Here is a 70090-nt window from a genome sequence, read left to right as displayed (position 1 = left end):
CCATACTGCTAAACTCAGAGCTCCACCTCAGTGGTGAGTATGTGCAATCTCATGAATCATAGTGTGACCACTACAGTCCTCAGAATCACAACTCACACAACAGTCACTGTCACCACACAATGGCGTGTCATCATCACTTTTGTTCCTTACATAACTTCTACATGATTTTGCTGAATTACTGATGTTATGTTCTCAATAATTGTGTTGACCTCTCAAATGATAATTAAAGCAGAAGAGGTTTGGTCTAAAACTAGCGCGCTAACTACCTAAAAGCCATGCAAAATCCTTGATAAAAACTTGTAGCCACTAATCCTCGATTTTTACACTGGCCTAATAGTTGTGATTTGTGGCCTGAGTAAATGTGATCATTCTATTCAGGAAGGGTACAGTCCTGCCGGACATTTTTATTAATCGGCCCCTCCTCGATCACATTTCCAAACATGGTGTAATCTAATGCTTCCCAGTTGATCACGTTCCCACCTTCGACAATCTTCTTCTCGGAGAACTGCGTGATCTCGCATGGGGAGATCACCCGGTCCCACATGTGCACATCTGTGAGCTGACCAATCAGCGCATCGTTTGAGCTGAACTGGCCACCGTAAGCGTCTTGGTCTTGACCGAGCACGATGACAGGTGTTCCTCTGAGAGACCCGCCCTTGAAGAGGGACTTCCTGGAGCTGGGTTTGCCATTCACCCAGACTTGGGTCAGGCCGGTTGAGGACTCCCAGGTCGCACAGAACGAATTCCACCCGTTCAACTCGTCTGGGAGACCCCAAAAGTCTGCCATGGCGCTACCAATGTACATCTGGTGCCGGTTACGTCCCTGCTTGCAGAGCAGGAAACCGTTGCTGTGGGAACGGGTTGCCAGGGAGAAAAAGGTTTGCTCTCTGTCTTTGTCAGGGATGTCTGAGAAGTACCTGAGACATACGCTAGCTACGTCAATTCCCCTGCTCAGGTTTGGGTTTAGCTTGACGTAACTGTCTGCCGTCTCTGCACCAAAGGTGAATGCCTTTCCACTGGCGGCACGTGTAATTGTGAAGACAGCAAATGGATCTAAAAAAAACAAAAGGACACACATACAGGCACACATGAACATAAAGGAGGGAAAAAAACATGACAACACCTGACCTCTGAAGAAGGCTTGACTGAAATGGCTTGTATATAACTGAGAGGGATGTTTGGTGTAGGCCTAAAAATGCCCCTAATTTTAGATAAAGGTTTCTTGTTTTAACATGACCCGTGGGCAGAACTTCTTTTTATGAAGGTCAGTTTAATTTCTTCACCCAACAGGAATACTGATTGTTACTTTACCCCTACATTATCATCATGTTTGTTTCTTTATCCCTACTTTATCATCATGTTTGACTATTAGGGGAATCACTGGCCTTCCCAGTGCTCATAAATCATCTTATCTCCCCACTGGTGAGGAAATGGGGAAGCCAGCACAAAGGTTGAGAACCTGCAAACAGGCAAATTCATCTGTTGATGTGATTGCTCAAGTCCACAAACACTTCCAAAAAGCCTCTCCACCTAGGGCACTTCTGCACGCCCCGGTGTCTTGATTTATTCGGCCCAGAGCTCCTCACTTGTTGAATCTTGTTTTCCCCTGACACAAACAACAGCGGTGTAACTCTGCAACTCCTCAACTCTTGCTAAATGAGATGGTGGGACAAGCCCTCTGTGCTTGATAAACTGACATGTGTAGCAAGGCAAACAAAGATACTCTAAAAAGAAGAAACTCTTTGAGTGTTCCGTACTTGTTTGTGTGGGACTAGATTCTTGGGAATTTAAGACAGTGTGGGAAAAAAGGTTCACCAAATATGTCTTAAAAGTCAACCATCTCAGGGCCTCTTCGTGGTCAACAGATGTAATACAGATGTGACCAATTTCAAGGTGTGCACACACATGCTTTTGTCAGTGCAAAAGACAAACAATGGGACAAACTTTTCAGGCTTAGCTCATCCCCAGTTAGTAAGCCCCTTGTCCCTTTGAGTGGAGCTGTTTCAACATATCTAGTTTTCTGGATTTCATGCACCAGGTGAAACATCATGCAATACACATAACTATATTAGTTTAAGGCACAGACATCAATACAAATAGACATGTTAATAAATGGACATACCGTCTGAACAATTCTGTGAGTCACTTTTGCTTGTAATCTGGTCCTCCAAAACCACATTTCCACGGATGGTGAATTCTAAATCATGCCAGTTGATCACGTTCCCCTTCTCAAAGCCCTTGTTTTTGGAGAAGTTCTCAATCTCACATGTGGAGATGACATGGTTCCACATGTGGACGTCCGTAAGCTGACCAACCATGGCGTCATTTTTGTGCAACCCGCCACCGTACTCATCCTGATCCTGACCGAGAACGATGAAGGGTCGCCCCACCAGAGAGCCGCCCCTGAAAACAGCCTTTCTGGAGCTGGGCTTCCCATTCAGCCAAATTTGGGTCAGGCCCGTCTCGGAATCCCACGTCACGCAGAATGAGTTCCACTCATTCAGCTCATCTGGTAGACCCCACAAGTCCAGCTTCCCCCCGCCAATGTACATCTGGTGCCGGTTCTGGCCATATTTAGCCAGCAGGAAACCGTTGCTGTGTGCCGGTGTGGCCAGAGAGAAGAAACTCTGGTCCTTGTTGTTCTGCGGGAGGTCGGTGAAGTACCTCAGGCAGACGCTGACTGCCCCCAGGTGCTCCAATATCTCGGCAGGCTGCAGCTTCACGTAGCTGTTGTCCGTCTCCGCTGGGAAGGTGAAAGCCTTGCCTCCGAGATCTGTGAACAGAAAAACAATTTTACTGTCAATTTAAAGCTTGGTCAATTGCTTGGCAATTACAAACAATCTTGAGTGCGGAATGTGCAGACTCTTTGGTCAAAAACAAATTATGAAATATGACCAAATATGCTTGAATACAGATGCAAAATGGTTTTGTTTACAGACTCTTTAAGTGTAACACAAAAGAAAAATAAATATCACACTAACTATACTCATTAATATGTGTTTAAAGGCTCTCTGAAAATTGCCCACAATAAAATAAATATCACTATCTACACAGATCTTGTGGAAAATGGACCAGTTTCATGTTAGGATATTGTCATAAAAGAACAGGAGACTCACCTTGACCCTCTGCGGAACATCTCTGAAAGAATAAGCAAAGGAGGCTAAACGTCAGAAACCTCATATTTCCTTATTTTGTATCCCAATCTTCTAGTGCATGAGTGTCCCCCAAGAGTACCAGTCAGACCCACCAGTTTGAATGCACTGGAGGCTGAAGTGCTGGCAGGTTGCTTTATAAGGTGAAGAAAAAATTTGACAACACCCTCCGGATCAGTTTCGCAACACACACACCTATCTACCAAGAATATGACTATATTTGGCTCTCCTGAATCATTAGTCTGAGGAACACTGTCAGGGTCTCTGAACAGACTTGCCCAAGCAGGGCCACACACATCAGCATTTGTTAGAGCTCTGTTCAGCTAAGAGTTCTGCTGTAATGTAACCAACCCCAAGCCAGGTTTCAGACATCTTCATGCTCTTAAAGCATTAAACCTAAATAGAGGGCTTTACTTACTTTTACCCAAAGTGCAATTGTAAGGCTCCAAGTTGCAGGCAGAGAATCTTTGCATTGTAAAACCCAGATGGCCTTCTAGTTACAATTACTCTTTGGGTGTGGGTCAGTTGTTTACAGATAATGTTTCTAAAAACATTCCAGAACTGCATTCTTAACTCTACCCTCTGTCTCTGGTTCTCTCCTTGTGTTTTTCCACACAAGGGTTAAACTAAGGGCAGGGAAATTGAATTAAGGGTACTGAGTGTTGTATTGCATTGTAAGGTGAAGATTTCTGTGTCATGTTTGGGTTCATTTGAATAGTCTGTCTGAGTGGTACATTGGTCTCAGTCCTGCAGCTGAATAGATAAGTTTTAACATAGATCTCAGAAACATGGGAATTCTGGTCTCTGTGGTCTGTAGGGAATCCCCCTCAGGAGGTGTGACTGTGGGATCCCTATCAGTAAACACCAAGTTCCAGATGTAATACTAAATGAACTTGGTATTTAGGAGGAAGAGGACTTGGAGTATTACTGTAGCCAGAGACTCACACACTCTATGGATACTACTCTAGGCATAATTCAACAAAACTGAGTATAACAATATGAAATATCATAAAATAGTAAAAACGACAACGACAACAACAACAACAGCATACTACTACTACTTATAATAATAATAATACCCACACTATGATTGTAGTTAAAAAATGTCCGGCTGAAACAAAGCTCTGTTATTTGTGTTGCTTAACCTCCGACCTTAAAGAAACATCCAGCTCTGTGCCCAGGGGTTACTGTCTGTTTACTCTTTTTGGGGGGCGGGGGGTGGGTGGGGCCCTCACCTAAAATTACACTTGGTAGACGCTACAGCTCAGTAAGCTATTTACTAGATCAGGGTTCAATCGACGGAGAGTTGAAAGATATCCATGTTTGGGACTCTGTTCTGTCCTCAGAAAATTCAGAAGCACATGGACTATGAGCCAGAGAGTGAGCCCTTTATCCCAGGCAATGTTGTGAGCTGGAATGTGTTGAATTATGAAGTAAAGGGCAAGCATTACTTGCTTAGGGAAGAGAGTAAATGTGGGTAGATTTTGGATGCAAGACTTCTTTTCTAGATTTAAGGGCGATTGTGTAGGATTACGAATGATAATTGATCTAGCAACACATGATGTCAAACCGTATAATGTTAATTTAAACTCATTGATCTTATTTTGTTGTAATGTCTCGCAAGAATGCCAATAAAGGAAGTATCAATATCGAGTTCCCACATATTATTGTGTGTTGAATCTGTCCTTTCTTTGAACATTGCACAATCATTATTTGAAAAATAAATACATTTAGCATATTTTGAAAATGTTCTGGATGTGCAGTGTTGGCAGTCTTGAATGCTCATGCTGGTGTTTCAGAGGTGAGGTACATTGGCAATGTAACTCTGAAGGCAACAAACACAGAGTCATTTTCTGAATATCGACAGAACCATCATGAACATGAACCATTTCAGAAGAATTTGAGAATTTGATTCTTCTTCTCTTGTTTTAAATGAGAATATGTCTAATATTAATGTGCAGGCATGTTTTAAAAAGAAAATTAAAAACATTTTTTTTTATTTTTTTTAAGGATAGCAGTTTTTATTTTATTTAGCAGTAATTTTCTTGATTTCTCGAGTTTTCGCCCCAAATCAAGAATCTATTACTTCGTTGCTGTGTGAGTAAAACATCACTAAAGCAGGTGCATTTTGCGTTGATGTCTCTAAGAGCACATGGTCATCATATCACCATACATAATGGCTGCTCCTGCTGGATGAATAAAGTCATCAACCTTTTTAAAGTGTTTTTCTTTCCATTCAGGGGAACTACTGCCACCTGCAGTTAGGCTACATCAACTAAATACACTCCTGCAGGTGTTCTGCCTTTAATTGAGGTCAACTAATAGTCTTTACATTATTTTTAATATTTCAAAAGACATTATGCCATACATAACATTTAAAAAATATTGCAGGAAGCTAACCTGTAAGAATGCACAGCGAGACAGAGATGTCCATTTTTAAATGCAGCTCCTGTGCCCCATGCACTGCACAACCACAGGAGTGCCCCTTTATTGGAACACACATGGCCACTGGAACACACACCTCAGGAGTGCCCCTTTATTGGAACACACATGGCCACTGGAACACACACCCCAGGAGTGCCCCTTTACTGGCCACTGGAACACACACCCCAGGAGTGCCCCTTTATTGGAACACACACCACAGGAGTGCCCTTTACTGGCCACTGGAACACACACCACAGGAGTGCCCCTTTACTGGCCACTGGAACACACACCACAGGAGTGCCCCTTTACTGGCCACTGGAACACACACCACAGGAGTGCCCCTTTACTGGCCACTGGAACACACACCACAGGAGTGCCACACAAAACCACAGGGCTATTCCAGAACTCTGAGATGAGAGAAACTCTGGGTTTTACATTCTAGAAAAGAGGTAACTCAAACTCTGAATCAGGGACAACAGTAACTGACTCTCTGAACCTAAAGTACTTGCTGGAAGGTTTTCTTGATCAAACCCTGAGTTTCTCCCCATCTCCTCGCTCCTGCTGAGCAGCTAGATATTGGACATGAAGTGTCCTTTACTCATTTACCCGTCAATGCCAGATTAATGTACACAGCCATACGTGGGTAGAGGATTTTGAGACCCTGAATAGATGTGTTATCATTCCTTGATGACTATACCCAATCGAACATTACCATTTTGTAAATAAAAAAATCTTCGATAATTGCTTTAAAAATTCTTTATTAATTTATACCTCTTCATTACTTTTTCTCCGCCACAATAATACGCTAATACAATGAATACACTGATGTGTATATAAGTATAAAAAATGATACATTAATTCATTTAGAAAATCACTTTTATCCAAAGTGACATACAGCAGGTCTACAGCACTGGATGATCCAGGCCTGTGTGAGTGAGTACAGCATTAACAACATTTCAGGTTTCAACACAAATTCCTCCTGAATGCAGGTCTTGAATAAGAAAGTGTCTCAGAGTTCAGCACAGTCACAGATGACACACAGTGTGTGTAGAGATACAATAGATATAGGAAGGAGTTATGTCCTCACTGCTCAACATTGGGTCAAAACTTACAAAAGCATAATTAGGCGACTATTAATCATTGTCAAGAAAGGATGTGAAGATCTCTTTCAGTTGAACTGTGAAAGACTTGTTGATTGTACCTTTCAGAGAGTTTTTTAAACCAGTTGTCGTGTTTTAAACATTTAAAAGATGAGTGTTCAGAACGTTTGAACATTAATGATTAGCCTACAGTCAAACTCTAGCAAAACCAGCTCGGAGAGAGCACCAGTTGGAACATTCCAACTGTACAAAAAAATGCATTTATAACAAACATTTTATGGAAGCCTAACTAGCTTATTAAAAATCCTATTAAATGGATCAAAAATCCTAAATGACTGTTTTTGCTTTACAAAAAATAAAAACATAAACATAACTTTATGTTCCAAAAAAAAGGTTTTCGGTTTAGTGTTATATATTTAGTGTTATTTTATAGTGTAATCAGTTGTCTTTGGTTTAAAGAAAAATGTTTATCACTCAAAATTGTTGTCATCTTCAATTTCAGGGATCACCTGCTCGAAACACCAGTTGGAACATTCCAACTCTACGAATAATGCCTTCAACATTTTATGAAAAGCTGGAGATTAAATTGATCAAAAATCCTAAATGACATTGCTTATGCTTGTCAAAAAATGTAAAACATAAACATAACTTTACGATACAATAAAATATAATTTGTACAATACATACAATTTATTTTGCTTCGAACTGTAGTGGAGTCACACAATGGAAATCCTCCAGGCAAGTGCAGATGCTTCAAACAGTCCAGTGTCAAATGTTTGTCATTCTGGAGAACTGATGTCCTCCTCTTGTAATTCTGATCCAAGTCCAGATGATTCTATTCGCCAGTCGCACACTTTTCTTCTTGCTTGTTCAATCTCATGCTCATCAGGTTCTGATTTTAAACCTGATGAAGGAAAACATGAGCAACTGTAAAACAAACAACCTGTTCGGTGAGAGACTTGAACCTGAACATTAGGACTTGAGAGGTGGGCATGCTATTAGCATCTGATGCTAGCACATACCTTCAGGCACCAGTACCCTCTGTATCCACTGGCAACAAATAATTCAGTTATGACACGGCGTGTAAGACAATCACAGGCCATTCTTGGAATACATAAACAAAGGCCCTGATGACATTACCAAGGCCAAATTAGTAATTTGATTTCAGTAAGACTAGTTCTGCCTTTCACAGTGACTAGTAACACCTCTTTTGACACACTAGTAACTGCACAATGTACTTCCATCTTTTTCTTAGTTGTATTTTTACCTCTTCTCTTGTTGGGGATTCTTGGTTGTTTTTAAATATTATTCAAATGACCTTACTCTCTCACTTTGACCCTTTTATAGAGATGCACAAACTATGTAAAATAATTAGTGATAGACTAATAATAGACTTACACTAAGCTTTATGGCTACCGACTTTTAAAAAGAGGAAGCCTTCGTGATCACTGAGTCATGAAACTGAAAAAAGACTAACCATGCGCTGTGTTCATCTCAAAGACCATCCCCCAGGTTCTCTCCATGACGACCGTCTCTCGTCTGCCCCATTCCCGCTCAAGGGTCTCCTTCACCTTCTCCAAAAGGTCAGAGTGCACCTCACTGGTCTGTCCTGACAGTGTTTGTACCTTTTCTCCCGTTAGATGTTTTTTATGACCAGACTCTGGGGTGAAACAATAATTGGTAGTCAAGTGTTGTAGTCGATGCCAATCATTGGTACTAATAATAAAGTGTGGCACTGAATGAGATAATCTGACTTTAATGTCAACTTACTAAGAGCACAGGATAGAGTATCACTCTTTGCTAGTGATGGGTACTCCCTGTGGGTCGTCTCTGAAGGTTCATTTGCTTTAACTTTTAGAGTAACACAAAACAAGGTGTGACGTTATCTTAGCATTTTACATAATCAAAGAAATATTATTCCCAGATAGTAGTTCATACAGTACTGTATAAGGCTTGATCTGGCAAAGGTAAAACTCTGATTTGGTACAGATATGACTCTTGCTTGACATTGATCAGGAAGATCAGGACTGAATCCATTGAACATTCAGATCCTCAGTAGATCCTGACTAGTACACTATATTCTTCTCCTAGATAAAAGACTAACACACTATTAATGATTGTACACTCACAGTCATGAAATTCATCAAGGCTTTTTTTTCCTGTGATGTTCCTGTCAGCTGATTGTGTCCCTAGTTTTTTTATCTCTTCCTCCATCTTTTCATCCATACGTTTCCACTTTTCATCCAGCAAGTTTCCCATTTCCACATCCAACCTTTTTGGTTCTTCTGAGGTCTCCTTCGCCTCAAAGAGCTGGGTATCAGAAGCATAGGAACTGTTTCCTGCAACCATCTCTTTGATCTTCTCCAGCAGCTCTGTAACCTGGGACCCGTCTCCTCTGTTGATGTTGTCAAAGACGTGATATCTGTTCCCACATTTCTCTACAAGCCACTGCAAAGGTTGTCCTTCGCTCTCTATGTGTTCCTCGATGGTCGTCTCTCCCAGCAGGTCTCCACATGTGAACAGCACTATGGTGTGTCTCCAGACCTGATCTCCAAACATCTTCATGTTGTCTTCAGTGATCTTTCTCTGTTCCTCAGGGAACGTCGTGTCGGCTGGAACTGCCAGGAGTATGGCATGGGGGGCTTTAGAACCGAGGGTCAGACTTTTCTGCAGCTGTGTCTTCACCCATCCAGGAGTGGACTGGGCAGAAAAGTACTTCCACCAGCCGGGGGTGTCCACCACAGAGACCTTTAATCCAGCTACTTCCCCGGTTTGTGTCTGAACTGATGTGGTCCTGTTGGTTGCATGCACCTTTTCGTTCAGAATGATGTTTTTTGCTGAAGTCTTTCTAGAGCTTACCCACCCCAATAGAAGAATCCTGATTTCTGACATTGAGAGTACCTGTGCTGAAGGGCGAACAAACAGTGTTTTTCAAAAGGAGTTTCAAAGACTGATATAAAGTCTGATATTTCACTGTGTATGGTATGGTATTAGATCATATAGAAAGTTGTCATTTGCCAGTTTGGCAAAAAATAATAAGGAATGGAAAATCAACTCACCTTCTTCTTTCAGTGGTTCTCTCTGCTTCACCATCTTCGTGAATCTGGCTTTTGCCCTCACCTTGACATCTTTCTCCTTTTCTTTGGCATCCCTTAAAGTTTTCTCATCAAGCTCAAAATGTCTGCCACTGTTACTCACTGCAACCTCCTCAATCTTATCCAGCAGCTGAATAACCTGTTTTTCGCCTTCTGTCTGTTTATCAAAGACACAATATCTGTTCCCACATTTCTCTACCAGCCACCCCAGAGCCTCTCCCTCACTCTCAATGTGCTGCTCTATGCTTTTACCCCTCAGACATTCTCCTCTGGTGAACACCACTATGGTGTGTTTCCAGATGTTCTCCCCAAAAAGCCCTAAGTGTTGTTCCATGGCTCTCCGGTTTTCCTCAGTGAAAGGCAAATCAATCATGACAGTCAAGATGAAGGCTTGAGGTCCTGGTGGACAAAGACACACGCTCAGGACAAGCTCCTGTTTGATAAATTCTGCCGTGTCAATCACCTGGAAGTTTCTCCACCACCCACGGGTGTCTACTAAGACTACCTTCCTGCCCCTGACTTCTCCCTCCTTCCGCAGACTGTGAGCTGATCTTTGCCCAGTCTCAGTCTCCAGACCAAGGACTGCGTTGATCACAGTTGTTTTACCAGAATTGTTCCCGCCTAACAGCACCACCCGCAGCTCTGGAAGACACACAAGGAAGTAAATAGTGCATCTGAATTAAAACAGAGAATTTCAAGGACCAGAGTCAGCAGACATAGCTCATAGTTTTATCGCTGCCTTTGATAGATACAAGAATGTTCAGAGTTTTACAGCACATTAAGTACGATAAAATATGTTTCATGTCAAATAATTTGTATTACTGGTCATTACCACTGTTCATTATTAGCCAGGTCTTCGAAATGTGACCAAATCTGTGTTTAGCACGAGCAAAGGCATTGTGCTCTAGTTTTCTCTGTTAGTGGCGTTTACTCAAAATGGAGCCGGATACGGAAAACAAAGCACATCGATCACTCTTTTTCTTACCTTGCGGGGACAGGAGTTTATCTGTAGCCATTTTGTTATTTTATTGCTTTTGGAAGATACCATTGGACCCAATAGATGAGCCACTCCTAGTGCGGTGTTATGAGGCAGCCCCTGTGCATGTCCTGGGTAAGCATTATACTGTTAAAATGAACAGTAGAAATGGAAGAATAATGACTGATAAATCTTGAACAACAGGATAGATGATAATAATGGAACAGCAAGAATAATCTCCCCCACCACTGCCGTTCAGATTCGCATCACCACAAATACTTTTTTTAGTCAGTGCGAAATATTGTGTTAAGACACTACTCTTTAATGTAACAGTGACCATGACGTGATGGTCAGTAACTAGTTAGTGATCAGTTGAAATTTCTCTGTTTCCCTCATGAAAGGTACAGATGAAAGGCAACAAAGAAAATGTCCTCTGAAACAATCAGAGACACAGTGACGCTCAGATTGAACAGATTAACAGATTAAACCCACCCAATGTTTCCCCAGAAATGTACATTTTTGAATTTCTAATTTATTAAAAGTGCACCTACTTGAGCTTCTGGGTTTATCTGGAAATCAGAAGCGTTTCTTGTACTCCTCTTAAAGAAGGACGTTCAAGGACAGTCAGGAAAATGGCTCCCTTACACGTAGACATCAGTTAAATCAGTGACAGGTAATTCCTGAGGACTTTGTACAGTGGCCGTGCCCCACCCACGTCCACCCACATAACACATTTACAAATAATTTAGATTTACTAGTCTAAATAATTTCTGCAATTTATGTTAGGACTTCAACAAAAATCACCCACTGTTAATTTAACCTTTAACATATACTGAGAGGTTGGATAATATAGCAGGTCTTAGCGCAAATATCACGTGATCATAACTTAGTGTTGTGTGTGATTTATTATCTTTGGCAGGTTCAGAGTTCATACAGGGATGACTGAATATGAAGCTTCATCATAAACACATCAAGGTTACTGATTAATCACTATCCATATCCATGTGCTATTATGATCATTTGCATGGGGAGGGGGGTGGATTTCTGTAGTGTTTTAAAGCATTTCTCTCCATTTCTGACAGTTGAGAGCAAATTCTGTGTAATGGTAGCAATATAACTTTTAGTGAAAAAGGTACCCTATGTTTGTTCATGGAGCCTTTGTATTTCCCTCCCTTTCTTTAAACTGCTACTCTACCACTCCACACACGCCCCCAGTGTTTTACAGTGGAGGACAAGGCACACAAACCCAGCACCTGAGTGTAGGTAGATATACCCCGGTTAGAATATAACTCCTTTCAGAGTAGATGTAGAGCCGAAAGTGCTGTGATCAGTGTGCTTTCGATGAACAGTTGCTCGAGAGTGGGACTAGAACACTAAGAAAAACACTTTTGATAACAAACAAGCTTTCTTCTTTTATTGACGTCAGTGTTTATTACAATTACAATCACTGGATTACAATTTTGGTATTGTGTCTGAATGTGAATTTGAAAAACAAATTAAGAATTATAAAAAATTGAAAAATAGTGTGTACTGAATGCCTTTTGAAAAGGACTGTGATGATACTCTTAAAATAGCAATGCATACTACTGCTTGGATGGCATTACTTTGGGTGGGCATCTATGTATCATGTTTTGTACACATGAACTTGGGCCTATGTATGTTTCTGCATTGAGGGGCATTTCTATGTCTGTGGTAAATATCGAACCAATTTCTTTAATTTTTTATTTAACGTTACATAAAGAAGCACGTTTTTCCACATGAATTTCATTCAAGTGTAGATGCTTTGAAAGCTTAATAAGTCCACAAAAACCCCCAAATACATTTGTCACTCTGCATAACCATCTTCATTGTCTTCTAATTCTGATCCAAGCCCAGAGGTTTTCATCTGCCACCCATGCACTTTTTCTCGAGCTTGTTCAAGCTCATGCTCGTCGAGTTCTGAAGTCACACCTAGAGAATGTGAACATAAACAAATGTAAATCAAACTGTACCAAAACACACATCAATATGTCTTTACACCAGCCTGTTACACGGCTCTGCCTGACAGGACACTGCATCTCGGTCCTCTAGTGGGTCCATCTTGCATACCTGCACTGTTCATGTCTACAAGTCCTTGGGCGCAGTTTGAAAGGTATAGCCCACTGATGTTTAAGCTACAGCACAACTAAAATCTGCGTTGCAATCTACAGATGCTGTTATATTTTATTTGTGTAAAATATATGTGTTTGTGACAGGAATATTTGGTTGCCTGCTCACAGAATTTTGAAAACAGCCAGCCTTAGTGATTGCTGATTCAAAAACGGACTCACCATGCATTGCGCTCATCTCCAAAAACATCCCCCAAGATCTCTCCATGACGACCGCCTCTCGTCTGCCCCATTCCCTCTCGAGGGTCTCCCTCATTTTCTCCAGTAGATTAGAGCGAACGTCACTGATCTGTCCTGACAGGTGAGGTGGGTCTTCACCTGGGAGATTTTTATCACCAGACTCTGGGGTGAAACATTAATTAGACATTCATCATTTTAATTGAGGACCCTAACTTTGATTCCCACTTGTGTTGTCGGCGAAGCCTTTAGAACAGTCTTTTAATTGGCAGCCATGCTTTATGGTAGAATATCATGCGTGTATGGGTCAGGTATATGAGGATTGCATATCTGCTGTTACAAGCAGACGGTGGAAATCAGTGTTAGTTTTTGCATTAATGTTTACCTTTGCTGTGCACTCCTAAACTACAGTTCTGCAGGGTAGGCCACCTTTAGATGAGACTACCTGTCATTAGAAAAAAGAATCATTATGAAATGAATCAGCTGAACTGAGATGCACACACATTACACAAACATACGTAGGAGTAACCAACAACACAGGTTGAGTGGGGTATCTCTTGTGTGGAGTATCTCTGTATTACTGTATTCAATGTGTTTTTGAATTCGAAATTTTTTTTTTTGCTGGTAAAGACATTTGGAGTCACGGCACCACAAATAAACCGTCAGTTTTTTCCCAAAGTAAGAAACACTATTTAAAGTTAAATTAGTATTGATTGCTGTCAGTAGCCAATTTCTATTAGAGTTCCCTCTTGCAAATGTTCGGTCGCAAACGTTTACCAGGACGTCTCTTGAAACATGCAGAGTGATTCTCTTTCAACTTCTCCAAAAGGCTACATTTCTGTGAAAATTGTATAATTTCCCCCACAAAATATTAATTTATGATAGCCTAGGAAATAATACCAGTCGGTGGACTTACTGCAGCTTTAGGGTGTATCTGAGAGTCAAAATGGTTTCCTGTTCTTCTTGGCTAGCAGGCATTCAGAAGAGAACGAGGTGGCAGGTGATAAGACTGAACAGAGATAAGACTGATGTTCTGAGGCACAGGACAGCCTTGACAGCCTCCTGGGTCCTAATGCCCCATCCTGTACAGATGCAGTTCCTGTTCCTTCACAGGTTTGACTCATCTCATATTCATGTTTGAAAAGAAAAAGAGTTTACATGTCGCTTGTTGACTATCTGAGATATTACTATCAAAATACAATGCAGTCCTGCAGATGAATTGCATGAAAGGAAACTTGCGTTAATAAATCAATGTTACATGTTTAAGCAAACATTTAAATTTTAGGATGACCTATTTTTTATAATCTTTGAACTTACTAATAATCAAATTAGTGATCTTCAGGATGGATGACAGGATCTCTTTTGGTCGAACTGGTTTGAACTGGCAGTCCACGCTTCTAATTCAATACACAAATCAAGCTAATTTCTCCTCGCAGATCTCTAGCTGTCCATTCTGTGTGTGCTCTCAAAAAACTCTGTCCGTACACAGTCCTGGCAAATGGGAAACAAACAGTGGTTCCGAAAGAGCTACTCTGCTAATCAACACATTGCTGCAGGAGATGCCCAGAACTGTGCACTGTTCCTTTAAGAGAGGCTGTTAGTGTAGAGGAGTAAAAATGATTAGATTAGATTATCAGATTATAAACACACTTTATTTGGATGGTCCCCTATTGACAGTCTACAGATGCTCATATTATAAACACACTTTATTTGGATGGTCCCCTATAGACAGTCTAGAGATGCTCAGATTATAAACTTTATTTTGATGGTCCCCTATAGACAGTCTACAGATGCTCAGATTATAAACACACTATATATGGATGGTCCCCTATAGACTATCTACAGATACACAGATCTACAGAATTTATATTAGTTGGTTAAAATACACAAACGTTTGCACAAACTCCCATCAATAGAGCAGAGTGAGTGTTCTACAATGGGATCTCAGCTAAAGTCTCTAACTGCTACAGCAGGTAATGGTTAATGTAATTACCTCTGCAAAAAAAATCTGCAAATTAATGAATTGGGAGGAGGGTTGCAAGAGGTCCTTACACATTTTAGATAATCGTGGGCATCACTGAACATTTTGTCAGGTTAAATAACATCCTTTGTATACATTCAATGGAAATAATCAAATGCACAGGGAGACGTCTACCTTCCTTTTCTATGTACAATGATACATGTTCTGTGTATGTGTTAGTTAGACGTCAAGAAGGAAGCCATTTTATTACTACATTAATTCATTAACTGATATTTACAGGAAAACAATTGTACAACACTGCTGGGTATGGCCACAAGGCAATTGTATTGACACACGTTTCAATTCAGAGTTAATAGGAGTATTCAAATATGACATTAGCTAAATAGACTTCTGTCCATCTCCTCAGTGTCCACCGCTTCAGAACCTATCCCAGAGGAGCCCTCAGTCCTCCAGGCTAGGACCTTCTCTTCCGAGTTCCGACGTTCCTTTTCATCTGGTTCAGATGACAAACCTGAGGGTGGGGAGAAAAAAATGTGTTAAATAAAAATAGGTACTGCCCCCAAAACATTTTACTTGCTGTAAGCTGCTGTGCAGGCAGAGGAGGACACATCTGTCACACATGACATGTGATGATGTCACCATTGCTTTTCTCAGCCATTGTCACAGACTGATGATCTCACCATTGCTTTTCTCAGCCATTGTCAGTAACGTTTTAAGTAGTTATAGTGATTTCTACGTGGCAGTACATTGAACTTCCCATGCCTTTTCTGTACAAATATCATTAAGATCTTCCATAAGCACTTACTGGTATTATATTGTGTTGCTCTGCTCTGCATAGCTTTGGCTTACCATGTCCTGTGCTCATCTCTAAGAACATCCCCCAAGCTCTCTCCGTGGCGATAGCTTCTCGTCTGCCCCATTCCCGCTCAAGGGTCTCCTTCACCTTCTCCAAGAGGTCAGAGTGCACCTCGCTGGTCTGTCTTGAGAGCTGCTGAGGTTTTTCATCACCAGCCTCTGTCGTGAAATGTGAATCACACAATGTTACTAACGCTTATTTGGAAGAAAAAAAAATCAATTGAGGATGTCATTAAAACAAAAGACAAAAAGGAGCTGATCAAATAACCTGATTTCAAAGTCGACTCCCCAAGACCACGTTCTGAAGTGTCCAACTTTTCTGGTGATTTGGGACCTTCATGGGACTCCTGCGAAGGCTCAGTTTCCTTAACTGGTAAGAGAACACAAAACAAGATGTGACATTAAATTCTCCAGGAAGTTAGCTCAGCTAATTCTTCTTCCTTTAGAAATGTTTTCAAAGAGACTTCTACAGATTATAAAAACTCACAGAAGGGAGGAAGCTCCACGCTTTTGTCTCCTCTCATGCTCGGGTCAACTGATTGTGTCCAGAGTTTTTTTATTTTCTCCTCCATCTTTCTGTCCATCCTCTTCCACTCTTTGTCCAGCAAATTTCCCATCTCCACATCCACCCCTTCTAGTTCTCCTGAGGTCTCCTTCGCCTCAAAGAGCTGGGTATCAGAAGCGTAGGAGCTGTTTTCTGCAACCATCTCCTTGATCTTCTCCAGCAGCTCTGTAACCTGGGACCCATCTCCTCTGTTGTTGTTGTCAAAGTCGTGATATCTGTTCCCACATTTCTCCACTAGCCACTGCAAGGGTTCTCCTTCACTCTCTATGTGTTCCTCGATGGTCGTCTCTCCCATCAAGTCTCCACATGTGAACAGCACTACGGTGTGTCTCCAGACCTGCTCTCCAAACATCTTCATGTTGTCTTCAGTGATCTTTCTCTGTTCCTCTAGGAACGTCGTGTCGGCTGGAACTGCCAGGAGTATGGCATGGGGGGCTTTAGAACCGAGGGTCAGACTTTTCTGCAGCTGTCTCTTCACCCATCCAGGAGTGGACTGGGCAGGGAAGTACTTCCACCAGCCAGGGGTGTCCACTACAGAGACCTGTAATCCATCTACTTCCCCGGTTTGTACATCAGCTGACATGGTCCTCCTGGTGACAGCCTCTTCTTTGTTTAGAATGGTGTTTCTAGAAGAGGTTTTTCTGGAGCTCACCCATCCAACCAGAAGAATCCTGATTTCTGGCATTGAGAGAACATGTGCTGATGATAAATATTTGTGTTTCAAAAGGAGTTGTAACACATACTGCATCATACTGTCATGCAAATTGTGTGAAAAAATGAAAAATAAGAAAAAAAGACAACGTACCTTGTCTTTTGAGCTTTTTGGTGTGCTCAGTCCTCTTCATTAGTCTGTCTTGTGCCTTCCTCTTCACAACTCTTGTCTTCTCTTCCACCTCCCTTAAAGTTTTCTCATCAAGCTCAAAATGTCTGCCACTATTACTTACTACAATCTTCTCTATCTTATCCAGCAGCTGAATGACCTGGTTTTGGTCTCTAGTCTGCTTGTCAAAGACACAATATCTGTTCCCACATTTCTCTACCAGCCACTTCAGGGCCTCTCCCTCACTCTCAATGTGCTGCTCTATGCTTTTACCCTTCAGAGACTCTCCTCTGGTGAACACCACTATGGTGTGTTTCCAGATGTTCTCCCCAAAAAGCCCCAGGTGTTCCTCCACAGCTGTCCGGTTTTTCGTACTAAATGATACATCAATCATAACTGTCAAGATGAAGGCGTGAGGCCCCGGACGCTGAGACAGACTTAACACAAGCTTCCGTTTGATGAACTCCGCTGTGTCGATCAACGGGTAGTTCCTCCACCAGCCGGGGGTGTCAACCATGGCAACTCTCCGGCCTCTCACTTCACCTTCTCTTCTCTCGCGGAAAAGTGTTCTTTTCCCGGGCAAAGTCTCTCCAAGACCGAGCATTTTGTCGATCACAGAGGTCTTGCCCGACTGGTGCTCACCGAGCACAACTACCAGCAGCTCTAAAAGACATAGAAGAAGCAAAAAGCAATTTCATTGAACATATATTTAAAAGAAATGTGCACCCTTTGTAAACCATGCACTTTCAGTAACAGGTAATAACAGGTATAGTAGCCAAAACAATAATATACAGTATAATATAAAATTACACATGAATCAGAGTTCATTCAATATATCGAAATCAGTAAATAATTCCTGTCTGGCCAGGTACGTAATGAGGGTGTAGAGGAAATTCCAGACCTATACATGAGCTTTCTTGAAAAACCAGAACATTCCTCGACGCTCAATGAGCTGCTGTAAGCATAACAATTCCTTCCAAGGGGTTCCTGGAAATGTACCTTTGAATGTGTGTGTCTAAAACTATGAAATATGGCATCTTACATTTGCAGCAAGTAGGTAGGAAATTGACATTAGCAGTTATATCATGTTTTCAGATCCAGGAATGAATTTCTGATTGCTTCCAAGGGTAAAAAAGTCAACCCATACATTAAGGTAGGGGAAATAAATACACTAAAGCTTTCATGATACAAAAGCTGTCCACAAATAAGGTAGTATTAGAAGACTGTTGCCTCTCTGAAACATACACTGAAGACTGAATCATTTGTCATTTCCTTCTGAACTTCACCTATTCTTTTGAGCACATCGTGTCTTGATTTTCTCGCCTTTCCTTTCCCTCCCTGAGTGTGCGGGTCACTCTCTCACCCTTGGATTCCTCCTCAGACCAAAAACAACCAGGTATACCAGACTTAGGCGAAATATCAGACTTATCACTATCTCTGCTGCCCTTTGTCTTAGTGACAGCAACAGTAACAGTGGCGTTTTGGAAATGAATGAAGTATAGCGTGGAAATGAATGACACGAGAAGTACAGCCCTGAATTAAAAAAGGAAGATGTGATAACCACAGTTAGATTTAGTTTTGATGTTGACTCACCATGCTGCATGTGACGTTCCTCTTGTGCCATTTGTTCATCACACTTGATTTTTTCGCCTTTGTCGTTCTTTCGCTGCCTCAAGACGTTGATGTTAGGAAGGTAAAGTTCCAACTAGAGCTGCTGTCACCTACTCAGCTCTAGTGAGTGTGGTTTACAAGAATGACTTGCCAAACAGGTTTAGCCAGTTCATGTCTTGCTAATGTGAGAAGTTATTGTAAGATAACTTCGGTTCTAACAGTGAAACATAATCTGATGATTCATCTGATAATTCTTATTGGACAAACATAAACTTTCACGCAGCCACAAAGAAAGACAGAAAGCCCAAACTCCTGATGGCACATCGTGTACTGCATACTGCATATGGTTATAGGTACGTGTTCATTAAAAAATGTGACAGTAAAACCTACTTGTTTTTCTTTTGCTAAGATGAGCAAAGCTATATACCTGAAAAGGTTCAGATTCAAGAAGTAGAGTCCCTTCAAGCCTAGAGAAACAAAGGAAGAGTATCATGTGATTTCTCAAAAACAACCATCAGAGGCGGAGCCAGTGATGACGAGTAGTTTTCACTGAGCATCAGAGGCGGAGCCAGTGATGACGAGTAGTTTTCACTGAGCATCAGAGGCGGAGCCAGTGATGACGAGTAGTTTTCACTGAGCATCAGAGGCGGAGCCAGTGATGACGAGTAGTTTTCACAGAGCATCAGCCAAGACGTCAGTTTAGCAAGCCGTGTTTTGAATCAGTCACCCGCATCATCACAATCAGTTTTTGGAAATGAATGATTCAAATGGTAGAGCATTGGATTTTGATTGTATTTTTTCCCTTCAGGTTGTAACTATTTCATCAGGTCTCTCGAAATACCTTTTCAAACATCTGTTCTTCTGTTGAGCGGAACATTACTTCTGTTTTGTATAAAAAATATATGGCCACATTGTTGCTCTGCTCTGGGACATCTGAATCAAAGTGTGCAGCCAGAGATAGTACATGACAGCTTGGTTATACTGTAATGCTGACTATAAGTGATTTACTGTAATGTGCTTTGAGACAATGTCTATTGTTAATGGCATTGTATAAACCAATACAATTTAATGACTGCTGTGTCAGGTTGTAGTGGGTGTCTTTGTGAGGAGATTAGGCCACCTACTACACACATACAACAGGTGCAGGGAATAGACCAGACTGACTGCATGTCTTCGCCAAAGCGAAGAAGTTAGAACATGTAGCCAAGCGAGATATGAGGAGAGAGCTACGACCCTTGACATCACTTCCTGTGTCTACATTCTACAGATCTGTTGTTATTAGCAGAAGGGGTGGAGCCAGAGTTAACAGAAGAATGTACACAAAGCAAGCTATTGGCTAAAGCTTCAGCTAAGAATGCATACAGTGAGCTATTAGCCTATTGTTTGTTACATGCCAACAACACTACTGCTTACTAGTACAGAGGCCTTGGTTCTTATGACATTTTGGAGACGAGGTTAAGAATTATTTCCCCCTGTGTTCTATCAGTGTGAGATTATATTCCATCTACTTTTTAATTATGATAAAGTATGAAGGAACCTGCTTGAATAGCTTGACAAGCCATCATGACTATATATTACACTTATACATTCCTCTGGTGTTCTTACTTGTTTTTTTTTTACTCTGTGGCTACGGCCTTGTGTTGGCTCTTTGCTTGATTGTTTCAGCAGTCACAAAATCAGTAAAGGGTTTCTTTGCTCTATCTGCCCTGATCTTATTTGAACAGGGTGAATATAAATATTTTCACATATATATAAATTAACCAGCCAGTCGTGTAGTACTTTCTTCATGAATGTTAATGACATTTCCCCGACCACCCTGCAAAGAGAAAAATCACCGACGGGGAAGAGGGAGACAATTCTCTCCAATATTTTGAATTTTGCCTGCAGTACCCATTTTAAACGCTTGGTGGCAGTGTGTAGCACTGTGTTGTTCCCTGAAGAGTCCTTGTGTGAGCATAATTTGAGAATCTTGATAATTGACAATCCAGTTTTATGACTATAAAGTTATGTATTTACTGTGATCTACAGACAAGTCATGGTTCATGCACCTGATCACTGTGTGTGTGTGTGTGTGTGTGTGGAGGTGTGTGTCTGTGTGTGTGTGGAGGTAAAGGTGTGTGGAGGTCGATGTGTGTCTGTTTCTGTGTGTGTGTGTGTGTGGAGGTGGGTGGTAGTGACGTGTGATAGTGAGTGCCCATTCATCAATGGGTTAGGGTTAAAGCATGAAGCACACTTAGGTTAGAAGTATTAGTTTAATGTATTATACTGTCAGAACATCCGTGCAGTAGTCTGATCATTAAAGAATATAAAAATCTCACAAATAGTCTTCTGTTCCCTCTGTTTCCCCGAAGATCCACAAACAGCAATAAATGGCCTGACCTGTACTAAAGGTCAAAAGGCCTTTTCTAAATGGTCATAATTTTGCAGTACAATACAAGAAGTAGTTGCTGATTTTGGGTAAAAAGCAGTAAAAAGCAGTTGTTCAGTGAAAGCAGTTCAGTTAAAATATGTTTGCAAATTTCAGGGATCACCTGCTCGGAATGAATACCAGTTGGAACATTCCAACTTTACGAAGAATCACTTCAACATTTTATGAAAAGCTGGAGATTAAATGGATCAAAAATCCTAAATGACATTGCTTATGCTTGTCAAAAAATAAAAACATAAACATATCTTTACGATACAATACAATACAATATTGTACAATACACAAAATGTATTTTGCTTTGAACTGTAGTGGAGTCACACAACGGAAATCCTCCAGGCAAGTGCAGATGCTTCAAACAGTCCAGTGTAAAATGTTTGTCATTCTGGATAACTGATGTCCTCTTCTTGTAATTCTGATCCAACTCCAGATGAGTCTATTCGCCAGTTGCACACCTTTCTTCTTGATTCTTCAATCTCAAGCTCATCAGGTTCAGAGGAAAGTTTAGCTAGAACATATGAAAACATATGAACTATGAAAAAAGGTAGACTACATTTTACGACATAATAACTTTATATGTGCATTTTGTAGTTCTGGTGTTTGTTGTACAAATATAATAATAATGTAGCATTGTAAGGTAATAATAGTGTAATTACAATGTTTCCAATGTTTCAGCACATTTGTTTACATCGCCTTGTGTTTGTACAACCAATGGAAAAAATCTAGATGAAAGAATATGGACGGGAATAATGTTTTAAAGATCTTTCCTGCTTTTCCTTCAGATTTGCATCTTTGTGAGAAACATGCATATTTAAAATTATAAGTTTTAAATTATAACTGAATGCCACACTTTTAAAAACAAGTCTGGTCAACACTTAATCATAATCATAAACAAACACTAGCTTGTTAGAGGTAGAAGGTCATAGTCCACAACACTATAACTCACCTCCTGACTGTGAAAAGAGCTTTGATATAACGCCTCGGACTTTCTCCATGATGACGGCTTCACGACGGGCCCATTCCCGCCCAACCATCTCTTGCATGTTTCTGTCACTGGCCTGTCTGTGAGGGTCACGTTCAGCTTGTCCTGATACCTCTGGGACAAAATGGACGTGCAGCATGCTTTAATCAATTAATGTGTGACATGGAAGTCTATTATCAGGAAATACTGAACGAATAATATTCTGATGTAAAATATTCCTTGTGTCTTCACAGTTTTAATATATAAGTGTAGATGTTAGCATAACCACGGCACTCACCACATGATGTGTAGAGCTCGGGGGATATAATCTCTTGGACTCGGTCCATGACGATCATGTCTTTCTTAATTTTGCTTCATTGCTCTGCTGATGGGGGTCAGGTAGTCCATGGTGTTGATGGTCTTTAAGAAAATCAACCAGGTGACAAGAGTTAAGCAAAAAAAAATGTAAATAATACAAATTATATAGTATATATATGTTTTGCTGTTTTGTGGTTTGTTGTGGATGGTAACCTGATGACAGTGGAAATGTTAACTGCTTGGCAGAACATTCTGTCTAAGGCAAGTTACCTGGCAAACTCTTCTCCGCACTGGTGTCTGGTTCATTTTTATGAACTGAAAATAGGCAATCAAAGTAAGGTAACATAGGTCATGATTTATGCTGTGTTTTTCTTACAGTGAATTAAAATACTATACTTCTCTAGTAAGGTCATCAAATTTCAGGTTACTGACATCAACCCATAATTGTACCCATAACTTTTACCACATTAATGAACTGTACAATAGTCAAAGGTGCTTTGGATAAATGCATCTGCCAAGTGACTAAGTGCAAACGTAACTAATACTCACAGTCCGTGAAGGGGTCCATGCTTCTGTTTCCTTTAAATTCTGAGCGCAATGTCTCTTGACACATTTTTCGAATCTTCTCCTCCAGTTCTTTGTCCATTCTGTTCCATTGTTCGTCCAGCAGCTCCACTATCTCTGGTCTCACCTCCTCTGCTTCTTTGGGGCTCTCTGTGACCTCAGTTTTTGGGGCTTCGAGGGTCAGGGCGCAGGAACTAACGCTCGCCTCAATGTCGTCGATCTTCTCTAGAAGCTGATGGACCTGTGAGCCGTCTCCTCTGTTCACGTTGTTGAAGACGTGGTACCTGTTCCCACATTTCTCCGCGAGCCACCTGAGGGGCTCTTCACTCTCAATGTGCTCTTCGATGCTCGTGCTCCCCAGACGATCCCCCCAGGTGGATTTTGTCTTAATGCTGTGGTATGATGGGCCTACTGCTGTTCTGATTTGACTCACACTCGCTTCTCTGGTTGATTTCCTTGATTGGAAATGAATACAACAATAAACCGATGGTAAAACCAAATCTTTTCACTACAGTATTTAGTACTTAAAAAGCTTAAACACACTCATACTTTCAGTGCTACAATTTCCTTAGGTGATTTATTGAAACAGAGTTTAATACTGCAACTGAACAGAAACACAGATTAAGATTGAAGATAATCTGTGTTTTAAGACAGGGTACCTCAGGTACCTCTTCATTGAGTTCTGACATGAATTTTAGACAGTAATTTGTCAGATATAAAGTTGTGATGCTGTTTCTCTTTAAAATGTCAGACACAAGCTATGCCACCTGAACAGCTGGCAAAAGAGAGCAAAAAAAAAACAAGGTTAGGTACAAACACTTTGGTTGCATATGTAGTGAGCAAAACCTTTACTGTAATTCATGTCATTGCACCTACCTGGCTCCAGATATGACAGCAATGTTTTTCATTTTGGTCTTTCAAGGTGTGTGAATCGCCTGTGAATCATGTCTCCTGAGTTTCTGAACAAGTTGAGAAGAAAACGGCCTCACCGAGAGACTTCAACACATCGCCCCCTCCCCAGCATCTCAGAGTAAGAACACAAACAAAAAACCACAGGACCTGTTTCTCTCTCTCTCTCCCTCTCACTCTCTCTTTCTCTCAATAACTCCTTCAACCATAGATATATATAAAGGCTAGATGTCTCGTCCAACGGAGTTGTGGACCTCTCTGGCAGCATCTGGGGTAAATGTACGTACATGCGTCTACAATGCCAGAGAGGTCCGCAACTCTTTAGAGGTGATGTGTGGGTTGGCTTTTACCTGATTTATTATTATTCTGGTGCTTCTTGGTGATAGTCTTGATGGGCGTCCACTTCTAGGCAGAGTTGCGGTCATGTTGAATGCCCTCCATTTGTAAATTATTTGTCTTACAGTGGATGGATGGAGCTGCAATCTTTTGGAGATGGTCCTATAGCTTTCCCCAGACTGATGGGCTGTCAGTACCTTCTTCCTGATGTCCTCGGATATCTCCTTTCCTCTCTGCATTGTTGATCTGTGTGGGTACACCTTGGCACTACAGTAGTTTGGTTGGTTTCCTCTCTCTTTTAATCTGTGTTGCCCAACCCTTTTCCCAAGGATGTCTCATTTGATTGGTTTACTTAATTGACTAATTAAGCACCCAAATGTGTTTCACCAAATCTGTTAACTACTTGACTTTACCAATGCAGCTGGGGGTTCACTTACTTTTGCACATACACTAATTCCATGTTTCATGTAGTTTTTTGGCTACTCACACAATTCCCTCTAAACAAGTACATGCAATTAATAAACATAAACCTGACATTTCATAAATGGAAAACTGGTGATGATAAAATAGAAAAATCATGGTAAAACAACAGAAAAGTCTAAACTGCTCAAGGGGTTCACATACTTTCAAGCAGCACTGTATTAGTAATATTCCTATTATAAAAGTAGACATATATCTCATGTTGCCATTCTGTATGCTGAGTTTTAGTAGCCTATGTATTGATTTAACATAAATACCTTGTGCATGGTGTATTTATTGCACCTATCTGTTCTGTTTAATTTTATTTTCATATGAAAACCCATGGTTATAATTATAATTATTCATAAGTATGCAGTGTCATAACTACATCTCTGACGTTTATAACAAACCAAACCGTTTAAAAATCGGTTGAAAATTGAGCAAGTTATGGTTATTTAAAATGTACATGTACCACTACCAACACAATGTTATGGGTGAGCGAGCTGACTGTGGCAAGATAGCCGCCATGTGCGGACGTTCGATTCCATTTGGCAACGCGGACGAGACATATAGGGCCGAAACACACCAAACGCGTTTTTAAAAACGGGACGCTAGCAATTGCATTGTTTCCTATGGTACGGCGCGCCTTGCGTGTGCACTTTTTCTCCGCCACGCGTTGCGTCTTTCTAGCGTTTTTTAGATGCGCTTAAAAGTTGAACTATTCTCAACTTTCCAGCGCAAAGCGCGAAGGCGCACCGCTCATCAATGTCACACTCGGCCCAGGCAGGTTGCGCACGCAGCTCCGCTTCCTAGGCACCGGGAAAAACAGCCTGGTGCCCCTGTGGCTGTTTTGCCCGCCGCACTTTGCCAAGACGTTTTTGAAGCGTCTGCCGTTTAAAAAACGCGTTTGGTGTGTTTCTTCCGCTTTCGCCTCAGCTTCTACCTCACCAGACCGATCATCGTGTGCACTCGCGACATGTGCAAACGGGACGTTCTACTTTTGATAGGATGAGTTTTGAGTTTTTATCTTACAGTTTTTCTCGATTGCTTATTAAGCACAATTTTGAAAACAGGGCCCAGTTTTTCAAAACACTACACACAATAAGTACAATCACACACCCAATTAGCACAACACCTCAGATCCTTTGCAAAAAGAAACACTCTTGTAAAAACTATACACAAATTTAGCAAAACCATATTTAGTTACCATATGAAACACACACACAATATATGACTTAATTTAGTTTGAACCAGTTACACACTGCTGTTGCAAACCTAATACACTTTTAACAATTCTACTTCTCAGTGATTAGAGTAGTGTAAGTGAAGTACACAGGGAAAGTGCAAATATACAAATTCACCAAACACTACACAAGACCAATGCTGCAGACTGATTTATCGCAGTGTTGATATTGCGCTGACCGCATAAACCGCTTCCTCAACAACGAGCCACCGTTGGCTGTCTCTTTATCTCTCTGTCGCTTTCTTTTTCTCACAATAACTCCATAATTCCATCGTCGTGCGCTCTCGCGAGAAAAAACGCAACAGTGGCTGAAGATGTTAAAGGGGGAAGCAGTTCATGCCATATGTCTATGGTTCATGCGGCCAGCGCAACATCAAGAGTGCGATGCGTTTCTGCGACATTGTCACTGTTATTACTCGTACAACTTTACAGTACAACTACTTCAAGGTCAGGATTAACGCTACTAGGCCTATGAAGTTTCTGTGTTTCTGTGTGACCAGTAGATATAGTGACAACTACTTTTGATAACATATAGCCTACTAAAGTGAGGGGGGGACTAGAAGGTATATACATCTACCTAAACGGAAGATTTTCTCTTTAAGAGTTTGACAAAATAGGCTGCTTAACAAATGAAGTTGGAGTTGATTTGACAAAGGAGGTAAGTTGTTTTCTTTCACTTTTTTGTACACCCAGACATGAGACATATCCTGTGTGATTGTGTTAACACATACCGTGCTGTCCGCAAATAAAACAATTTACCTCGTTCTTCAAATTAACTCCAACTTCATGGCCGTCTTTGAGAGATTGATATGCAGTATGCAGAATCAGGAATTTGGGCTTTCTGTCTTTGTTTGTACCCGTGTGAAAGTTTATGTTTGTCCAATTAGAATTATCAGATTATTTTTCACTGTTAGAACAGAGGTTATTTTAGTATTACATCTCACATTAGCAATACATAGATGTCGTAAGAGTATTGATTACAGTGCATGAAATGCCCTGTATTGTTATTCCTACGTTTCTTATACTTCTACTTCTTTGTACCAAACTTCTGCGCTTAATTCAGCTCGAACCGCTTAACGTAGAAACTTCGTTCGAACTTTGTCGCGTAGGTCTTATAAAGGGTACTCATGCTATGTGTTTTTCACTTTTCTAAACTTTTTAAGATATTAAAGAAAAACTAATACAAATTTTCCCATTGACTTACATTGGGCCATTGACATCATAATAGGGTCATTAAACTGGCTTGCACCTGTGCTTCACTGACACCTGCGCCAAGGTTCCAAGGCTCCTCTTGTCTCTATCCCTCTCAATTCAACGGTATAACTAAGAATATTAAGAGACACCTTCCATACTCTATTTTTTTTTCTCTCCATCTCTCCATCTTTCTCTCTACTTTCTCTCACATGCCATCTCCCGGCTTCACTCCATTTGTATCTCCTTCTTTCAGTATTTTCCCTCTTCACTCTCTCTTTATCTCATTATCCATATCCATAGTTCACTCTTCTTTCCTTTCTTCTTTAATTACTCTGTCCATCAATTTCTACACTTTTTATCAACATTTTTGTCAGCCTTCTTTGACTTTAGTCCTCTATCCTCCCTCACACTCATCTCTCTGCTTCACTCCATTTTCTCTTCTTTATCCTCCCTCATACTCCATCTCTCTTCTTCACTCCATTTTCTCACCTTCTTTCAGTATTTTCCCTCTTCACTCTCTCTTTACTGTCTTTATCCATAGCCACTGTTGTTCACCATTCTTTCCTTTCTTCTTTCACTCTTGTTCATTCTTCTTTACTTTCTTCTTCCTTCCTTAACTTTTGCATTTCATGCACTGGTATTTCATTCAGGAAATGCATATTCTAGTTATTCTTTGTACCAAACTTCTGCGCTTAATTCAGCTCGAACCGCTTAATGTAGAAACTTTGTTCGAACTTTGTAGCGTAGGTCTTGTAAAGGACACTTATGCTATGTATGTAAAGAGAAGGAGAGAGAGAAAAAGGAAGAGAAGTAAGTGATACATTATGTGTGAGGCTACTGCATTTGGAAAGAGTATTGTTAGCTTACAACAGCCGACTCAGTTTAAACTGACATTTAGTAATCATTCATTGTAACTGATTGAGTTGCAAATAATAGTTAGTCATATCTGGAGCTTAAAACAGCACTGCCTCAAGCAGTTCTGAAACAAGCTTGTGATGTGCAAAGGGTTTGCCTTTTCTGTGCTGAGTATGTGCCTTTTCTGTGCAGAGTACGTGCCTTTTCTGTGCAGAGTACGTGCCTTTCTGTGCAGAGTACGTGACAGGAAAGGGCTCTGAGGCCAGAACATCCTGTTCTGTTACCATAGCGTGGGCTGCATGATTCTTCCCTGTTCTGTCACATGAGGCAGCGTCGTCGACAAACAGTTCTAGGTCTACTCCTTTTTATTTAATTCACCGCCTTGCGAAGTGGGTTGGTCTCTCTGAGAATGTTCTAAACTGGTTTCAAACCTACATTAATCATTTTATGTTTGTCTATCATGTGTCTATGAAGCATGACATGCCTTTCGGTGTAGCCCAAGGGAGCTGTCTTGGATCCTTGCTTTTTCCCCAATGATGTTTCCTAATGGAAGCATTAATAAGTCAGCACAATGTAAACTTCCACAGCTATGCAGATGATACCCAACTATATATTTCTGTAGAGCCAACAAACCCATATGGCCTATGTTCCTTTACGGCCTGTTAAGCCTCCATTAATCAGTGGATTAGCGACAATCTTTTAAAGCTAAATGATGATAAAACGGGCACTTTTGGTTGGACCAAAATCAAAGAGAGACACTGTTCTTAGTAATCTTGGAAACCTGGCACACTACGTCAAATCAAAAGTAACATCCTAGGTGTCTTATCAGATACAGAGTTCAACTTCGAACCCCATATTGGTAAAGTTACCCAGACAGCTTTCTTCCACTTGTGAAACATTGCCAAGGTGCTGCCTTTTGAAAACATCAAAGATGCTGAGAAACAAATTCATGCCCTCTTCTTCCTTTCTTAACTTTTGCATTTCATGCACTGGTATTACCTTCAGGAAATGCATATTCTAGTTGTTCTTCCCCTTTGATTATTTGGGTCAGCAAAGGTTGATATATATTGCTTAGGGTAATTGGACATTTAAAGCAGCAATAAGTAGTTTTTGGCTTGGAGCTCCCCCTAGCGGCGAAACCTGTTGAAATTGTCTTTCCTCGTTTATGACAAACTAGCAAAACTAGCAAAACTAACACAGTCAAACATCAAGCAAGTGCAAGACAAGACAAAGCAGGACAGCAAATAAACTACTTACTAATCCAGCAGAAAGATGGCTAGCTCTGAATCGAAATTGCTACCCGATCCTAGTTGTGCATGCTCAGACACAAATGACCGGGCTCCAGAAATCTTACATACCGCAGTATTTTCCCTAGAGACTCCATATTAAAAGTAATTGTAGCGGCACACTTTTTTTTCAAGCTGTTATTTTAAGGTAAAATTGTTACATATTGTTACTTTAATGTTGTAATATATTATTGTTATAGACACGCAAACAGTATTGTATTAGTTTCTGTGGACGGACTTTCACTTTGACACCACACAAAGGCTTGTCTAGTGGGATACAGGTGTGCACGTAGTACTCCCATAACCTCTGTCTCAAACCGTGCACTTGTGCACTTCGAACACTGACTTTCAGTGCTTAGGGCGTTCACACTGACAGAAACAGCAGAATTCAGGGCACTGAAAGTCCCCGGGTGGCGCACTGCAAACGGTAAAAAAACGATGGACACTACTCGCCCTAAACGGGCGCCATCTTGGTTACGTAGCATAAGAGTTGGAGCCCTTCGGCCGCTATTCAGTTTGGAAAGTTGGCTGACTGACGCCTCGCAAATCACTTCAACCATTATTGCTGGTTCCAATAAATGTGTTATCTGATAGTGCAATGTCTATTTCTCTGTAACTTTTGAAAAATCTAAGCGAAAGGTGTACATTTACATACAAAACACGGCCGTCAGCGGAGTTTGGTCCACCATCTTTGTTTAAAATTTCCAGTTGGCCGGAGGAAGCTGGCACACAGATTTATGGGTAAAAGGCTCGCACATTTGCGTCCCTCAGTGTTCCATTTGAGACAACACTAATCAGCGACAGAACGCAATGTAATTATTAGTAATTTACGTTACGTGCTAATATATTCCATATTTCAGTTAGCATAACATTCACTCATCATTCTGTTAATGGCTAACGTTAGTACTTATTAGCTAGCTGTGCTGTAATCTGTTGTTGCTCTGATTCTTGCTGTGTTTATTTAAGATACCTTCTAACTATTTTCTGTTTCTTGTTTATTACAGTTTCACTAATACGTTTTCACCTGACATATCAATAAAGGGGGAGGCGCTCCCTTCCTGTCTCGTGAAAATCGAGTTTGGCTGACTTAAACAACGTTAACACACTGGTCGTGTAAAACACGTAGCGGGAACAGTACAGTAATGTCTAAAACAGTTCGGCAAGTCATTCTTTTCAACCACACTCACTAGAGCTGACTATGTGACAACAGCTCTAGTTGGAACTTTACCTTCCTAACATCAACGTCTTGAGGTAGCGAAGAGAACGACAAAGACAAAAAAGTCATGTGTGATGAACAAATGGCACAAGAGGAACGTCACATGCAGCATGGTGAGTCAACATCAAGATACAATCTAACTGTGGTTATCACATCTTCCTCTTTGAATTCAGTGCTGTACTTCCGTGTCATTCATTTCCAAGCTACACTTTATTAATTTCCAAAACGTTACTGTTGATGTTACTGGGACAAAGGGTAGCAGAGATTATAGCAGACTGATAGTGATAAGTCTTGTATTCGAGGTTGTTTTTGGTCTGAGGAGGAATTGGTCACGACTCTATGTGGTTGCTGACACAGTTTGAAATGTGGCACTAGCACAGCTTTTCATTGTTTGGTTGGAAACGGGAAGGGATTTTTGTATATACTGCACAACTTTAAGATTTGAATATTGTCCTTGCACCAGCATCCGTAAAAAGGATGTAAGAATTGTAATACATTTCCTCACATGTTAGTGATCAAACACAATGTGCTCAAATATTAATTTAGGTGCAAAAATAAATGACAAATGTTTCAGTGCTTTAGACCAGGGGTGTCAAACTCAAATACACAGAGGGCCAAAATAAAAAACTTTGTCCAAGTCGAGGGCAGGACATATTCAATATTTATTGAAAAAAAAAAAAAGATATATTATATTTGTTCATATGTAAACATGAACTTAAGTTTCACATAGGCCTATTGAATCTGGGACAAGCAGCCTAAAGCGTAGGCCTATTATTTATTGCCTATAAACACAGAGATCAAATTTCAAAATAAAATAAACATCAGTGACATTCATTTCATATGCCTCTCTTTTCTGAATATCACAGGCGCTCCATCTGTGGTCAGTCCCACAAGTTTGTCACAAGAGGGTCCCATTTCATTTACACATTTGGATACCTCTTCAAAAAGATCTTTCCCCTTAGTTGTGCCATGCATTGATTTAAATCCCAAAAATTCCTCTAACGCACAGAGTCGAGTCCACTCCACAGATAAAGATTGACAGCTGGGCAGTATCAGATGTGTCGCTAAAGCAGCCCGACCCTTTACAGAGGGAGAATTTGTCAAGGGCTGCATGATAAAAGTTTGCCACATCGTGTGCCCAGATAAAAGGCAAGCATTTTTAAATGTGAGCCTGAGCAGAAACACTGTTGCTGATTGTGTATGTGACCTTGCCACCGATCTACAACAACAGCTGATGGGAAAGGGAAAAGATTTCATCGCATACTCCCTTGCTGTGGATGAGAGCCTATGGTTCAGGTCTCAGTGAGACAGACAGAGTACACATCCAATGGTATGAGTTACAGATACAAACGATACAAAATAACAGTAGAATAGCTATTTTGCAGTTCTATCAATCAATTGGATAATTTTGCATGGATCATTTTTGATTTCCTTTTTGTCCTACAGGGCTGTCTTTGGTAGTAGTGGGAGGAAATGAGTCTGGCAAGACTTCAGTGTTTAACACTCTGTTAGGTCAGGGAGGCCCTCAGGATGGTCAAAGAACTGTAAACTGTATGAAACGTGACGGTCACCTGAGAGAAAGGAGGTTGACAGTCGTGGACACCCCTGGGTGGTGGAAGGACTACCTTTTGATTGACACGGCCGAGCGAACCAAGCGTGAACTAGTGCTAAGTGTGCAACACTGTCCTCCGGGACCTCACGCTTTCATTCTCACTGTTGAGATTGGAAAGTTTACAGAGAAGAACCGTAGAGCTGTGGAGGAACACCTGGGTCTTTTTGGGGAGAACATCTGGAAACACACCATAGTGGTGTTCACCAGAGGAGAGGTTCTGAGGGGTAAAAGCATAGAGCAGCACATTGAGAGTGAGGGAGAGGCTCTGGGGTGGCTGCTAGAGACATGTGGGAACAGATATTGTGTCTTTGATAAACAGACTAGAGACCAAAACCTGGCCATTCAACTGCTGGATAAGATAGAGAAGGTTGAAGTGAGTAACAGTAGCAGACATTTTGAGCTTGATGAGAAAACCTTAAGGGAGGTGGAAGAGAAGAAGAGAGCTGCTCAGGAGAGAGCAAGTGAACGGCGGCTAAAGGTTGAAGAGGAAAGAAATCAAGTCAAAGGGGAAGGTAAGTTATGTAATTTGAATATGAATGAATGAATGTTGGTGGTGGTCGGAGGGGCCGTAGGCGCTGATTGGCAGCCACGCTTCTGTCAGTCTGCCCCAGGGCAGCTGTGGCTACTGATGTAGCTTACCACCACCGGTATGACTGTGTATGAATGACTTCTGGACTCTGTAAAGCGACTTCGGGTATTTAGAGAAGCACTATATAAGATTGAATTGATTGATTGATTGATTGATTGATGTGGGGCATGTAATATAGTGTAATAATTAAACAAAGTATGTAGACATTCTTATTGTCAGTCCTACAACTACTATTACTACTACTACTACTACTATTACAACTACTATTATTATTATTATCATTATGTATGTTGTAATTGTTGTTGTTGATGGATGCATTGTTGTTTGTTGCTGTCATTCAGGTCAGATCCAGCTTTTGGCAGAAGTCAGAATTGTTATGTTGGGGTGGGTGAGTTGTGGGAAAAGTTCTGCCAAAAATGTCATCCTGAACAGAAAGGAACACGCAGCCCGAAACAGAACTAAACGGTGCGAAAAAGAAGCTGGATTGGTGGGCAACAGACATGTCACTGTGGTCGACACCCCCGGCTGGTGGAAGTACTTCGATGCCCAGTACACTCCTCACTGGGTGAAGGCAGAGCTCGAGCGAAGCGTGACCCTCGGTTCTAACAGTCCCCATGCCCTCCTTTTAGTGGTTCCGGCAGATGTTTCATTCCTGGAGGAACAGAGAAAGATCATTCAAGAGACCATGAAGATATTTGGTGAAATGGCTTGGAGACACACCCTAGTGCTCTTCACCTGGGGGGATCGTCTGGGGAGCACGAGCATCGAAGAGCACATTGAGAGTGAAAAACCCCTCAGGTGGCTCGTGGAGAAATGTGGGAACAGGTACCACGTCTTCAACAACGTGAACAGAGGAGACGGCTCACAGGTCCATCAGCTTCTAGAGAAGATCGACGAAATTGAGGCGAGCGTTAGTTCCTGCGCCCTGACCCCCGAAGCCCCAAAAACTGAGGTCAAAGAGAGCCCCAAAGAAGCAGAGGAGGTGAGACCAGAGATAGTGGAGCTGCTGGACGAACAGTGGAACAGAATGGACAAAGAACTTGAGGAGAAGATTAGAACAATGTGGCAAGAGACATTGAGCTGAGAAATGAAAGGAAACAGAAGCATGGACCACCTCACGGACTGTGAGTATCAGTTACGGTTGCACTTAGTCACTTGGCAGATGCTTTTATCCAAAGCACATTTGACTATCGTACAGTTAATTAAATAATGCAATACAGTGTCAACTGCAATACAGTGTAAACTGAACACATTTAGTACGATAATACTTAATAACTACTGATCAATGTGTATTTGATGACCTTACTAGAGAAGTATAGTATTGTATTTTAGTTCACTGGAAAGACACAGCATAAATAAATTACCTATGCTATTTTATTTTGATTGTCTATTTTCAGTTCATGAAAACCAACTATCTTTGGACACCAGTGTGGAGAAGAGATTGCCAGGTAACTTGCCTCAGACAGAATGTTTTGTCAAGGAGTTATCCTTTCCATTGCCATCAGGTTACCATCCACAACAAACAACAAGCAAAACAAAATTATATATATATATATCTTTTTCTTAACCTTTGTCACCTGGTTGATTTTCTTAAAGAGGGTCAACACCATGAACAACCTGACCCCCATCAGCAGAGCAATGAAGCAAAATTGAGAAAGACATTCGCCAGGGAATGGGGACGGTGCAAAATGATCGTCATGGACCGAGTAAAAGAGATTATATCACCCGAGCTCTACACATCATGTGGTGAGTGCCGTCATCATGCTAACATCTACACTTTATCACACATATTACAACTGTGAAGACACAAGGAATACTTCACATCAGAATATCATTCTCTCAGTATTTCCTGATAATAGACTTCCATGTCACACACTAATTGATTAAAGCATGCTGCACGTCCATTTTGTCCCAGAGGTATCAGGACAAGCTGAATGTGACCCTCACAGACAGGCCAGTGACAGGAACATGCGAGAGATGGTTGGGCGGGAATGGGCCCGTCATGAAGCCGTCATCATGGAGAAAGTCCGAGGCGTTATATCAGAGCTCTTTTCACAGTCAGGAGGTGAGTTATAGTGCTGTGGACAATGACCTTCTGCCTCTCACAAGCTAATGTTTGTTTATGATGAAAAGTATTGACCAGAGTTGTCTTTTAAGGTGTGGCATTTAGTTTTAATTTTCAACTAAAAATGAAAAATATGCATGTTTCTCACACAGATGCAAATCTGAAGGAAAAGCAGGAAAGATCTTTAAAACATTATTCCTGTCCATATTTCTTTCGTCTAGATTTTTTCCATTGGTTTTACAGACACAGGACGATGTAAACAAATGTAGTGAAATGCTTGAAACAGACAGAAGTATTCACATGATTTGGAAACATAGTAATCACACTTTTATTACCTTACATTGCTAAATTATTATTATATTTGTACTGCAAACACCAGAACTACAAAATGCACATATAAAGTGATTACGTCGTACAATTTAGTGTACCTTTTTCCATAGTTCGTATGTTTTCATATGTTCCAGCTGGTTTTCCTGACCAGTTGCTACCAGGTGACATCACTGTTTAATTTAGAGTGAACCTTTCTGTTTTCTTTCTTTTTAGTTCTTTCCTCTGAACCCGATGAGCACGAGATTGAAGAATCAAGAAAAAAGGTGTGCAACTGGCAAACAAAATCATCTGGACTTGGATCAGAATTACAAGAGGAGGAAAGCGATTTTGAGTGATAAACATTTGACACTGGACTTGAACTGTTTGAAGCATCTGCTTTTGCCTGGAGGAGCAAAGTACATTTCACCTTTTCACCATATTTAAACCAAAAACATTGAATTGTATCATAAAGTTATGTTTATGTTTTTAGTTTTTGACAAGCTTAAGCAATGTCGTTTTTATATCCATTTAATCTCCAGGTTTTTATACAATGTTTGTTGAAGGCATTCTTTGTAGAGTTGGAATGTTCCAATTGGTGTTCATTCTGAGCAGGTGATCCCTGAAATTGGCAGAAAAAAGGGTAGTGGTATAGGTGGACCTTTTAAGCTGGTTGCCTTTAAGAGCGCAGGTGTTGGTGATTACCTTATAGTCTGCAGCCCACAGGGTAGTGTGCAGCAACGCAGTCTGCTGGTCGAGCTCGCTGGAAAGCTTGATTTTCTGTGTGTGGTATGCATCTAATCCCGTGCTGGTTCGTTGATCAAGCAAGAAGAAAAGTGTGCAACTGGCGAATAGGGGACATCAGTTGTGCAGAGTGACAAACATGTTTTAACTGAACTGCTTTGACTGAACAACTGCTTTTTACCCCAAATCAGCAACTAGTTCTTGTATTGTACTGCAAAATGATTACCATTTAGAAAAGGCGTTTTGACCTTTAGTACAGGTCAGGCCATTTTTTGCTGTTTGTGGATCTTCGGGGAAACAGAGGGAACAGAAGTCTATTTGTGATATTTTTATATTTTTTAATGATCAGACTACTGCACGGATGTTCTGACAGTATAATACATTAAACTAATACTTGTAACCTAAGTGTGCTTCATGCTTTAACCCTAACCCATTGATGAATGGGCACTCACTATCACACGTCTCTACCACCCACCTCCACACACACACACACGCACACACACAGACACAGACACAGACACACATCGACCTCCACACACTTTCACCTCCACACACACGCACACACAGACACAGACACAGACACACATCGACCTCCACACACTCTCACCTCCACACACACACACACACACACAGTGAGCAGGTGCATGAACCATGACTTGTCTGTAGATCACAGTAAATACATGACTTTATAGTCATAAAACTGGATTGTCAATTATGAAGATTCTTGATTTGATTTGATTATGATCACACAAGAACTCTTAAAACAACTATACTTGCTAAAGGACTATATCCCTGAGGGATATGTAAATGTGTGTTCTTGTTGTCAATATGCCTTTAAAGCTCCGTGAGGTTTTGTCCTAGAGTCATAAAAAGAACACCCCCAGAAACATTTAATCGTCTACATATATGGCACTTGTGCATGAATGTTTTTAATAAGAGGAAATATACAAAAACATCAAGGCATGCCAGAGTACCTAAAAAAGTCTAACAGGCATCAGTCCTATAGGAGGGTACAGGGAACAATACAGTGGTACACACTGCCACCAAGCGTTTAAAATGGGTACTGCAGTCCAAATTCCAACTATTGTAGAGAATCGTTTCTCTTTGCAGGGTGGCTGGGGAAATCTCATTAATATTCATGAAGAAAGTACTACACAATATATATATATTGTATCCTATACTGTGTTTCATCTGAAGTACTTCTCTCATGTGTAGTACTTAGTGTGTTTTTATGTTTTTATGTTATGTGTAGTACTTATTGTGTTTGTATGTTTTTATGTTCACTGTATGCACCTACACACCAGAACAACCTACTTGGCAATAAATACTATTCTGATTCTGATTCTGATTCTGATTCTGATTCTGATTCTAATTCTGATTGCAGAGGGAAACAAAAGCCTTCTCTATGGAAAGCCTATGTGATGTCTTAGTGTTCAAGGCAGTGTAAATCTGGTTATCTCGCTCTCTCTCTGTCTCACTCACTCTGTTATTTCCCTGACTGACTGAGTATATTTTGACAGGTCTCAAATGTTTTCTGACACTACACTGACGTTTTTGTTTCTGTTCTCTCTCTCTCTCTCCCCCCACCACTCTTTCTCCCCAGCTCTCTTTTTTTTAGATAGACAGTGTCTACACTTCACTTCTACACTTAACATTCAGTACCGCCCCAAAGACCTTCAGCATGGCACATCATGTGGAAAAAGCAGATATCAAAACATATGTCCAATGTGATGACCTTCGACCCCACTGCTATATGAAGCTGGAGTGTAACCACATAAAAAAAATCTCATCACAAAATCACATCTCTCCATAGAACTCAGGGATGAGCGTAAGGGTCCAGTGTGCAATAAGCATACAGTGGCTCTATGGACCCCTGGTTTTACAGATACAGTATTCAATTTAACGTATTTATTTTATTTAAATTTAAATTGATATTAATCTTCTCATTCTCACCCAACCTCTTGCATTGACAAGTCCACTCCATAAAGGGGAGGGGAAAGGGTAGCAAGTTAACAAACACGGCACAAACAAACAAACAAACAAACCAATGTAAACTTTAAGCAAAAAAAATGTAAATGTGCATAGCAGCATTTTTTACGCCTTCTGAAATGTCTCGATGAAGCAGCGGACTCCTTATCCGGTGTGGTTCCGTCATGGTTCTGGCTCAAACCCGCCTGCTGTTAAGAAAACAGAGTAGTTGGCACCAGCCTTCCCAGTATGGTCACATATGAACACACATGTAAATAAACCAACATACAAAAATACACCATGATTGATTAAAAAGCTTGGAAGAAGTATTCTCTGGTGCAAAACTCAGAACCTTATGATACAGCTTGTCGGTAAAAACAGTAGTTGACAACTAAGAAGACAGGGAGGAGATAGTTTGGTTAAGCCAGTTTTATTTTTATCTACCATTTCTTTTCAGTTTGGTAGTGAATTGCAGGCAAAGAAGTAGTTGGATCAAGAGAAGAGAGATTACAGTACCCTGAGGATTGATAGTATTTGTTTTTGTCCATTCACAAACAGCCATCGATTATCAGTGGACATAACTAGAGCAGGGTTCCCACTCCAGCTTTATAATTTGAATACACCAGGTGTATACTGCTCTTAAAGCAGGTGTTAGTTAAAGCAAGCGAGTTTTTAAGATGATTTTTAAGTGTTTTTAAGTGATTTAAGAGTGCCTCTAATTATCTTAATGATCTCAGTTAAATTCCTGTCACTTTTTTGGGGGTATTTGTTCCATGAAGTGTACACATCGGGAGGGAGAGTTATGGGAGAGGCCTCGGTGACTTCCAAGCTGTTTGTTTTTAGCGTTATGCTTACAGCTACTAGCAGGGACGTACTTGAAAAGTAAAAAAAAAAAAAAATAAATAATAAAATAAAATCAATATTGATATTTCTCTACTAATCTGTGGTATAGGTGTAATTTCTGCATGATTCCAATCATTTCGAGCATTTTTATAATCAAAATCGCTGAATTCGCTGAATTTGCGCATGTCCTATTCAAATAGACGGGAGAAAACAAGGGACGTGCGGTCAGGTTAGGCACCATGTATTGTCTATGGGAGCTAGTGAGTGTCGCTACACAATGGTAGTCCTTTGGGGGATAGTAGTCCCTCACATTGCGCATGCTCAGACACAAACTGTTTACGGCATAAGGCTCAACATCAACATATCTGGCTTGTCTTAACGCATAATGTAGGTTTATTTAACGTAATATTTTATAATGTTGTAAACGGTTTAAACGTCAACATATGGGGCTTGTCTTAACGCATAATGTGGGTATATTTAATGTTATATTTAATTATGTTGTAAACGGCTAACAGCATAAGGCTCTACGTCAACATATGAAACGAAACTGGGGAGAGACTTAAAACGGATCTGTCGTTGTGACGCATGCGCGCGCGGCTTCGCTGTCGACAGCAGTCGACAGTGTCGCAAAATAACGCATGCGCAATGTGAGGGACTACTATCCCCCAAAGGACTACCATCGTGTAGCGACAGCCTCACCTAGGATTGCGCAATCGCTCCAAACTGGGTTTTGCGCATGCTGAGCTCAAAACGCATTGAAAAATCATGTAGGTGAGGCACACAGTACCTCTGCCTCAATGAAGGGGGCGTGCGAGAGTGCACCTGTCGGGGTTATCCTGGGAAACGTTGCTCTTCTTCTACACTTCTACTTGACGGCGAAAATGGAAGATTTTATTGCGAAGCTGAAGCAGTTCTCAAAACTGGACTTTCAGTCCAAACGTGAAATGATTAATAATGGGAGACCAATGCCAGAGTTAAAAGGTATGCTTCAAGCTTTGAACATGTTTGGAACCTCAAGAATAAATTTGGTTTTTAATTTACAGCGGCAGCTCTGTTGATTTCCCATTATTTCTCTTGGGATTGTTTTATGTCTATGTGAAGCCATTTAACATCATTCAAGTGGTTGTGATCACTTGGAACCCAAGACTGCTTTTTATTGGTGAGCTGATTTTGAGAAATTAAACTTAAATTGTAGGTACGTTGTGTTTCCTGGTTGCAATGGTTATCCTGTTGCTACGTTAGCTAATTAGCTAGCTAAGGACACTTAATAACCTTACGAGTTAATCGGAAGAGTTCAATTTGCATGAAATGATAGCTGGTTATCTAGCTGATGTTATAGTCTCCTCGATTTAACTCTTAAAATTATAATGGGAAAAGGTAGAAACCCTCAGGGTGCTTGTGCAACTTCGTAAGAAAGAGTTCATATTCAGGAGTTCATATTCATGAGTGCATAATATTTACACGTGAGTTCATCACAAGCTAGCAGCTGCCTACTGTATGCACCTTACCTATGTGTGTGTAAAGAATGCTGATATGAAAAACAACCAGTAGTCAATGTGAAAGCTGCCAATTGAATGGTGATCTTAGATACTCTATCGTAAAGGCGCCTATTAACGCCCCAGCTATTAAAAACATTTATATATCGAAAACTCTTTAATCAATCAATCTTACATATTTCAGTAGAGGTGGGTGTCTAGATTAGGACTGGTAACTTGTTTGGTTTTCAACTGAAACGTGTTTTCAGTTTTTTTCCGTTGTGTAGACCGACACGCAAAATTAGCTGATACAGGAGGTGGAACCCATTAACAGCCTTTCTGTATATATGTCTATGGAAAGCTCTATGACCCTCACAAATTCTCGTTGCGAAATCGAATTCGTTCAGTTCGTTCCATGAGGGTTTGTACACACAGAAATAAATCGCTGTCTAGTACACTAAATAACGCTGTACTGCAATTTTTTGCACACATACAAGTTAAATACCCCCTTTGGGTAGGAGCGTATGGTGTTTAAAATCTGTTATCCTGGTTGATATAGAAATCAATATTAAGTAACATGTACCTGCGTGAGGCTGTTCATAGGTTTCGGGCGTTAATAGACAAGATGGAGTCACCCTATCTTTAACATCAGTGACAGTGTCCACAGCCTGGGTCTACCCCTTGGCACATCACCAGGTTTAACACAAGATGGAGTCACCCTATCTCTAACATTACTGACAGTGTCTACGGCCTGGGACTCCCCCTTGGCTCATCACCAGGTTTAACACAAGATGGAGTCACCCTATCTCTAACATTACTGACAGTGTCCACAGCCTGGGACTACCCCTCGGCACCTCACCAGGCTGAACACAAACAGCACTGCTGTCTCAAAGAGCAGTTTGGGGGACATTTTTTTTTACACTGGCAGACAAGAACTAGAGCCAAGTTAATAATGCTGTTTGTTATGACTGTTTTCATACATTAGTATGCAATGCTCGTAACTTGAAAAAGATATTCCAGAAAAATTTGAATGACTTGCTAATTTCTTTGTCTGCAGTCATGTAGAATTCCTTAATGTATATTATAGATGTTTACATAGATTCCTTGACGTTTCTTTTAACCTGATTTGTATGTTGAAGCCAACTACATTATTGCTGAGTCCATGCAAACATGCACTTAAACTCTAGTTACCACATGTGATTTTCATGTCTGAAGGCCATGGATTCAGTGATATTGTTACAGTAACTTGGCTGGTTTGACACTCAGCAACTGATTTCTGTTTAAATTACGCAACATTCCAGGACCCATATCTAAAAGGACTTTTAAAAGAGGCCCTCCAGCTGCCTCGCCTAGCGACAGTCTTTTGCTGATCATGCACATTTCGCCAAGGCCACATTTACCTTCGTGTAAAGACAGCAGCACAGTTAGCCATGCATTTAAAACACGGCCCTCGTTTACGTAATGCTGTGGCCAGGCCTGACAGTCTCCATATCTAGCGGTGAAAAATATGCTCTCGTGGTGGGATAGAAACACCTGGTAGCAGACAGCATCTTGCTACTTTCCCACCCCGTATCAGCCAGTGCCCCATCAGCCCCCCCTCTCTGGCTGGGGTATAAGAGTATGCATGTGTGCGTCTGTGGATACAGTACAATGGCCATGCTTTGGATCGTCAGCTGTTTCGCCCTTGTGGTGTCTGCCCTGGGTGAGTGAGGTTTTAGTATTATTTCTCTGCACACCGCTTGTTTTTTTTTAAAATCCATTTATTGTAAAGCTTTGTTAATGTGAACTACTCGTGACTTCATAGTGATTAAATCATGTTCACACACTATCCCTTGCACTTTAAGATACAAATGGATGTGTCCTGGGCTGTAATGGCCAAAAAAAAACATGTCAATGTATATGAAGAATTCTTGCATTGTTCTTCAAGCTTGAAACATTTCCCTAAAAACCTTGTTCATCATGATGACTAATAAATTCTCGATTTTGGTGTTATTGACTCTAATCTTTCTCACTGGTCACTGGCTCTGTGCTGTAACTGCATGTTGTATGCTCTCTGTCCTCCACTTGTTCATTCTCCGACCCCATTGCCCTCTGTGTGCTCCGCTGACCCCAAGGCTGTGGAGCTCCCGCCATCAAGCCCCAGGTGAGCGGCTACAACAAGATCGTCAACGGAGAGAACGCCGTCTCCGGCTCCTGGCCCTGGCAGGTGTCTCTGCAGGTACGCCACTGTCTGGTCGGCTTTTATTTGTTTTGTCTATTCCTCGGTGTATCAGGCTGCTTTTTGTTTATGGTTATGCCCCAAACCTGCCAATCTGAGTATGCCATTGTAGCCCTGGTAATACAGGATTTGTATCCATTTTTTATTTTAATTTAATTTTAAAATAAATATTTTAAATATTGAGCTCTCTCTTACTCATTCTCTTCTTTTCTCTTTCTCTCATACACACACACACACACACTCACTTCTCTCTAGCAATCTAATGGGTTCCACTTCTGTGGAGGTTCTCTGATCAACCAGTACTGGGTCCTCACTGCTGCCCACTGCCGCGTCAGGTAAAGGAATGTGTGAGTGTGTGTGCTTGTGTGTGTGTGTGTGTGTGTGTGTGTGTATATCTCAATGTGTCATTTGTCAGTGTATATGTGTGTGTGTAGGTTGGTGTAGGAAGTGCCTTGTGTGTGTGTGTGTGTGAGAGAGCGAGAGAGTGTTTGTGTGTATGCTTGTGTGAGTATGTGTGTGTATGCAAGCAATCTCCCCAGGTGTGCACCTTGATCCAGTGAATCTCACCCAGTGCTAAACGTCACCTAAAAGGCCCCCATCCACTTTATCCTTTATTCAATGACATACTCTTTGCTCTCTGTGTGACTCCAGTGCCAGAAGCCACCGCGTTGTCCTCGGCGATCACGACCGTGGCTCCTCAGCTGAGCCTGCCCAGGTCAAGACCATCTCCAGGGTAAGACACCAGTCCGTACCAGCGGGCTTATCTTGGGTATCTGTCGTGTGGTGAGCTGCCTGGCCTCAGCATCAAGCACTTCACACAACAGTCTGCATTTCTCCCTCTGCTGCGGCCATTTTAGTGTTCTCTGTTTCTTCTGTCCCTTTATCAATATGTCTCGCACCATTTCTAAGCTATTTTAGTGCGGTCTGTCTGTCTCTGCTTCAGGTTTATATCCCACCCTTACAACAATAATCTGTCTGTTTTCCTACATGTCTTGTACCCTTTCTAAGTCCCTTACTATTACTGATACTATTACCTTGTTACTGTAACCGTTGTTACTATTACTTTGTTACTGTAGCGGTTGTCATTACTGTTACTATTACTTTGAGGACCACTCAGCGTTGTCTCTCTCTCTCTTGCACAGGTCATCTCCCACCCCTACTACAACTCAAACAACTTCAACAATGACATCACCCTGCTGAAGCTGGCCAGCCCCGCCCAGATGACCCCCCGCGTGTCCCCCGTGTGCATGGCCGGCTCCAGCACCAGCTTCCCCTCCGGCACTCGCTGCGTCACCACCGGCTGGGGCAAGACCGGCAGCACCTGTGAGTGACCACACACACACATGAGCATATACTCACACACACACACACATACACACTGTACGTCACCACCAGCTGGGGCAAGACTGGCATCACCTGAGTGTCCTGTACACACACACACACACAAAGCTTTTGTCATCCCTGAATAAATCAGTCATCAGTCATGGTGTCTCTCTCTCCCAGCGAGCCCTCGTGTCCTGCAGCAGACAGCCCTGCCTCTGCTCAGCCCTGCTCAGTGCAGGCAGCACTGGGGCAGCAGCAGAATCACCGACGCCATGATCTGCGCTGGAGCTTCAGGAGTCTCCTCCTGCCAGGTGAGAACAGAACACACACACACACCCAAGTACACACACACACACACCCAAGAACACACACACACACACACACATGCTGATGCAGACACATTCAAACACATGCTGGTAAACAAGGAACATACTCTGAAGCACACACACAACATATAGCATAATATACATAATATAATTAATACGTTTGTCAGGTTTAGCTTTCTAGCTGGCTAGTTAATTATACAAGTAATAGTAAAAAATATAATATTTACTATAATAGGCTGCTAACTAGGTTGACACAATTGTGTTGATGCACACAATTTAGGAAACTGTTAATGGCTACTTTCAAGTCAGAGAGTTGTCTAATATCAGTATGCAGGCACCTTTTATTGCTTAAATGTAGTTAGTTTATAATTCATACAATTTATACAACATTAATTATATCAGCCCATTGACCATTATGTCTCAAGCTGATCATATACCCCCCACCCCCCATGTCTTCTCTCCTCAGGGAGACTCTGGCGGCCCCCTGGTGTGTGAGAGCTCTGGCGTGTGGTCCCAGGTTGGCATCGTGTCCTGGGGCACCAGCAACTGCAACGTGCGCACCCCCGCTGTCTACGCGCGTGTGTCCTACCTGCGCCGCTGGATCGACCAGACCGTCGCCTCCAACTAGAGCTGAGGCTGTCACTCATCGAGGCCTCTGGAGCTAAGGCAGTCTGCTAAGATAAGATGTACTATAGACTGAAATAAATACAATTTAAATAAAAAATCTGAAGCTGGGAATGTGTGTGTTTGCGGTGAGATGGTAATAGGTTCAGCTTTTGTCCAGTTAGCTTCAGAGGTTTAGCTACAGATGCAAGCCACCACTCATTCACTTGAATTGAATTTGTTTGTGAACTTTGGTGATTTATTCGAGAACAGTGACAATGTTCATGTAATCACTCATGGGTGTTTAATGTAAAAACAAACTTTAAGGACATTATACATGTAGGCCTCAATATGGTACGATCGGTATTTATTCATTCTGTTCTTATTAATCACTTCTGATCCTGTGTCCGTTCAGAATATCTGCACATTATAAAAAAAGGTAAAAACCCACGTTCTGTATTCCAGTAACCAGTAGCTAGACACAAACAAAGATTTGTGAGAAGTGCTCAGTCCTCAACCGATATCATGTTGATCAACTGGACTGAATGGTTTTTAAAAATAGTGTCATTGGAGACAAATGTGTTATACAAGATACCAGAGATTTTTTTCATGATGGCACAATGTTTCAGAAACAAAGCATATATTCCTGTTTAAAATAACACTATATGTTACCTTACAATAACATCAAGGCTAGGCTACAATTATTAATATGTTACATACTAAGTAAAGACATTTAGGAACATCAGTGTGCAAATCCATATAATGGAGACAGTGAAGATATACAGCAACTAGATTTGCATGTCCTGAAGGAAAAACAGCAAGGGTAGGGTACACTCAGCTACAGTTAATGTTTTAGATTTAGGGTAGGGTACACTCATCTACAGTTAATGTATTAGATTTAGAAACACCAGTGTGTGAATCCAAATAATGGTAGTGTAGGAGGAACTCAAGTCACACCCCATGCAAAGCTGGTTTCATGTTGGCTCTCTGCCAAAAGAACTTGCAAGTCTATGCAGTGTTCTAATCACATGGCTCCCGACAGTCATTTTCATTTGATATTCACAAGGCATGAATATTTCGTTTTCTCAGAAAAAGACCAAACCACAACCTTACCATAGAAAGACCATGCCATAAATATACCATCACATTCTGAGCTAGTTTTTGTTGTAAGTTAAACAAATAAAGTAACATTTGTGCCAGTAGATATATGCCATCATAAAACACATTACCTCAAAATCATATCATATTTTGTCATTAACACTTCTAAGTCTTAAAGGCACATTATTCAGCTTTATTAAAGTAATTTGTGAAGCCAATTAGTTTTTATAAAACCATTCAATTAAAGGTACATATGTTATCCCACTAGTTATTTTCTCTGTTGCTCTAAGATTTGGTACGCATGCACGAACACACACACAGATTTGGACACCTCAGGAACTTACTTACCATGTGACTGCTTAAACCAATCACCTGCCATCATACAGATTCTATATATATTTATCTGCATTGTGTAGTGTAGAGTTCATTGTTACAAAGTGTTTTATTGTTTTTAGCAATGGTAAGACAATAGAGACAAACACATTGTTTGTGAAAAAGGAAATGTATAAGTATGTGAAAAGTTAAAAATATGGGTATTTGTAGAAGGTGGAGATTCAGTCCCTGCACACATCTATACAGATGATAGTGAAGTGTATAATCCTTTTTTTCTTTGACAACTTTCTTTGTAGTCCATCATCAGTTATGTCATTCGTCTGGCCCTGATGTTCACTCACTTCTCACATTCACACATTTCTGCAAAAAAAAACATATAACCGAGATATTTTCCCCAGTATGTTTTCAGGTTAAACAATAATAAGTAGAGATTGTTCATTTTTCACACAGATGGCTGAATGTAAAAGTATTTAGAGTTTGTGGTATCCACTGATGTATCAAACCTACCTGCACTGGCATTTGTTGATAATGTCCTTGATGGTGATGTGGTCTCTCTGTGGGACGAACCTCTCCACCATCTTGATGAGGTTGGGGTGGGAGGCCAGAAAGGCCAGAGTGTTACGGGCATGGGTCCTGTTTCAGACACAAAGCACAACATCCCCCTTTCATTTACAGTGAGGACATCAACATTCACTCATTAATTTACCATAAGGACATCAACACTCACTCATTTTTAATGAGGACATGGAGCAAAATGTACAGTATTTGCAGGATATTGTATCTTTCAGTGATTCTTCACAATTTTTTTGACAACAGTGACCGATAATTCCATTCACTTTTGCTGTATGACAGTAGATGAGGTTGGGATACCACCTCATGATAGAACACACACACACATATATATATACATATATACATATATATATACAGTATATATATATATATATATATATATATACAGTATATCAATCATATTTTTAATTCAAAGAGCTGATTGGTTTGTTATTTAGAAAAAGGAAGTAGTGCTCTCACCTGACTTCCAGTGCACAGTCAACGGCCAGGCAGCAGATGGCATGGATGAAGCGTTCAGTCAGGTCCTTTTTCCCAGACAGGAGGCGGGACGATCCCATGACCTTCACCAGTCTCTCCAGGTGCTGAGCAGCACTCTTCCTCACGGCTGTGTTACGGTGCCTGAAAAGCAGAGAACCAATCAGATAAAACAACAGAAACATGGAGACAGAGAATGGATAAGACAGATAACCACAGAACAAGGTGAACAAGGTGAGACAGGGAAACAGGTGAGACAGACATCCAGAGAGACAGGTAAGACAAAGAACCTCTTGAGAACCAGTAAACAAGGACAGAGAACCGGTAAACAAGGAGGGAAGCTGGAGAGAAGGACAGCGATTCAGGTAAAAAAGTAACAAAAAGGGGTGACAGATGAAACAAATATCTATCTCTACTTCTCACCTGACTCCTGTGTTGATGAGGGCGTTCATGCTGCGTGAGGGTGTTACGTGAACCACCATGTACCCCAGCGCCAGCTCCACATCATCCCTGATGAAGCCGCTGGCCTCTCCTGCCTTCTGCAGCAGTGCCCGGGCAGTTCCCTCTGCCTCCGCATCCATAGCCCGCCCCAGATGAGCGTACAGGTTGGCCATGGTCACCATGGCAGTGCGGGACACCATGGAGCGCAGGTTCTTCACCTTTGAGAACGCAATAAACATAAGTTAGTTACAGCTCTGTTCTTGTGCTGTTCACAAAGCTAAATGAGGCATTGGGAAGTCTGAACTCATTGAACCCTATAAAGCAACATTAAGACCACACAGTTTCTCCTGTCTGAAACACAGCAATATACAGCATGCGGGTCTAGAATTTATTCCAGCAGGGAGCCTCTGACCTCTTGAGTGACAGCCAGACACAGGTCATGCAGCCTCGGCAGCAGCAGCTCAGCATGGTGCTGAGACAGAGACCTGATGGAGGTCAGGGCCTCGATCTTCTTCTCCCTGCAACACCAAAAACCAGTCAACTCAGAAGAACATTGGGATGAATGGACTTGGGTAGTCTATCTAGAGCTACGGCCCAAAATGTAAAGGCCAATACTCATTAAAGATAGCTGTTTTAGCATAGCCTAAAGTTTAGACCAACTATGGGTTTTAGCTAAGATAGGCTAGCCTACACTTACGTATTTAGACTCTAAAGCAAATACGTTAGTGTAGCCTAGCCTATCTTAGCTAAAACCCATATTTGGTCTAAAGTAAATATGGTAGCCTAGTATAGCTTGTCTTATCTAAACTCCTACCAGTCATCGACGCTGAGCAACCTGAAGGCCTGCAGGAGGGCCTGCTCTGGGCAGGGCAGGGGGGGTAGTTTGGCCAGCTCTGGGAGCTCCTTGGCCTTCTGGCTCTCCCTCGTCTCTCTCACTTCCACCTCCTTCAGCTCCCTCGCTACCTCATTCCTCCCTGACAGGGCCTCAACGGACTTTTGCTCTGCGAGGTCAAAGGTCACATTTGTCTGTTTGACGTCCTGTCTACACTGCCTGGTCAGACTGTGTTGTTTTTAACTGTCCTGATGGTAAGTTTAAGTAGGCTGAAATATGTTATGACCATATTTATATCACAAAACATTAAAATATGTCCTTCCTATTTAGTAAATCTGTATGTGTTTATTACTTCTGGCCTGTCAGTGTGTAGATTTATTTCATGGGTTAGGACCAAGCAAGCCTATGCGACAATCTGTTTGTGTGGAGGGCATTTGAGTATGTGTATAACATTCTTCACTACCCACCTTTCACAGCAGTAGCTATAAAAAGTGATGTTGTCTTCTTGAGGCGGGGCAGTCTACTGCGTAACTGTCCGCTATTTGTTGTCTGTGGGGGGGCAGGGGTGGTCGGAAGAGGCCGGGAAATGGAAATGCTGCTGCCGCTGGCAACACCACCAGGAGCTGTTTTGTGGGGGAGTGGCTCCAGTAGATGGGCATGACCTGTCAAGTTTTTCCTGCCTCTGAGACGCGGGGCACCAGGTTTTGGAATTAAAGATACTCCCTCGCGTAACAACAGTTGCAGCAGGGTCGGGTCGCCCTGCACAACCTCAGGCAAGGAGGAGCAGGAGAAGGAGGAGCAGGTGGTTCCGAGGTGCTGCGGCTGCTTCTGCTGCTGCTGTGGGGCTGCAGGGGGTATGGGGGGCAGCATCTCCTGCTGGCCAGATGCCACACTGGCCATGAAGGCCTTCTTCATGCGGCGCACGAGTGTGCTGCAAGGCATCGTGGGATTGCGGTCTGGTGGGGGCACGGACAGAAGATGAGGATGGAGATGAAGCAGCTGATGCTGAGACTGCAGAGATGGAGAAGGGAACATGTCATCAAACATGGATTCCGCCTACGCCTTGTAACAGTCACACAACCACCTCCTACCAGAGTACAGCAGTACAGTACAACTTTCTGTACTTTATGTACTTTTGCTTTAAGAGCAAAAATATACTTAATAGGCATCCTCACTATGAGTGCATGTCTATTACGTGTGTAGTTTACTAATCTTTAAATTACTCAGTAACAGTATTTTATAAGTTTTATAATTTGACAAACCCTTGTGATTGAAAGCCACATTGGACTAAAGCTATAACCATGGTAACCAGAAACAACACCCCAAAGGTCAATTATCAAATCCTCACATAAAGGTGACCTTTTCAACTTTGACCCGGAAAAGGTCACTTTGTAGAGGGTATTACAACAGCTACTATTAACAGTTTCAGTCTCACTATGTAGTTTCTCATAGACTCCAGGGAACCCTATCATACGTTTCTATGGTAACCACTAACCCACAATTTTGATTGACAGCCAGATTGGGCCAAAGATGTAACCATGGTAACAATAAACCTGCCACAGCCCAAAGTCCACCAGTTCAAATTTGACCTTTACCCTTTCAACTTTGAGCTGGAAAAAAAGGTCACTTTATAGGGGCCAAGTGCATTATTAGAACAATTATTTAGGATATTATGGCTATTATAGCTTCTTTTTCATTTTAATAATTTCTTATAGGCCCCAGGAAACCTGGGAAATTAAATGTATTTAAGTTTATCCAAAAATATGTAACAACTCCACTAGATTTTTCAGGGAACTCACACATGCCTCGGTGCAGGCCTCGGTGCCGGTGTTCTGATTCCACTTATGTCTTTCACTCAGGAGCTGCTGCATCATGTTTTTCATCTCCCTGTTTTCAGCTTGGAGTTTATTTAACTTCTCTTGAAGGCTTTGGAAATCCATTTTATCTCAAAATGTCTAACCGATTGAAAGGAGCTATATTTCAACGTGGTGATGAAAAAAGGCTGAAATAATACTAATATCACAAATAATATCAAATTTAGACGTCAATGTAAAACTAGTTGAAAAACCCCCAAACAAACCATCTACTGAAAAGCAAGCGTGTGTGTCCTAAATGAGATGTTGCAGCAAGTGATGTGAAATAGAATTTTCACCAAGGGTGACGTGAGCATTATTCTGTCTTTACCATTATGACATCCTTACCATTATGACATAAACTGGGATACTTTGAAGTCTGTTGCTTGAACGGACCATTCTTGAACTTGTTAAGATGCAAGATAAACTAGATACGAATAAACAGGTTGTAAATGAAGTTCACCATTTATAAATTATCTAACCAATATCTAAAATCTAGGCTATTCTAAATCAATTGTGCCATACAACTAAGATTTTTTACATTTTAAGCTTCATAACCGGTAGTTCAGAATGTTATACTTCATCTTGGTTTGAGTTCAGTTTATCCGTAGTACAATTAATATATATGTTTTTATATGTTATTTTTTCACATAAAATCAAACACAGAAAAGTATGCGTTCACATATTTTATTTAGTATTTGCTATCTTCTATACAAACACTGTACATATATATCCACAAAAACCTAGAAACCGGCCATGATAAGGATTCATCAGCCCAGATCAATGGCGTCGTTAGGTCCTATCACTAAGCGTATAACCGCATATTGTAAGTATATACCCGAGTATTTTCTCTCCGAAAACAGAAGTATTTATAGCAAAACAACAGGCTGTGTAACTGAGTGGAACTTGACTTGCAGTGGTCGAAGGAGGGGGGAGTAATCAAGCGCTGCACAGTGTACAAAGTTGGAAGGCGCGCGCATAGACATATATATGTCTATGGACGCCCGCACCCAAATGGAAAGCTCCTTTTTTTTTTTTTTAAATCTAGCCTCCTTGGCTATTTCAAGACGAAAACTCACGGTGAATCATTGAGCGCGCGTGTGTACATTGCATGTAGCCAATGTATCGAATTATGTTTTACCAAAAAACAAAAACGTTTAATGACAACACTATACAGTATTATATAGTATACAGCAACCCATGCTAGATAGCCCTTACAGCAATAACCAGCCTACGGTGAACTGATTTATTATTTTTAGTAGGCTTAAGCAGTATTGCTTTAGGAAACCAAGGGGGAGACATTGTATTTATAACACAAACTATTTATTATAATAAAACAGGCAAAGCCTAGGCATCATGCTGCAGTTCCTCCTCCCTCTCAGCCTCCATTACCATTGAGTCATTTTTTAATTTTTTTATTTCAGTTCCCCCCTCTTATGGGGGGGCGGCAACCTTTTTATAGCAGCGATGAGGCTCCTAAAGTATAGCTCGTCCTCGTCAGCTGGTGGGGGGTTGAACCTCTCCATCCTCCTGTGCCCTCTCCTCCCGGGCTCTCTTCCACCCGTGCCCTCTTCCACCCGTGCCCTCTTCCTCCCGTGCCTGCCCTGCGGTGTGGATAGGGTGGTGGTTGTATGGTGAGGTGATGGTGGTTGTACGGTGTCAGACTGGCTCTGTACGTTGGCTGGAAGCAGGGGGATCAGGCTGGCCATCACAGATGGCTGACTGGCTGACTGGCCGTCCTGCAGTTCAGCCACCCGTGATGACTGGCTTGAGGGGGACTCGCTGAAATTACCCGACATCTCTCTGAACTCCAAGAAGGGCGCCAGGAATCCCATGACCGCCATGAATCTCCATGTCTTCCCTGTGGCCAACCCTGCAGCACTCCTGCAGCGGTCCTTCTCCCTATTTTTCTCACATTTAAAGGTGTCCCTGAGACCCCTTCCAGCGCAATCATATCAATCATGAAAGTTTGATTGTGCGTGTCTGTGTGCATGTGTGTGTGGATTGGTTTATTTGTCACATAATAGACGTGTAATCAATAGATGATTTTAGTATGCATCCTGATAGGATGAGACATGACAAAAGTTATTTTTATTGATGTTTTCATTAGGATGATTTATTATCAATATATTATTTTCTGTGTTATTTCTATTTAAAACCTGCATTGTAGAACTTGTACGGTATATTTCCCTGCATATTTTATATGTTTGTACTGCATATGTCAAGCAACAGAGATAGATAGATAGATTGATGAGGCATTATTGAGGAATTTATAGTTTTATTGTTTTTGAATACTTCAGTGAAGCTGCCTGCTTTTTCACCACAGCTTTGTCACCTACTACCATACTTGGATTATTCTCCTAACTACCTTGCTTATACATACATGCTAATAGTACATGGTCCTTTGTTGACATTGTTAATTTGTTACAACATAGTCTCCAGTTAAAAGTTAATCTAGCTGCTATTTCCCTCCAAAATGTCACTCATGAAGTGAAAATGTGTCTGGTTCAGCTAGGCTAGGAACATGCTAATAGAGCTCTTTGAATGCTATGTAGCTAACGCTGTTTTACTGCCGGCCAAGCTGACCATGGCGGTGGTGCTGAACTGGGAAGCTACCCGCAAGCCAAAATGAATGAGTAGGCCTGCTGTACTGTATGCCACATTGGTGTAAAGGTAACTGACCACTGAAGGATTGCTGCCACTGCAGTAAATTAAGTTTGAGTTAATATGGTTGATGTCCAGCCCCTCCCTGTACAATCAAAAAAGGTGGGTTCAAGTGAGTATTCAGCAGACGTTTGTCCAAACCAACTTACAAAACATAAAAAATGGAATATTCACAAATGTAGTTAATACACAGGAACACATAATAGCTTGCAGCCATAAGCAGACTAAGGGTTGTATGGATGTGGGTGTTGTATGGGCTCTGTATGGGCACTGTCTGCTCCTCTATGGTCAGCTTATTATAGTGGTGTGTTTGGGCCAACCTAGGGGCTCCAAGGCTCCATATGCATTTTTAGATCTCTTTGTCTAAACCGAATAAGTAAGTCAGTGTGTGGTTCAGCTCCCTTCTGATTACGAAAAATATTACAGATGACTTTGAGGAAGTTTCCAGACTGAGACCCGAGTGTTGAAATTGCTGTAACTCCTCCATTACGTCAGCAAAGGAAAGGGGAAGTTAATTACAAAGGCTACATCAGTCGTGCAACAATCTCACGGTCCTATATTCACTCGATTCAACACGCTCTTTGACACAATGGTGAGTGTCATTTAAGTTACATTATTAATACTCCATTGTTTGTTTTAGAAGATGTTTTTCAAAGATGTAACAAAACTTAGGTCAAAAATACAAAACTGTAATACAAATGCAATACTCATAGTTTTACAAGTAGCCTACCATCCATGAAAAAACATGCAATACAGCGTGAAAGTGTTTTCAGTAAAAAGTACACTGTGGCTTTCGCAACAGATGTTCAGAATGACTCTGTGTACCAGCTCAGTTTTCTGTGAAAGAGGTTTGCCAATTTTACTCATACTATTGGATTAATTTAAATAAGTTTAATTTCCCATATTTCCTGACGTAATGTCTACTTACTGCAGCTGGCAAGTCTGCATGTTTCAGGAAGTATGTGGGAGGTACATGTATGTGAACGCTTTACACTGGGTTTCAACTTGGCTGTAGATAAGTTGATATTCATAACCTGATCTCTCTGGCTTAGTGTCTGTTTGTTTATAGTTGCATAACTTATTTAACCAGTGTAGCTACACTTTTCTGTTTTTACTGAACTGAACAATTATTCCTTCAGATAAAAAAGAAAGACAAAGACAAAGATAATTGCCATTGGCTTCTGCCAAATACTGAATTGTAAAAAAAAAAAAATAATCCAGGACATTCTAATGTATCTTGTAATTGTACAATGATCCTGATCTTTGAGCTTGCACAATGAGCCTTGTTTTTTGTGTTCAAGATGTTCCAGGTCCATACAACCAGAAAAGTACATTTATTTGTATCCATGCTGGTGGTTTGTTCCTCAGGTGAGAAAATACATGATTGCATGAGGTGCATGAGAAAATTAAGATGAAAAAAAAAACTGCCTTGATTCCATCATGAAAAAGAAAGAATGTCACCAGATAAAAATCAGTCCTTATTCAGATATTATGTAAAAGCTGGCTATGATCCTGATTCACATTATGTCTAGATCTGTGTCTTTGTTTCTATTCATGCTTCATGTGTGTGTGATTCAAGTGTCTGATGGACAAATTACAACTGGACCCCCTGGACCCCCTGGACCCCCTGGACCTCGTGGACCCCCTGGAACCAGTGGATTCCCTGGAGCCAGAGGATCTGTTGGAGCCAGTGGAGCCAGTGGACCCCAAGGAACCCGTGGAGAGAGTGGACCCCCTGGAAAAGATGGACCCCGTGGAGCCAGTGGACCCCCTGGCACTAGTGGATCACCTGGCCAGGAGGGACCTACTGGTCCCCCAGGAATCTGCACCTATTCTGAAGGATGTGAGACAAGCACTTTTGGTTGGTAACTCCCGAGCATTTACAGAACAGTGTATTTTACATTTACATTCAGTCATTTACCAGACACATTATTTTCCAAAGTGATATGCAATTGAGGAACAACAGAGAAAAGATGCAATCATCAAACTTATTGAGGGGGTGTGATGTGATGTTGAAATCTGACCTTTTTTTCCTACTCACTGAGGTGGTGTGATGTGATGTTGATCTAATCCCCAATTATAATGAGGGCTCAATAACTTAATACATTGAACTGTAACTGTAGCTGGTTGGGAAGGAGGGTGTGGCCACTGTGGTGCATCGGTAAGAATGCACAGATGATATCTTCAATGACGTTTATTATTAAGAACAGGTAAGTGAGGGTGTGAGTGTGTGGTTCTACATAAACAGAATCAAACAAACAATGTTAGCGCACATCTCAATCACTAGAAGAAAGCATTAATCAGTACAAAACTAGGATGACCAGACGTCCTCTTTTACCCGGACATCTCCTCTTTTCGAGACCTAAAAAAAATGCGTCCGGCAGGGATTCCACAATCGTCCGGGATTTTGCCTTTGTCGGATATTTGTGTTTCTCTGGGTCTTTCACAAACTAGTTATTACGCCCTTACAAGTTTTAGAAAAGGTATCTCCCTTACGTTCCACCTTCTTGCGCAAGCTCTGACTGTAGAGAGAGAGAACTGTCATTGGTCGACCGCCTCCTCAGTGTTGCCAGACGTACGATATATATCCTCCAAATACGATCATTTGGAGCCTTTGGTACGATACTTCGCCATTTCCAATCTGGCAACACTGAGCACCTTGCCACCTCCACTACCCACCAGTTGCATTGTTTACAACAGCACATGACATCTGCATGTGAAAAAGATGTCAAATTTTCGTTGTGGGGGAGGGGCGGGGTCATCTGCATGTGACATAGATGTCAAAACACCCCGTCCCCTCCCCCGCGACGAAGTGTCCTCTTTTTCACAAACTCAAATCTGGTCACCCTAACAAAGCTGACAATGCTAATACCATACCTCATGGCTCTATGTGTGCCTTAACATTGTAGGTATGCAGCTAGTTAGTGAGTCACTGGTATTCAAGGCATTTCCTAAAGATCACTGCCACTAAGGCGCTTAAATAACAATCTTGATATCCATGTAACTCTCTTATTCCTTACAGAATAACATTCAGAGTTACATAATGGCAATTACAGTCACTGATTAAAAATTGTATCATCTCATCTTCACTCAGATTATTTCTTTACAGATTTGCTGAGAACGTTTTAGGGCCATGTCAGTACAAATGCGTATTTAACTTAATGAAGTGAGAATGAGCATTTAAGTAGCATGCTATAACTACACCAAAAACTGTGTTGCTGTGTGTTTGTGTGTGTGTGTGTGTGTGTGTGTGTGTGTGTGTGTGTGTACCAGATCAAAATGGACTGACATTGATTGCTATAGTAGGATGTGTTCTTGCTGTCCTGGATGCTGCTGCCTTGATTGCTGTTGTTATTTTCCAGATCAAGAAGTGAGTAACAGCTGCAGCTTTTGAAATGTAAAGTTTGTAAATGTAAAAATGAAATGTAAAGTTTGTAAATGTAAAAATGAAATGTAAAGTTTGTAAATGTAAAAATGAAATGTAAAGTTTGTGTGACATGTGTTCCAGTCGTCCATTTGTTCTAAAGACTCTGATTTAAGTACATTTATAATACCCTCATAAATTCAAACAAATCTGACTGGCAGTTTTTCATGCAGATTAACCACAGAAATAACTAACTCTCAGTATCTAAGCCTTAAAACGAGGGCTACAATACAATACAGGCTTTAGTCATGAAATACAGGCTTTAGTCATGAAATACCTAAGAACATAAATCTTCATTGGAAAACTGCCACAATCTGTTTCTTTTTGTAGGAGAAACACAGCAGTGAGAGACTCCGGAGTGCATTCCCAGGTGTTGCAACATAGTGTCTGTCTTCCTATTTTGAACTATTCTTTGTTGAACTAGTCAGTGGTCAATGCAGTGAACTTTAACAGATATAATAACAAACTGTCATACACTATTCTCTGCCATGTAATCTGTTTCATGTTGAAGTTCCATGCAGCTTTATTTCTTATTTTTGGCCTGATATGACATCTATCTCTCTAAATGTATAAACTAGACATACACAACAGACCGATGTTTAGGTAAATAAATATAGAAGATGGTTGCCCTCTGTTCAGACTCCCTCATCTATCATGAACATGATAATGAAACCACATGTCCTCTTTTATTTATATTTCCCTAGAGGCCTGATATGGACCCTCCTGATGATACATACACAGCTCTGAATCTCAGAACAAGATCACCTGATTATGACACTCTTGATGTAAGTCCCTCACATACTTAGGCTGATAATTGGATGAAAAGATGGACATGTTTGACGAATATTACTTTAACAACTTAGGCATGTCATTGTCCACACTGACACTTAACATTGTTTCTGTTTCATGGTGCTAGCATTCCAGGAACCCACCAAGAGCACGTGGCCGAAGCCATCAGTGAATACTGAAGCCTCTGCAAACTCCAGCTGATGTTGAACTTGCATAACTCCATACACCTTAGGATAGCAACCAACAGGGGACAGTGTTTTACAAACATAGATACTGATCTTGTGTGTGTGTGAATATGTGCATGCGCGCAAGTGTGTATGTGCATACAATGTATTTGAGGGGATTAGGACATATGATATAAGTGAGATAACTTCAGTAAGAACAAGTGAATAACATGTAGACTTAATTATTCATGTATGTTTGGATGTGTGTGTGTGTGTGTGTGTGTGTGTTTATGTGTGTGTGTGTGTATGTGTCTGTGTTTTCCAGCATCTCAGCGTAGAAATTCAAAATACTGTTGGAAATTCATAACAAAAGTGCAAAATTAATATTATTTTGATGATACGATGACAGCTTATGTCTGTTTGTTTTATCCTTTATTTGCAAAACCGTTTTTCAACTTTCATTCTTGTCATATTCTGTCCATGGTAATGGGTCAAATAAACAAAGTTACTTGTGTTCTTAGGCACTGGACTATATGCCTCCACATCACACTGGTCCATTGACTTAGCTATGAAACTACGTGTTTGAAAAGACACAACTTTCTAAAGAGAAGGTTCAAGTGAGCTACACTCTAAGTAGAAGAGAATTGGAACAGTAATATGATTTCCAGTATTGAGTTCAAATACTTAAAGAAATACCCCAAGTCAAAATGTCTTACTACAAATGTTACAAGTGAAGTACATTTCATAGTTTTTGCCAGACACTTTTTTCAAAAGCGACTTACAAAACATAAAAAAAGAGTATTGAAACAAAAATAGAACATTAAAATATGGAGGATGGATTTCTTGTGTGTCATAATACATATTTTAAATGTTTGTACTGCATATATCAAGCAACATAGATTAGACCTCAGAAAGTATTATTGTTTTTGAATACTTCAGTGAAGCTGCCTGGACAGTTTGATTATAAAATCCTGATGGAATCGCAGTTCACTAAATGATTTTATACAACATTTGGTTCTGGCCACACAAGTTAAACTAGATGCCATGTTGTTATTCCCATCCTTTAAAACGTGTCCAGTGTGTGTGTGTAACACTGTGGTTTTGTGTGTGTGTGTGTGTGTGAGTACGAGGGCAAATGTGGGAGGATGGGTAGATGTAGGGTGGATGGATGGATTTGCACGCTCTTGTGTGTCGTAATACCTTGTGTATTTGACCTTAGATGCTTTGCTGTGTGCCTCAGCGTGGTGTGGACACTCACTTTGTTGGTCTTGAACATGTAACTCTTCCAACCAGAGGTGACAATCTACCAAAAGTCCTCTCTCAGAGAGAGATATACTGGATTTCAACACTTAACACTAAGACACACAGATAGATTCATACTAGACGTACATTTCACTATGTTACAGACACGTGTTCAAAATCATGTCCCAGTGTGTGATCATTGGATGCGCCTGGATATTTCTGAAGGTGTCAGGCAGTAAAGGGGTGGAGCTCCTCTTTCCCATCTCCCAGCAAGGAACCATCATCTTCCTTATCCACTGTCTGCTCAATTATGAGGTGATTCAGTGTCCCAGCGCCTCTGAACAAGCTTGCATCCATTGTCTCATGCAGTACATGCCTACCCTATTTATGTGACACCAAAATGTGTTGTAGTACCATGTTAGATGCATATTTGCACACACAGGTCTTTAAAACTATGTGATGGTCCTCTGTGAGTTTGTCCCAGCTAGAAACTTTCACAATTTGTTATGCTGCTTGCCTAATGCAGTTGGAGTATATTGCAGTGAATGACCTTTGACCTTTATGCTTCCCAAACCTCAGATGAGGCAGGTGTCCGTTCTCACCTGTGTCACTCTTGTCTGTTTTTGTATCACCCATATTGTCCACAGGTTCACAGGCAGTACAGCACTTGGTGGCAGAGATATGGCCCAAGCAACAAGGTTTCTGTCCTGCCACATAGTGTGAAACACCGGTCGCTTTCTACCTGCGTTAATGTGCATCTTTTTCTAGCCATTGAATAGATCAGTCAAGTCTGCCTGGGGCTTTTTTGTTTTTTTAAGGAAGATTAGCATTGGTAAGTTAGTGGAAGTATATCTACCTTGATATTAAGATTACATGCGGGACAAAAGTGAATTTATTTTATCCCCATATAGTCTATTTGGATGTGTTTTGGCTTTGGCAAGGCAATACTGTTCATTATGGTCATGCCAATAAAGGAAGTCTATTTTAACTGAATTGAACAGAGAGAGAGGGAGACCTTCACTTGACAGACTTGGCTATCAGTTCATGTAGGCTAATTACTGGTGTAAGGGCTTTATGTGATGCTACATAGTCAAGTCAAGGTTTTTTTTTTTTTAACTCAACATAATTCGATACATTCACTGTAAGAAAAAATTGTAGAAATTACGGTAAAAAACTGTCAAATAGCAACAGTAAAAGACCGTAAAATCTAAAACAGTATTTCACCGTAGAAAATACATTGAATTACCCTTAATCAAAAAACAGTAGATAACTTTATTTTTTACTGTCATAATAAGTAGAAAACACACAATTTTACTGTGAAAATATAAAATGTTGTTCAAATTCACGGGAAAATACCATAATATCACAAGCAGGTAATCACCATAAAAATAACGGTGTTTTTCTGTCTTAATTACAGATAAAATACCTCTGGCAGGCTGACATTCATTTACTTGAGTAAAATTGTGAATGCACATCTTTTATTTATAATGTTCTCTCCCTTGTATGTTGCTTTGGACAAATGCATCTGCTAAATGACTAAATGTTATTTTTACACAGTTTTGAGAATAGGCTTCTTCTACCACCTCTGACCAGAGGTGATGATACATTATAAAACTAAAGTATAAAAACGTGTGTGCAATTTCTAAGAGACGTTTTTAAGGCTGACATTAATTCTTCAAGATAGTTGTAACAAGTCTGAAATGACCTTCATGCTAACATCCTTGCCCCCGTACGCTCGCACGTGCGACTGACATCTGCTGGGATCAGGCAGCGACAACCCTGTAAGCTTCACAACTGAACGAGCTAAGGAATGAACAGGTTGAAGAAAAGACAAGACATAGAAAAGTGCGCGAACTCACCGAAAAAACATCCAAGGTAAGGTCAACTAATGTACGAAAGGTGAAATGTGATGTAAAGTTAAAACATTGTGGTAAACTCATCTTTGACATGTGCTGCTAAGCTAGCATCAGGTCTATCCAATGTATATAGCTAGCTCCGTCCGATGGATGTTAACTGTGAGGAAGCAATCCTTGATCTAATGTTAGAACATTGTGGTACATATTGATTTATATTCAACTATTTTGGCGAAATACCATATTATGCATTAACTGTACTATATCAGAGTTTATTTGGTGATATTTATGTCGAATGGCAGATTAGCCTCAGATTGTGTCACTTATAGCCCTTGAAGCTAGCATTGGGTATATCAAATATCTAGTTCTGTCTTTGACCTTGTTCATATTTCGATGAAAGCTGTACAAATTATAGATTAAAAAACTAATGTACGAATGTTAACTAGCTAGCTAGCTTGTTTGTCCTTTGATTGTAGGTAATGTTAGCTAAAAGAAAGGTGAAATGTGATGTAAAGTTAAAACATTGTGGTAAACTCATCTTTAACTGACATGTGCTGCTAAGCTAGCATCAGGTCTATCCAATGTAGCTAGCTCAGTCCGATGATGGTAGCTAACGTAAGTTAAATGGATGTTAGCTGTGAGGAAGCCATCCTTGATCTAATGTTAGAGCATTGTGGTACATATTGATTTATATTAAACTATTTTGCCGAAATACCATATTATGCATTAACTGTACTACATCAGAGTTTATTTGTTGATATTTATGTCGAATGGCAGATTAGCCTCAGATTGTGTCACTTTTTGACCTTGTTCATATTTTGATGAAAGCTGTACAAATTATAGATTAAAAAACTAATGTACGAATGTTAACTTGCTAGCTTGTTTGTCCTTTGATTGTAGCTAATGTTAGCTAAACGAAAGGTGAAATGTGATGTAAAGTTAAAACATTGTGGTAAACTCATCTTTAACTGACATGTGCTGCTAAGCTAGCATCAGGTCTATCCAATGTAGCTAGCTCAGTCCGATGATGGTAGCTAACGTAAGTTAAATGGATGTTAGCTGTGAGGAAGCCATCCTTGATCTAATGTTAGAGCATTGTGGTACATATTGATTTATATTAAACTATTTTGCCGAAATACCATATTATGCATTAACTGTACTACATCAGAGTTTATTTGTTGATATTTATGTCGAATGGCAGATTAGCCTCAGATTGTGTCACTTTTTGACCTTGTTCATATTTTGATGAAAGCTGTACAAATTATAGATTAAAAAACTAATGTACGAATGTTAACTTGCTAGCTTGTTTGTCCTTTGATTGTAGCTAATGTTAGCTAAACGAAAGGTGAAATGTGATGTAAAGTTAAAACATTGTGGTAAACTCATCTTTAACTGACATGTGCTGCTAAGCTAGCATCAGGTCTATCCAGTGTAGCTAGCTCAGTCCGATGATGGTAGTTACCATCACCAAGCTACGTAAGTTAAATAGATGTTAGCTGTGAGGAAGCCATCCTTGATCTAATGTTAGAACATTGTGGTACATATTGATTTATATTCAACTATTTTGCCGAAATACCATATTATGCATTAACTGTACTATATCAGAGTTTATTTGGTGATATTTATGTCGAATGGCAGATTAGCCTCAGATTGTGTCACTTATAGCCCTTGAAGCTAGCATTGGGTATATCCAATAGCTAGCTCTGTCTTTGACCTTGTTCATATTTTCGATGAAAGCTGTAAAAAAATTATAGATTCAAAATAAAAAAATAAATAAAAAGATTAACACTGACATCATGGGATTAGAATAATGTCCTACAGAGCAAGTGTCTTTTATATAAAACTAGATTGTACCATTACAATGTACTCTCAAACCCCTGACCTGTCTACCCTTGCAGTTTCTCCTGGGATCAGGAGCTGACGAACAAACAGGTTGAAGAAGACAGGTGCTCGAACTCAACGAGCGAGCAAAATACAAAAATCCAAGGTAAGGTCAACATTGGGTATATCCAATAGCTAGCTCTGTCTTTGACCTTGTTCATATTTCGATGAAAGCTGTACAAATTATAGATTCTTTTTTTTAAAACAGATTAACACTGACATCATGGGATCAGAATAATGTCCTACAGAACAAATATGTATTGTAACATGAATACAGAGCGAGTGTCTTTTATATAAGGCTAGATTTTACCATTACAATACACTCTCAAACCCCTGACCTTTCTACCCTTGCAGTTTCTCCTGAGATCAGGAGCTAACGAACGAACGAACAGTTTGAAGAAAAGACAAGTGCGCGAACTGATGACACGAAGGGAACTTTAGCCACTACACACACATACAGACCGTTTTTGCCACACATACAGATCGTCAGAGCTTTTGCCACACAACGGTCTGCCATACGGAAGTTTCCCCCACACATTCTTTCAGTCTAGCTACACGGATTTTTCTGTGCTCGTTCTTTGTTTGTTTTTGAAAATAGAAAATGGTAAAAAATATATGTCTGAGTTGTAACTTTGTTTGATAGTAAAGCATGTAACAAAACACATTTACAATAAAAATATACTGTGATATAGCAAACCGTTGTGCTGTGTTTATCTGTGGTTTTAAAATTGGTTTACCTTAAACAGGTTTGTTATAGCTGTTAATTTTAAAGCAAATTACCGTAAACAGATGTATATTATAGCCGTTATTTTTAAAGCAAATTACCGTACACAGGTTTATATTACGTATTTTTGGCAACCGTATTACGGTGAAATATGGCAGCTGTTTGCCAGAAATTACCGTAAAAATACGGTGACAATGTATAAGACATTACGGTATGCTTTTTGGCAACCGTATTTTTTACGGTGAAATACTGGCAGCTGTGGTTGCCAGAAATTCACCGTAAAAAATACGGTGACAATGTATAAGACATTACGGTATGCTTTTTGGCAACCGTATTTTTTACGGTGAATTTCTGGCAACCACAGCTGCCAGTATTTCACCGTAAATTTTACTTTTTTTTTTTTACAGTGTTGCGTACGTATCAAATGTACACACACGCTCAATGATTTACCTTCAGTTATCTTCTTTAAACAGCCAAGAAGAAGCTAGGTTGTTAAAACTTATCTGGGTGCGCGTTTTTTCCAACTTTTTGTGCCATCTGTCTGTTTTTTTATTTATATATAAACACCTCCGTTATCAGAGCGAGAATACTCGGGTCACGGCTTTAAAAAGTCGGCGCCTAACGACGCCCCTGATCTGGGCTGACGAATCCTTCTCGTGGCTGGTAGCTGGCAGTGGTATAGAGGTTTGTAACTGTCAAACTAGCCTACAATTGGCAATGGGGAAATGAAAGATGTGGTTGTTGTTATTTGTACAGTGTTTGTATAGAAGATAATAAATAATAAAATATGTGGAAGCTTATTTTTCTTTACGAATCAGCTGAATGGATAACTGAATTCAAGGCAATATTAGCATGACGTTCTGAACTACTAACTATTATACCTGAAAAGGTAAGTTGAGTTATGGCACAATTGATTCAGAATAGCCTTGCTTTTGATCGATATTGATTAATTCATTTGCGACTTCAATGGCGACTTAATTTACAACCCGTATATATTTATTTAGCTCTCTTGCATCTGAACAAAATTCAATTTCATATCACTTGTTGCAACTTCTGATTTAGGACAAATCAACTCGCTATTCAATAGATGGTTGGTTTGTTTGTTTTTCATAAAATTTTACATTTACGTCTTAATTTGATATTATTTTGTATTTTAAGTTCAGCATGTTTTATTTCAGCTGATAGCTGATTACTAGTGTTGGTGGGGAATAAACCACACAAGTCCAACAAAATAAAGTTTAGTTCTTTTTCTGATAGATATATATATAAAAACGTTTTTTTAGAAAAGTACAAAGAATTTAAGTTCAGTAGCTTCCAATTTGCTTCAGTACAAAAATTAAATAACAGCAAATATACTTCATCTAGGGCCGGGGTCTCAAACTCAAATTACTGGGGCCTATGAGCATCCAGTCTGGTCAGTGGGGGCAAGATTATTTTGATCTGTTGGCTTGCCTATCACAATACTGTAGATACCACTTTTGAGTTGGCAAATTGACCATGTGTGATCAGTGGTTCAATGGTTAGTGTTGTTGAATAACAAAGAGCTCACCTGAGTTTAAATTCCTGGGCAATGCAAGATGCTCTTTGGATAAAGGTGTTTGTTATAGTTGCATTTTTGGATCAATTTGTCTCATTGATAGCCCATGATCTTACATATAGTGGGAAAATGTCTTCGTTGACAACTGCATCTATATTTTTCCTTTATACATGCACATTTCAAAGCAAATGCTGTACTGCACCACTTTTGTATAGTTGGTAACAAGGCTGCAGACAAACAAAACAACGCAGAAAACTGAATAAAGTTTCAGAAATAATTTCATTTTTCTGTCAAAATACAGCATATTTCCATCTATAGTGATCTAAAATTAATAGTTTACTGATATGCTGATCATTGATGGTACACCGTCTGTTGTTATTCCTCGAGCGACTTCCATGACAGACCAGCATGCTCAATTGCGTCACACAGTTGCTCAAATACATCCTCAGCTGTGGTACGGCCTTGCATTGTTTTTACACAAAGTAATTCCTCTGTCACGTTAAACTGGTTGTAACAGCGAGGAAAAAAACCGCGAGCTGAGCATCATCATTTATGTCAGTACTCTTGTCCAGAGCCACAAAATACGCACTGAAACTTTTGCCTTTGACACACAGCTAGATTTATTTTCCGATAATGACCGCCGGACTATACATTATCCCGCTTATTATTCGGTTACTTGTCAAAACGATAGAAAACATTCCTCCAAAATAGCTATTTTTAATGATTTTGTTGCCATTTCATGACTTCCGCTAAGAAAAAAAATTTTCTTCACGCAAATAGAACTTTAAAGTTCCAGGTGTTATAGCAACCCATTACTTGCTGACTTCAATTAAGTTTCCATTACGTTAAATGATTGGACTACTACTTGCGGAATGATATGAAATATGTGAATTAGAAGCACAAAACCCGTTGCCAATGGCAGCGGTAAACGTTGGGGTGGCCCATTCAAATCAATGGAACTTTTTGCAACATTCTGAGGAGCTGGCGGGCCGGATGAAATCACTTGCGGGCGGATCCGAAGTGCTGCTCAAATCCCTTTGTCTTTCACACCTAGCATTAGCATGAGCCTTTGATGTCCAGGTAGTATTTCCATAGTATTTCCCCTGTATATCAAATGTTTCTCTAGTGTGGCCTCACAAATATCAAACTTCAGAAAAGCAAAGCAAAAAGAACCATGTACACCGATTCCATTTTGATTCATATGAAATTTTATTTTGTTTGGTGTGTAAAGGATGCAGGATTGGAGGGTTAATGATATCTAATTAGTAAGGATGCCATTTTCTTGTGCACAATACAAAATGACTGAAGCTTGCAGGACAGTCTGTACAGTACAAATATTTGGCCACATGATAAATGTCTGAACTGTTCTACAAAGTTCTACATATTCCGTCATCTGACAAAATTCTATGCATGTTGAATGTGGTCAGATTCCATTCTACTAAGTGTTTAGTTTTTTTATCTGATCTCTGACATTACACAATGTATGTTCTTATGTAGCTCAACCACTACAGCAAGGGTCTATCAACACCAAGGTCATGGGTTTGATACGCAGGGAGCATATGGAATGGTGAAATTGTATAGTGGGCCTCCTATATGACAAACATGTCATGCTATACACAGGTCGCTCGAGCAGCAATATTTGTTGATTCCTGACACGCAGAACTCCTCACATGTTCTGTTGAACTCGTTCGCTGCATAACACACAGAACATGGTAAGGCAGAGAACATAACACACAGAACATGGTAAGGCAGAGAACATAACACACAGAACATGGGTAAGGCAGAGAACATAACACACAGAACATGTGTAGGGCAGAGAACACAGGGAGTATTGTCAACTCTGGAACGTACAGGCATGTTAAAGTAACACTATGGAGTTTCTGGAGCCGCCAGGTAGGGGGCTACTTTCTGCTGGACTATTCAGTAACTTATTTGCTGTCTTGTGTTGCACTTGCTTGATGTTTGACTGTGTTAGGAAAGTTGTTGGCAAGCTAGCCAACACATCTATCACAATAACATTACAAAGAAGCCGACACGAGAGCACTTATTACTAGCATCAATGTCCAAGTGTGTTATAACAAGCTTGCTAACATCGCTAACGAGATATCTTGCTAGCGGCTAAACTAAGCAAAACCTGTTGAAATTTGCTTACTTTGTTTATGACAAACTAGCGAGTCAACAACTATCCTAATACAGTCAAACATCAAGCAAGTGCAACACAAGACAAAGCAAGACAGCAAATAAGTTACTGAATAGTCCAGCAGAAAGTAGCTGTCTAAATGGCGGCTCCAGAAACACCATAGTGTTACTTTAAAGCCTTCTCTGGTATACTCACGGGTGGAAACAGTTTTGCAGAAGTTGCTCTCGGCTGGACAATCAGTCTCCGTCTTACAGTGTTCGTCCACACAGGTGTAGCATCTCAGTGTGTGCACTGTGGGGGACAAGGGCCAGGAAGACAGATTCACTGAACAGTGCTTCTCCTTCTAACATTCGTTTCGCCATCACTATGGGATACGCCTCTTGCATGTCGACCAATGGAAGACCACCCACCCTTCTAAAAGCCCACTGACTCGTATTCAGCCTTCATAGCGTATATGCAGATGTGTAGATGACAGCGACAGTCTATGGGTCATGAAAAAAATGCTGTTCTTGAGGGGTGTTGTAAGTTCAGAGAAAAGCACTACCTGCACTAATCCCCTAGGGGGAGGTAACGTTGGGGTGAAGGGTTAAGACACGGGTGTTAGAGAGACAATGGTTAAAAGAAGTCAGGCAGTGGCTATGCGATGTTGGTGTGCAGTAGCTAATAAAAAACCCTTTACTCAAACCATCGTGAGGATATTACAAGGGGTACCTAATGTTTTGGGGGATTCTGGCCACCAACACCAGTTAGCATGTCGGCCAGCAAAACTGGGCCACTGGTGGTGTTGGCATAATATGGGAGCGGAAATGGGAGGATGTAAAATCACACCTCCCATTCTCAGACCCTGTTGCTATCCACGACCTCACTCCCTGGTAACACACAACCAGCTAGAGGTCTCACATTCAGCAAACAAGTTCATAGTAATTCCCTGTATCACATATGCAATAAACAACTATGATGCAAACTATGGTTGTGATAAGAAATCCTCCCGTACTGTCAGACCCTGTTCTGCAAGTGGCTTTGCATAAAAGTGTCTGCTAAATGAATACATAGTGTCAATAGATTTAGTTTTCTCTTGACCATGAGCCAGTGCTTGAAACTTGGATTGTGTGCAGAATACATTCACAGGATAAGAATTTCCTCCCTACTGTGTGACAGACTTTTGTTTCATATGATAATCTAGCCAGAAGAATGTGATCTCTTTAGCCTACAAAAGCTTTAGGAATTGTTTATTATATGCCTTCTCATTTGGACTGAGAGAGCTATATATTTAAAACAAAAAACAACCAAAAAGTGACATGAGATATTTCCATAACAGTGAATCAGAAACAATAAAGTAAAATGAGACACTTATGCATGCACAGCTGTTGCAGATTTGACCCCTCTGATCCCAATCACCCAATCCAGCGCTTGCTATCATGTCATCATGTTGTGTCATCATTCATAATCAGCGTGTTTCCTGTACATTTTCCATATGTTGAAAACATTGAAGGAGTACACATTGAAAGAGTATTTTGATCCTAAAAAATCTTTACGCTGATAAAGCTATGTGACAAATCAATAACAATATATAGTTAATATAAGTTAAGTAATAAAGTTATATTATTTAAATGACAATTCTGTTAGTTACTGTAATATCTGAATCATTGGGCCGTAATGTAAAAGCGATCACGGGTTCATCCTCTCACCTGTTGTGTAGCACAGCAGCCCCAGGATCAGAGTGCAGAGCAGCAGCTTCATGTTGGCGGCGGCGCTTCAGGTCTCGTCTGCTGAGGTCTCCCTCAGAGCCGCTGCATTTATAAGATGTCACCCTTCAAACCCGATTGGCAGCCGATGGGTGGAATGCAGGAAATAGGCAAATGTAAGTATCAGGTGAAAACATGAACTACAGGTTTCACCTTTCTGTCGCTTGACCTTTTCATTGTTATGTGATGCAGCCAGAAAGTCAGGTCAAGTCAGTTAATTTGAGGTCATTCAAATACTTGGACAGCTGATTGGTCATCATGCACAAAGGACCACCACACCAAACCACACTTAGACTCTCAAAAATCACAAAAGGTTATTTGTGAAAATGTTCACATAGATAAACTTATTTGTACTTTCACAAATCAAATGTGTTCATTCAAGCTCACTGTATACCCATATAGTTGAAGGGATGCCATGCAAGAATGACTAGAGCACTAGTTTATATGGTTCAATGAGTTCAAACTTCCCAATACCACTACAATGAATAACAATAATAGGCTATGACTCATTCAGCTTTGTGAACAGCACGAGAACCGAGCTGTAATTAACTGATTTTTATTGAGTTCTCACCCTTCATCCCACCTCTCACCAAGGTGAAGAACCTGCGCTCGATGGTGTCCCGCACTGCCATGGTGACCCTGGCCCACCTGTACGCTCATCTGGGGCGGGGCATGGATGCGGAGGCAGAGGGCAACGGCCCGGGCGCTGCCGCAGAGGGCAGGAGAGGCCAGCATCTTCATCAGGGATGATGTGGAGCTGGCGCTGGGGCATATGGTGACAACGTAACACCCTCACGCAGCATGAACGCCCTTATCAACACAGGAGTCAGGTGAGACAAGAGATAGATATTTGGTTCATCTGTCACCCCTGGGTCTCTTTCTGGTTCTCTGTCTCAAGAGGTTCTTTGTCTTACCTGTCTATCTGGATGTCTGTCTCACCTGTTTTTCTGTCTCACCTTGTTCACCTGGTTCTGTGGTTCTCTGTCTTATCCATTCTCTGTCTGAATGTTTCTCTTGTTTCATCTGATTGGTTGTTGCTTTTCAGGCACCGTAAAACAGCCGGGAGGAAGAGCGCTGCTTAGCACCTGGAAAGACTGGCAGAGGTCATGGGGTCGTCCCGCCTCTTGTATGGCAAAAAGGACCTGACTGTCTGCTTCACCCATGCCATCAGCTGCCTGGCTGTTGTGTGTGTCCTTTTTCACAAACAAAATAAATATAAACAAACAATGTGTTTGTCTTACCATTACTGAATCATATACATATATGTACATATACTGTATATATACATATATTGCTTCAATATCACACATGCAAATAGCTGAACTTAACCAACATTCAAATCAAGAGCAATGTAGTTGTTTCAGGTATTAGATCACCTTCATCACAAACTGTCTGAAGATGTCCAACTGCCAAAATGGCTGCTGTAGTATGTACTATGCAGGTAAGTAAGGGGGGGGGGGTTCTGGAATGTTAGACAAGCCTAGGAAGGTGGGGTGTGGGAACACTATCAACACCCACATCTCTGTAGACACAAAATATTCATTCAACACCGGCAGCAGTTACAGCATGTAAGTGAATATTA

General features: G+C 40.7%; 8 protein-coding genes and 1 long non-coding RNA gene across 9 annotated transcripts; 3 read left to right on the top strand and 6 right to left on the bottom strand.

Annotated features, from left to right (window-relative positions):
- Window positions 1–370: 370 nt before the first annotated feature.
- LOC116218986 (C-reactive protein-like) lies at window positions 371–1407 on the bottom strand. Its single transcript, XM_031561762.1, has 2 exons — window positions 1386–1407; window positions 371–1053 (listed from the first exon to the last, which is right to left on the bottom strand). The coding sequence occupies exons 1-2, from the start codon at window positions 1405–1407 to the stop codon at window positions 371–373; spliced, it is 705 nt and encodes a 234-aa protein (XP_031417622.1).
- A 535-nt stretch (window positions 1408–1942) lies between these two features.
- On the bottom strand, window positions 1943–3975 carry LOC105892737 (C-reactive protein-like). Its single transcript, XM_031562319.1, has 2 exons — window positions 3117–3975; window positions 1943–2773 (listed from the first exon to the last, which is right to left on the bottom strand). The coding sequence occupies exons 1-2, from the start codon at window positions 3178–3180 to the stop codon at window positions 2106–2108; spliced, it is 732 nt and encodes a 243-aa protein (XP_031418179.1). The 5' UTR covers window positions 3181–3975; the 3' UTR covers window positions 1943–2105.
- Window positions 3976–7322: 3347 nt separating this feature from the next.
- Window positions 7323–10440, bottom strand: LOC116219341 (GTPase IMAP family member 7-like). Its single transcript, XM_031562599.1, has 4 exons — window positions 9736–10440; window positions 8447–9582; window positions 8154–8336; window positions 7323–7580 (listed from the first exon to the last, which is right to left on the bottom strand). The coding sequence occupies exons 1-2, from the start codon at window positions 10142–10144 to the stop codon at window positions 8729–8731; spliced, it is 1263 nt and encodes a 420-aa protein (XP_031418459.1). The 5' UTR covers window positions 10145–10440; the 3' UTR covers window positions 7323–7580; window positions 8154–8336; window positions 8447–8728.
- A 1720-nt stretch (window positions 10441–12160) lies between these two features.
- On the bottom strand, window positions 12161–14069 carry LOC122128790. Its single transcript, XR_006151613.1, has 4 exons — window positions 13988–14069; window positions 13457–13516; window positions 13057–13236; window positions 12161–12685 (listed from the first exon to the last, which is right to left on the bottom strand). It is a non-coding gene; the product is annotated as an uncharacterized LOC122128790 (long non-coding RNA).
- Window positions 14070–15506: 1437 nt separating this feature from the next.
- On the bottom strand, window positions 15507–18916 carry LOC122128728 (GTPase IMAP family member 8-like). Its single transcript, XM_042703414.1, has 6 exons — window positions 18886–18916; window positions 17292–17955; window positions 16395–17224; window positions 16176–16277; window positions 15858–16066; window positions 15507–15563 (listed from the first exon to the last, which is right to left on the bottom strand). The coding sequence occupies exons 1-6, from the start codon at window positions 18914–18916 to the stop codon at window positions 15507–15509; spliced, it is 1893 nt and encodes a 630-aa protein (XP_042559348.1).
- Window positions 18917–26482: 7566 nt separating this feature from the next.
- LOC116219219 (GTPase IMAP family member 8-like) lies at window positions 26483–36390 on the top strand. Its single transcript, XM_031562339.2, has 8 exons — window positions 26483–26776; window positions 30458–30782; window positions 32116–32793; window positions 33212–33994; window positions 34268–34318; window positions 34467–34616; window positions 34786–34935; window positions 35479–36390. Exons 2-4 carry the CDS (start codon window positions 30737–30739, stop codon window positions 33952–33954), a joined length of 1467 nt encoding a protein of 488 aa, XP_031418199.1. The 5' UTR covers window positions 26483–26776; window positions 30458–30736; the 3' UTR covers window positions 33955–33994; window positions 34268–34318; window positions 34467–34616; window positions 34786–34935; window positions 35479–36390.
- Window positions 36391–41893: 5503 nt separating this feature from the next.
- LOC105890555 (chymotrypsin-like protease CTRL-1) lies at window positions 41894–44873 on the top strand. The gene is made up of 7 exons (XM_031562141.2): window positions 41894–41973; window positions 42386–42489; window positions 42745–42824; window positions 43141–43222; window positions 43632–43812; window positions 43993–44123; window positions 44605–44873. Exons 1-7 carry the CDS (start codon window positions 41922–41924, stop codon window positions 44764–44766), a joined length of 792 nt encoding a protein of 263 aa, XP_031418001.1. The 5' UTR covers window positions 41894–41921; the 3' UTR covers window positions 44767–44873.
- A 1649-nt stretch (window positions 44874–46522) lies between these two features.
- LOC105890556 (TOG array regulator of axonemal microtubules protein 1-like) lies at window positions 46523–47962 on the bottom strand. The gene is made up of 3 exons (XM_031561761.2): window positions 47205–47962; window positions 46680–46805; window positions 46523–46532 (listed from the first exon to the last, which is right to left on the bottom strand). The coding sequence occupies exons 1-3, from the start codon at window positions 47402–47404 to the stop codon at window positions 46523–46525; spliced, it is 336 nt and encodes a 111-aa protein (XP_031417621.2). The 5' UTR covers window positions 47405–47962.
- A 5600-nt stretch (window positions 47963–53562) lies between these two features.
- On the top strand, window positions 53563–57488 carry LOC105890558 (collagen alpha-1(XII) chain-like). The gene is made up of 7 exons (XM_031562213.2): window positions 53563–53601; window positions 54311–54377; window positions 54589–54870; window positions 56283–56379; window positions 56764–56803; window positions 57138–57218; window positions 57350–57488. The coding sequence occupies exons 1-7, from the start codon at window positions 53599–53601 to the stop codon at window positions 57392–57394; spliced, it is 615 nt and encodes a 204-aa protein (XP_031418073.1). The 5' UTR covers window positions 53563–53598; the 3' UTR covers window positions 57395–57488.
- Window positions 57489–70090: the final 12602 nt, after the last annotated feature.

The sequence above is a fragment of the Clupea harengus genome, chromosome 24, assembly GCF_900700415.2.
Source record: "Clupea harengus chromosome 24, Ch_v2.0.2, whole genome shotgun sequence".
Classification (NCBI taxonomy): Eukaryota; Metazoa; Chordata; class Actinopteri; order Clupeiformes; family Clupeidae; genus Clupea; species Clupea harengus.
This window is presented reverse-complemented; position numbering and strand designations above follow the sequence as displayed.

Excerpts from the sequence above, each read along its gene's own strand:
- LOC122128728 (XM_042703414.1), bottom strand. The coding sequence starts at position 18,916 with ATGGCACAAGAGGAACGTCACATGCAGCATG. Across the intron at positions 17,225-17,291 it reads AGGACTGAGCACACCAAAAA|TATGATGCAGTATGTGTTAC; the intron begins GCTCAAAAGACA and ends TTTGCATGACAG. Across the intron at positions 15,564-15,857 it reads AGCAACACAATATAATACCA|GTTTGTCATCTGAACCAGAT; the intron begins GTAAGTGCTTAT and ends CCCCACCCTCAG.
- LOC116218986 (XM_031561762.1), bottom strand. The coding sequence starts at position 1,407 with ATGATTTATGAGCACTGGGAAG. Across the intron at positions 1,054-1,385 it reads GATTTATGAGCACTGGGAAG|ATCCATTTGCTGTCTTCACA; the intron begins GCCAGTGATTCC and ends TGTTTTTTTTAG.
- LOC105890555 (XM_031562141.2), top strand. The coding sequence starts at position 41,922 with ATGGCCATGCTTTGGATCGTCAGCTGTTTCGCCCTTGTGGTGTCTGCC. Across the intron at positions 41,974-42,385 it reads CCTTGTGGTGTCTGCCCTGG|GCTGTGGAGCTCCCGCCATC; the intron begins GTGAGTGAGGTT and ends GCTGACCCCAAG. Across the intron at positions 43,813-43,992 it reads GGGCAAGACCGGCAGCACCT|CGAGCCCTCGTGTCCTGCAG; the intron begins GTGAGTGACCAC and ends TCTCTCTCCCAG.
- LOC105892737 (XM_031562319.1), bottom strand. The coding sequence starts at position 3,180 with ATGAGGTTTCTGACGTTTAGCCTCCTTTGCTTATTCTTTCAGAGATGT. Across the intron at positions 2,774-3,116 it reads ATGTTCCGCAGAGGGTCAAG|ATCTCGGAGGCAAGGCTTTC; the intron begins GTGAGTCTCCTG and ends TTCTGTTCACAG.
- LOC105890558 (XM_031562213.2), top strand. Across the intron at positions 54,378-54,588 it reads GCTGGTGGTTTGTTCCTCAG|TGTCTGATGGACAAATTACA; the intron begins GTGAGAAAATAC and ends GTGTGATTCAAG. Across the intron at positions 56,380-56,763 it reads GTTATTTTCCAGATCAAGAA|GAGAAACACAGCAGTGAGAG; the intron begins GTGAGTAACAGC and ends TTCTTTTTGTAG.
- LOC116219341 (XM_031562599.1), bottom strand. The coding sequence starts at position 10,144 with ATGATTGATTTGCCTTTCACTGAGGAAAACCGGAGAGCCATGGAACAA. Across the intron at positions 9,583-9,735 it reads AGAACCACTGAAAGAAGAAG|CACAGGTACTCTCAATGTCA; the intron begins GTGAGTTGATTT and ends TTCGCCCTTCAG.
- LOC105890556 (XM_031561761.2), bottom strand. The coding sequence starts at position 47,404 with ATGTTTCTGTTGTTTTATCTGATTGGTTCTCTGCTTTTCAGGCACCGT. Across the intron at positions 46,806-47,204 it reads GACTGTGCACTGGAAGTCAG|GACCCATGCCCGTAACACTC; the intron begins GTGAGAGCACTA and ends TGTCTGAAACAG.
- LOC116219219 (XM_031562339.2), top strand. The coding sequence starts at position 30,737 with ATGTGTGATGAACAAATGGCACAAGAGGAACGTCACATGCAGCATG. Across the intron at positions 30,783-32,115 it reads GGAACGTCACATGCAGCATG|GGCTGTCTTTGGTAGTAGTG; the intron begins GTGAGTCAACAT and ends TTTGTCCTACAG. Across the intron at positions 32,794-33,211 it reads AAATCAAGTCAAAGGGGAAG|GTCAGATCCAGCTTTTGGCA; the intron begins GTAAGTTATGTA and ends GCTGTCATTCAG.